The sequence below is a fragment of the Thermobia domestica genome, chromosome 4, assembly GCF_964235325.1.
Source record: "Thermobia domestica chromosome 4, izTheDome1.hap1.1, whole genome shotgun sequence".
In the NCBI taxonomy this organism is placed as follows: Eukaryota; Metazoa; Arthropoda; class Insecta; order Zygentoma; family Lepismatidae; genus Thermobia; species Thermobia domestica.
Genome location: NC_137457.1, coordinates 147482936 through 147555024, shown reverse-complemented (window position 1 = coordinate 147555024; position 72089 = coordinate 147482936). Strand labels below are relative to the sequence as shown.

At 34.4% G+C, this 72089-nt stretch overlaps 2 protein-coding genes across 2 annotated transcripts; one reads left to right on the top strand and one right to left on the bottom strand.

Moving 5' to 3' along the window:
- Positions 1-23357: 23357 nt before the first annotated feature.
- LOC145682906 (uncharacterized) lies at positions 23358-24323 on the bottom strand. Its single transcript, XM_081754266.1, has one exon. The coding sequence runs from the start codon at positions 24321-24323 to the stop codon at positions 23358-23360; it is 966 nt and encodes a 321-aa protein (XP_081610392.1).
- A 410-nt stretch (positions 24324-24733) lies between these two features.
- Positions 24734-63083, top strand: LOC145682904 (uncharacterized). The gene is made up of 2 exons (XM_081754265.1): positions 24734-25472; positions 62971-63083. The coding sequence occupies exons 1-2, from the start codon at positions 24734-24736 to the stop codon at positions 63081-63083; spliced, it is 852 nt and encodes a 283-aa protein (XP_081610391.1).
- Positions 63084-72089: the final 9006 nt, after the last annotated feature.

Below are 72089 nucleotides of genomic sequence, written 5' to 3'. Positions count from 1 at the left end.
TAGGTCTATTTAGACCGCACTATGCATTGCAAAAGGAAATTAATTTGGGGAAGAGAGGACTGTAAACTTTAATTAGTTTAAACAGTTTGAACAAAGATGAATTACTTGGGGAAAAGATGTAGGACTGATCATACATCAACGGTGGGCTAATTTTGAGAGTGACCACCTATTATTTTTTTACCATTTTTGTTAGTGAACGAATTAAGTGTAATTAAATTTTGATATACCTATATGATTTTATTAATTGATTTTTATACCTTTTAGTTTACCCTTAGGAAGTGGACGAACCACTTTTCGAAGGAATTTCCCTTAAGCAAATATTCGCAATAAATAACTCCAATATATGTTATGATTCATATTAATAAGTTAAACACATATATATTAACACATTGGTATGTCATAGATATTCAAATTAAAATAAACAACTAAATAAGATTGATAAGTTTAATTTAAATTGTTTATTTTGTCATTCATTCCCAGAACATTAATCATTGGAACTAAATAACAGAAACAAAAGCAATACGAAAGAAATGAAAATCTAAAAAAAACATTTTAAGACTTACCATATATATATTAATGAAGAAGTATAAAACTAACAAATGATAGAAGCCAGATATTATTAAGTAAGGCTATTCGAGTAGATCTTTAGTTTAATCCATCGAAACGATAATATTGAACTTTAAAATTCAGTGCACTAATTGCTTTCCTAAGTTTTTTTTATTGAGGTAACATGAGTGGACACGTTCCTATTTTTTAAACAATCACTAGAATGAACATTGTATGTAAAGAACATACACAATCACAAATGCCGTTGACGTCATTAGTAACGTTCATAATGAAATGGTACCTAGTTTAAAATATGCTACATATGTGTAGGTTTCAGACCAGAACGACAATTTACACCGATTGAAGATTTTTAGTCAAAAACATGTTGTACTAAAGTTTATAATTTACGTTTAGAGTTTTTTTTGAATAAATACAATTGAGCATTTACCAAGTTATTATTTTTACATTGTACAATAATTTACAAATTTAGTATGCAATTATAGCTCGAGCTTGACACGTGTGTTTCAGGTACAAAACAGAACACTGTATTTGGTATAGATATACTAGACAATATTTAGTGAATAAACACTCAATTTAGGTTTAATGTAAAATAGTAAATAAATTTACGATGGACTCCTTAAACTGTTATACACACGCGATGTAACTCAGAAATGTTACAAGCAATATCTAACAACGTTGACTAAAATATATATATTCCTTTTTTTTCAGTTGGGAGTAATTGATAAGCGTTTTTATACTTGTTGGATCATGCACATTTGGATTTAAACAGGACATATCGTAATCAAAAGCATTAGCACAATTTATTATTTACTCAACTTACAAAGGAAATGACTATTTATGAATAATACTTAAAATACTTAATTATGTAGGTTACAAACTGTATTTTCGTTTGCCAACAAATGGCACAACACGTTTATTTAAATAGCAGTTGAGTGGCATATATAAGAAAACAGTATAAACGATAAAATATTTCAACTAACGGATATAGGTACAAGTTACAATATAATTTATTTTATTCCTCAACACTTTAAAACTCTACTTTGGTATAATATTAAACTTTACAGGTTAGTATACTGACCATTAATTTTTTCTATTACAAAAGGTTTTGAACTCGCACAGCCTGGTGGTGGTTTATATAATAAAACGGGGTGTCAGTATAAAAATATTAATAATTCAGCAAATGGAACTTGTTATCCGTCGAATTATAGTTTGACTAGGAAAACTAGAAAAGACTCCACGTAGGCAGATGACAAGACTTAAAACTTCGCTTGACGTTGAAAGACTTACGACAATGTTTGCAGATACTTCTGGGAAAAGAAAACTCATTTATACCGAATTGGCAACGCGTGCCGCCAGTCAGTATTCCACTGGGACAAACTGTATTTATTAGTTATAGCTTTGTCTTAGTGAGAAAATATGCTTTCATACCTCTTGTTTAAACCGATCGCATATGTAAAGAAAAAGAGCTTACAATTATTTCTTCAACTAACACTGTACTAACCCAAATGACCAATAAACGATTTCTCAAGCCATTTATTCTAAACGCGCCGTTTTTTGGTGCAGTTTTATTTATTATTTGGTTAAGAGCTTCTTTATTTGAATTAATGTAGTAAACAATTTCCACAATAGCAGTATGCAGGGCTGAATATCAATTAAGTGCTGCCTTACATTATGAATAGACAATGTCATACATTATAGGAAAACAACTCCATAAACACATATTCAATACAGGGCATATATTCATCGAGGACTATATACTCATAAAATTTCTTACTTTAATATCATTACCAGCAGCACATATCACGAATATATAATATATATATATATATATATATATATATATATATATATATCCTAAGAAACTTAAGCCGTCCTGATGTTAAAGCTGAACCAGAAATGCATTACATTAATTTTCTGTCTAAACTAGATTTCTCTGAAATAGATTATGCGAAAATAAAACAAAAAAGTGATAATATGTGCTTAAAACTAAAACAGCAGCTAAAAAACATAAGCTCCAAGGAAAACGTAACACTATATAATGGACTCTCATACTTGCAACCTCCAACTAGTTCTCAATGGCTCTTGGTAATCCCAAAAAGGTGCGTAAAAAAATCACAAGTACGATACACTCAACGGGTCATTTTGGTGTGCAAAAATGTCTGAAATTCTGTAAGTCGCTTTTCTACTGGAAAAAGCAGAGACACGCATTCAAGCGATATATTAATAGCTGTGTGTAATGTGCACGAACGAAGTTTTCAACGCGAGCAAATACTCGACAGGAGTGCCATATTGAGGCGAAAGCACCGCATGTAAAATTAAGGATAAACATCGTAGGAAGGTTACCTCCTAGTGGTGGTTATCATTATATTTTATCCATAATTGATATATATTCGCGTTTTGTAATTTTCCTTCCTTTGAAAACTGCTCATACAAAGAAAATCATTATGAGCCTCGAGATAAAATATTTCCACATAGTGCCCTACCCCCAGGAAATTGTATCTGACCGATGGTCACAATTTACCTCTAAAATGTGGCAGGATTATTGCAAAAAAATGGAATTCGCCACATTCAAACCTTAAGCTACGCGCCAAATTCAAATAGTGTAACCAAAAGAAGCCATAAAAAGTTAAACAGTTAATCCAGTTATATTGCAGTCAAAATCAGACCAGATGGTATGGGTATTTAGTGGAAATCCAACGCCTTCTAAACCATTCATATTGCACTAATATAAACGGAGTTCCAACCGAGACGTTTTTAAATTATTCTGCTGTTGATAATTTTAAAAAGTCTTTTCCATGGCCAAGGAACATAGAGCATATAGAAAATAAACGTCCTTATATTAGTGTTTCGGAAAAGGAGAAAGGAATTTTAGAAAAAAATATAGGAATGGTCGGACTTAAGGAGGGCAGCTAGTAATGCTTCGTACCCACTATTTGTACTCAGTCCTTAAAAAAATCTGCTAAATGCATGAATGTAATCTCAGGTCCATTTTTAGTAGCAAAAGTATTGAGAAATCAGGCTTTATTACATACATTAAAAGGTGAAATTCTCGGTACAAAAATTTTTCGTAACTTAAAAATCTTTAATTGCACTGATGAAAAACAAAAAAGTTGTTACAGAATTACCCTAAACAGTGAAAAATTTTGTAAATATTGTGTAAATATTTGGTCTTATAGTTATAATAGTATATTAAAATTTAATTGACATTAAATTTTATTGGAGAGGCGGGAGAATGTGACGTACATGTCACATATTAATGTTTTGTATAGCCCCATAAAGATTTTGGCACATATTTTGCGCAACTGAGATTGTATTGGAGAGATATATTTGTATTGAAGAAGAAAAAAAGAAAGCATAATATAAAATTTTCCCTTGTAACTATTTGAGAAAATTAATAAGTGGACAACACTTTTAAAAATTGACTTTTTTGTAGCTAATAAAATAACATCGTGTGTGCTAGAAGAGAAACAAGTTATAATTGTGTAATAACGAAGTAGGAGTAATAAAATTTGCCTCCGAGAGGAAAAAACAGCGGATGTAGCATGTTTAAGTAAGTTGTATTTAAGCAGATTAAACAACTCGGAAAACAAGGGAAGCTTGCAGTTGCAGTTTAAAGATAAATTTAATTTCCGGGAAATGATATGTATATGGTACCTATAACTTAGGTGAACGAAAGAGGCCAGTGTTAACATATTAACTTCATAGTGATAAATCGGTATTATTATCAAACTCAAGTGTTTTAGAAGAATGAAACGGAATATTTATGCAATTTGCAATCTACGGTGCAAAGTATCAGCAACAGTGTTCTCCTTTCCAGGGCAATGCTCAAACGGCAAATTAAATTTTTGCAACTTCAACAAAATCCTTGTTGTCCTGGGATCAAGCCCTCTGAGCGAATGCATTAGTAGCAGCTGCATTATTTGTGTGGACATAGGTCTTTTGTCCTATGATATATTGTTGGAAGTGGTCGGACGAAAATAGTATAGCCAATAACTTAAGTTGTGAGATAGAGAGAAATAACTCATGTGGCTTTACTCTTTGACTTCCATAACCAATCACTCGCTGATTCTTCTTGTCCATTTTCATTTCACCATGTGGGTTCTGGGCTAAATATTCCGCTAGGTTTTCCATACAGGCATTATGGTATATATGAAAAGGAAGAGCGAAGTCTGGTTGGTAAAGTGCCGGCAGATTATTTATAATTGCTCTGAGCTTATAAAACGAGTTAAGTTATTTTTGATTTAATATATTTTTTTTTTAAATTATAAAGTTTGGTTGCAAGTTTGGCATATTTGGGCACGAATCGGTGTTTCAAGTTTACTAATCCTAAAAATTGTCTAAGTTGTTTCCTACTTTTAGGAATTGGGAAACATTTTATGGGCTCGTTTAATTTAGGGTTTACCTTTATTTTTGTTTCACTCACTATGTGACCCAAAAATTTAATCTCCGTTTTAAAAAATTTACACTTCTTAAAATTTAAAGAGAATTTTGCCTTTTCAAAAATAGCGAACACCCGTTGCAAATGCTCCAAATGTTTGGCTTGTGTTGCACTTTTCACAAGTACGTCATCTAAGTAAAGAACTATAAAGTCACGAGTAGATTCATCAAAAATTTGAGTTATTGTATATTGGAAAATTGCTGGTGAACTCTTAATACCTTGCGGTAGTTCTGTTAAAACATATTGAGATTCCTTATAGATGAAGCAAGCACAATCGTACGGAGCTGGATGAAGACTTATGCCATAGTACGCGCTTGACGCATTGTAGCTCGAAAACGAATGAGCCTTTGCCACACGATTGAGGAAATCGTTTATCGGCTCTACCTGCACTTGCGAAGCGATAATGTTTTTATTAATTCCTCTGAGGTCCAGTACTGGACGTACTTCTCCAGATGGTTTTTTAACCACGTTCACAGGGTTTTTATATGGAAATAATTTTTTATTTGCAATATCTAACTTCAACCATTTTTCAAGCTCTGCTTTAAATTCCTTTTGCATCGCTTCTGGCACAGGATATATGGGATTTACAACAGGCAAATTATCCTTTAACTGTATTCTATACGGAGGTGCTTTGACTCTACGTGGGTATTTCGAGAATAAACCTCGGTGTCGTAACAGTATTTTACGAAGTTCATCTCTAATTTCGTCCGGCAAGCCGTCTCGTGATGCTATGTAATCATTAATATCTAGCTCAGATACATTACAATTAGAATGTAGAGACGAGTCGGTAGTGGTTTTTTTCTCTGTATTTTTTACAATAGATGATACATCTGCTGACGGAGCTTTGAAAAGTGCGTTTAGAGTACACACATCATTCTCTTTTCCTATCTTTTATAAATTGACAATTTCCAATTCTCCATATGGCACCTTCACTAACTTTACCATAGGTCGATTGGTGAAAACTGTGACAATATTGCCGCCGCTATCTGTCATTGTAATCTTCTTTTCACTTCTATCCAAAATTACTTTAAACTGATGCAAAAATGGACATCCAAGTAGTATATCGACGCGCAGATACTGAATAAAAAACATCGTCACTTCGAAAATGTGGTCCTGAATACTTAGATTAAACGTCTGTACGCCCTTAACTGAAAATGTTTCCTTTTCTGCAAAAGCTCCAAACTTTAGATCCGAGTAGGGTCTCAGCTTAGCTGATGGGAATCTATCTTTCAATTTACACCAAACCTCCCAATCCATTAAAGACAGTTCTGAGCCGGAATCAATAATACAGGTTAATTGTACACCACTTCCCTTTATTGAAGGGGAAGTCGAGAATACCTGACATCGTTTTCCTTCTCCTCTTCTTCTTCAACAACAAAATTTACGTTAAATTGTACAAATGAAATTGGGTTAGTCATCTCACCTAAATAACTTCCTTCTAGATTCAAATTTCGGATATATAAGCCACTACTTGTTGTATTTGTGGGATATTCAGGCTTTCCGCAGTTATCCTCCCCCACTAAACAAGGTAACTGCGGAGCTAGTTTGTTGACTTAGGGATTGTTTCGTTTTTATTGCTACGTTTAGTATTCCTAGAATGATCCCTACTCTGATCGTTCTCGGAACCACCTTGATAGTTTTCACCGTTGTTACAATCAGAGTTGTGATTTACGTTTCGATTATTAGGGTTATATCCGTAATGATATCCCCTTCCTCGTCCACGACCATTTTTCCTATTATATAATCCGTTCCGTCTGTTGTACGAACCAAATGTTCCAATATTACCTGACTGTAATCTTTGATTATTAATATCCCAGTAAGACTGATAATCCCGATTATTTCGATTGCCACTGAAATTCTGATATCCATTATTGTCACTATTACTATTTTGAGAATCTGACGGAGATCTATTGTTAGTTTGTGTATAAGTTAGAAATTCAGTTTGGCTACCAGTTTTAACTTGCGTTTGCGGCATCTTATTAGTTTTAGTTTGTTGCACAAAAAAACCTTTTAGGTGGGGGCGAGAATCAATAGAATTAGTTTGTCCAGCTAATGCAGCTATTTTTGCCGTTAACTCTTTAACATTTTTGCATAAATGAGAAACTATATTACGGGACTCTTTTGGCGGCAAGCTTTTTACTACTAAATCCACAATTTCAACTTCATCCGGATTATTAACAATTTCGAAATAATCGTTTATCAATCGCCAGGTAAACTCTATCAACGACGAATCCTTCATTTTGTCGTATCGGCGAGATTGTAATTCCCAATTTTGCGCCCGTTCCAGTTGATCATTACAATACATTTCCCGAAATAACCGTTCAAAATCCGCATAAGACTTAATACTATATTTGTCACTTTTATACCACGCTTGAGCAGAAGGGAAATAGCTACGGTCACTAAGTTTAGGTTTTTTTTATTGATACTAACTTAGAGTCAGGTAGAGTCATTTTGCGATTTTTATGCGAAATAGGATTAGAAGTAACATAGTTACACGTTACTGTCTGAGTATTACCATGGAGAGGCGGTTTAATAGAATGGTTACTGTCATATATTCTGGGAGCAAATACTCCATATTTTAAGCTTGTTTTCGTCATTTGTTTATTTTCAACTGGCGGATAGAAATTAAGGCTGGATTGAGAGACGCGAACTCCGCTGGTCATACCTTCAAATAGGCAAGGTGCAGAAAAGGTAGTATTTACACCTCCAGTTGTAACAATACTAGTATTTACACTAGTAGTAGCTGCCTTTGTGGAATTTACGACAGTTATTGGCTCCCCACTACGGCCTTGAAGCTCTCTTTATCTATAACCGATTTATCTCGGTTTATCCCTTCATAACTTCTCTTACGAGAAATTCCTAATTCGCCAGTATCAAGAAGTGTTGGCTTTAACTCAATAGCTATTAGTTGGTTATTAATTTCACTAATATCCTCTGCAGTTTTTCTCTGTATATCATTTAACTTGTGTTGCATTCGAAGCGTAGTGGCATCAATTAATTGTAAATCCATTTCTCCATTCTCAGACTGTTTACGCAACTTGCTGACATCCCCTGTGTAAGAAACCATATTCGATTCGTAAAGTTCAAGGCGAGAAGAAATGCCCTGAACGGTGTTATTTACCTCCCTCAACCTTTCTTTGGTTTGCATGGTCTCTGCTCCCGTACAGCAGAAACTTTAGCGTCAACTTCATTAACCTGAGTTTCAAAATTTTTAACTTGTTCGTCTACTGCTCCTATTCTTTTCTCTATCGCGCCATTCTTGCGCTTGTCTACTTCTTTAATCTGAATCTTAAGATCATCTACTGATGTAGCTAGAGATATAATCTCAGAATTAGCTCTACCTAGAGGGTCATTTAAATCCTGCTGTACTAAGTCAATTTTCTTATCGACAGCATTAGTGATAGTTCCTACTCTACGACTCATATTATCGAATCTCACAGACATGTTCTCAAACTTATCCTTACAATCGTCTTGTAACCTTTTAAACTGGTTTTCATTGTTTAATTAAACAGCTTGAATCTGACTTTCTAAATTCTCTATCTTACGATCAACATGATCAGTTACTCCACTTATTGTGGCGTTTATTCTAGTAACCATAGTTTTCATTTGATTGTTTAAGTTAGTCAACCGAGTATCCATAGTTTGATTATTTTGCTGCATCATTAGAAGTTGTGTCATTAAATCTGACAATCTGACAATCTCCGTAGATTTCTCTTCCGAGCGGTTGTTTTTATTGGGTTCGCTTCTCTTGATTGCATGCTCTAAAGTATTTCCAGTAGCCGTACTACTTATGTCACTTGTTTCATTTCCCTGATTGCAAATTCCCTTGCTTATCGGTGTCGACTGAAATTTACGACCAACACCAATAAAACAATTCGTAATACTCGTATTCCCATTCATCGTACCATTACCAACGGTAACTGATAAATGCGGTTCCTTCCGACAGTACAAACATCGCCACCCCTGATCATTTTGTAATGCTACATTTTGTTCATCTGTCTCGGGTAAACCCAAGCAATTGAAATGATACCATTCATTACACTGAGGACACTGTACCCACTAAGTGTACACGTCATGTTTAGTACGGTCACATATGTGACATGGCTTATTTTCAAAATTATTACTTCCTTTAAAAGTATTAGTTGAATTAGTGGAATCCATCGATCACAAATTACAATTATGCAACCCACAAAATATTACTATTCTGATATATTTGTCTACTTACTGTTCATATGATAGCGTTACCACTAATCATGCATGCAAGCCACCTATTGTTTGTTTTTGCTCTGTTGTTGATCTGCCCTGCTCTGTCCCTTTATTAGATGTTCGTAGTTTATTGTTGCTCTCTGTCCCTATTAACGCAATCACATTTTCGTACTCTTCCTGAGGAATCTCAATTTTTAGAACCATTTTTGGATTCACAAACTTTGGAACGGGGACATCACGCATCCTGTCACGGTCGCCACTTTTGTTACTTTAATCTTTCTTGCCACCTCTCTTGTTTCCTTGTTAGCCAATAGTAGATAGTAACTACATGTGACAAACTTCACTTGAAGAAGTACTAGGTTTATTTAGACCGCATTATGCATCGCACAGGGATACTAGTTTGGGGAAGAGAGGATTGTAAACTTTAATTAGTTTAAATAGTTTGAACAAAGATGAATTACTTGAGGAAAAGATGTAGGACTCATTAAACGTCAACGGTGGACTAATTTTGAGAGTGACCACCTATTATTTTTTACCATTTTTGTTAGTGAGTGAATTAATTGTAATTAAATTTTGATATACTTACATTTTTTATTTATTTATTTTTAAACCTTTTAGTTTACCCTCAGGAAGTGGACGAACTACTTTTAAAAGGAATTTCCCTTAAGCAAATATCCGCAATAAATAACTTTATTATATGTCATGATTCATATTAATAAGTTAAATACATATATATTAACACATTGGTATGTCATAGATATTCAAATTAAAATAAACATCTAAATAAGATCGATAAGTTTAATTTAAATTGTTTATTTTGTCATTCATTCCCAGAACATTAATCATTGGAACTAAATAATAGAAACAAAAGCAATACGAAAGAAATGAAAATCTAAAAAAAACATTTTAAGACTTACCATATATATATTAATGAAGAAGTATAAAACTAACAAATGATAGAAGCCATATATTATTAGGTAAGGTTATTCGAGTAGATCTTTAGTTTAATCCATCGAAACGATAATATTGAACTTTAAAATTCACTGCACTAATTGCTTTCCTAAGTTCTTTTATTGAGGTAAGGTGAGTGGACACGTTCCTTTTTCTTAAAACCATCACTAGAATGAACATTGTATGTAAAGAACGTACACAATCACAAAAGCGGTGGACGTCACTTGTAACGTTCTTAATGAACTGGTACCTAGTTTAAAATATGCTACATATGTGTAGGTTTCAGACCAAAACGACAATTTACTCCGGTTGTAGATTTTTTAGTCAAAAACATGTTGTATTAAAGTCTATAATTTACGTTTAGAGGGTTTTATTTGAATAAACACAATTGGCATTTACCAAGTCATTATTTCTACATTGTACGATAATTTACAAATTTAGTATGCAATTAAAGCTCGAGCCTGACACGTGTGTTTGAAGCACAAAACAGAACACCGTATTTGGTATAGATATACTAGACAATATTTAGTGAATAAACACTCAATTTAGGTTTAATGTAATATAGTAAATAAATTTTACGATGGACTCCTAAAGCTGTTATACATACGCGATGTAACTCAGAATTGTTGCAAACAATATCTAACATCGTTGACTAAAATATATATATTCCTTTTTTTCAGTTGGGAGTAATTGATAAGCGTTTTTATACTTGTTGGATCATGCACAATGGTATTTCAACACGATATATCGTAATCAAAAGCATTAGCAGAATTTATTATTTACTCAACTTACAAAGGAAATGACTATTTATGAATAATACTTAAAATACTTAATTATGTAGGTTACACACTGTGTATTTTCGTTTGCCAACAAATGGCACAACACGCTTATTTAAATAGCAGTTGAGTAGCATATATAAAAAAACAGTTCAAACGATAAAATATTTCAACTAACGGATATAGGTACAAGTCACAATATTATTTATTTTTTTCCTCAACACTTTAAAACTCTACGTTGGTATAATACTAAATTTTAGAGGTAAGTATACTGACCATTAAAAAAAATTCTTTTATTACAAAAGGTTTTGAACTCGCACAGCCTGGTGGTGGTTTTATATAATAAAACGGGGTGTCACTATAAAAAAATATTAATAATTCAGCAAATGGAACTTGTTATCCGTCGAATTATAGTTTGACTAGGAAAACTAGAAAAGACTCCACGTAGGCAGATGACAAGACTTAAAACTTCGCTTGACGTTGAAAGACTTACGACAATGTTTGCAGATACTTCTGAGAAAAGAAAACTCATTTATACCGAATTGGCAACGCGTGCCGCCAGTCAGTATTCCACTGGGACAAACTGTATTTATTAGTTATAGCTATGTCTTAGTGAGAAAATATACTTTCATACCTCTTGTTTAAACCGATCGCATATGTAAAGAAAAAGAGCTTACAATTACTCCTTCAACTAACACTGTACTAACCCAAATGACCAATAAACGATTTCTCAAGCCATTTTAAGCAAAACGCGCCGTTTTTTGGTGTAGTTTTATTAATTATTTGGTTAGAGCTTTTTTATTTGAATTAATGTAGTAAACAATTTCCACAATAGTAGTATGCAGGGCTGAATATCAAATAAGTGCTGCCTTACATTATGAATAGACAATGTCATACATTATAGGAAACAACTCCATAAACACATATTCAATACAGGAATATACACATCGACGACTAAATACTCATAAAATTTCTTACTTTAATATCATTACCAGCAGCACATATCACGAATGTATATATATATCTATCCTAAGAAACTTAAGCCCTTAACATCGAAATTATATTCATATAATATCAAAATACAAAAGAAAATCTGTTTACAAATATGTATATTTTTTAATGAAAGGAAACGGCATTGATAACTTTACAATTAGAGCATAATGAGCCAAAATGATTATTTTTGCCATTATATAAAAAGAAGTAATACTAATAACATATGCACAGCTCGTATGTAAATTTTTACTATCACTGGATAGCAATATGAAAACAATGTTACAGTAGACGTCTTAAATGGATATACTGTTGTGCGTTCATTACAGTACTTTATGATATATATATATATATATATATATATATATATATATATATATATATATATATATAGTTTAGCATATTCTTATCAAGATATTTTTGACTCCCTTTTCTAAAGTATTTACAGTTAATGATTTTGTTGTTAAAATATTTAAACAGATATGACGCTACTGTTTACGATTGAAGAGCCTTTTCTACCGGATCTCAAAATTAAGTATTCAGTATTTATTCTATCTATAATTTATTTTCAACCAGGACGTAATTGACCAAAAAGAAAGAAAAAATTTAAAAAATGTTATTAAAGGTTTCAATTTTGTGAAGCAGCCACAAAATACCAAAAGACCGCAGCCACTACGGCACGTGAGGCCATGAACCCTCTTAATGACTTTTAGCTGTCCACGCCGTAACGTATTATCGCCTTTATTGTAATAATTATATTAGCTCACACCACCAGAACAGAGGAGGAGAAAAAGAAAAAATGTGAAAATGTTTCAAAATAAATATAAGCATATATCACTGCGATCTGCATAGTACATAATAAAATAAATAGAACAGTGATTTGTAGGAACAGTTTTTTGTTTCAAGAATGTATATATGTACCATCATTCCAGTATGAGTGGAAAAGGAAAACACACCAAATAGGGTGCTTAAGGAAATTCCTACTGATGCCTAGGGCTTATCAGAGCGGAGCGAGAGCATGAAGTCTTACAGCAGAGCTACATAACGCTGGAAAATTAGCTGTTATTTAAGGGTGTTTGGTCACCTCAACAGGTGAACTTAGGCCAGCTTTGTGCTACATAATTAGTGGTTCGGCTTCCAAAGTTACTCACAATCCATTATTAGGCATTTATTATACACCAAAAAAAAAAAAAAGAAGCTTCATTAGCCATATTTAAAATATAATAAACACAAAAGTCACGTTTACTAGACTACCCGTTTACATTTATTGCCTCTGTAAACTTGTCAGATTGCATAAATATTTCGTTTCATTCTTCTAAAGCACTTGAGTTTGATAATAATACCGATTTATCTCTATGAAGTTAATATGTTAATACTGGCCTGTTTCGTTCACCAAAGCTATAGGTACCATATACATATCATTTCCCGGAAATTAAATTTATCTTTAAACTGCAACTGCAAGCTTCCCTATTTTTCCGAGTTGCTTAATCTGCTTAAATACAACTTACTTAAAAATGCTGCATCCGCTGTTTTTTCCTCTCGGTGACAAATTTTATTACTCCTACCTCGTTATTAAACAATTATAACTTGTTTCTCTTCTAGCACACACGATGTTATTTTATTAGCTACAAAAAAGTCAATTTTTAAAAGTGTTGTCCACTTATTAACTTTCTCACATAGTTACAAGGGAACATTTTATATTATGCTTTCTTTTTTTCTTCTTCAATACAAATATATCTCTCCAATACAAATTATCTCTCGCTCCATTCCGCACCCTTTGATGCACACTTGTAATTTTAGATGTTTATAACGTTGGCTCACCAACAAATATAGTTAATATTATAATACAAAATAAATTTAAATTAATTATCATTCGCAATATTTATAATTCTTAAAGCAAAGTTATAAACAAAACCGTAACAATACAATCTCAGTTGCGCAAAATATGCGCAAAAATCTTTATGGGGCTATACAAAACATTAATATGTAACATGTACGTCACACGGGGTTCAATATTTTTGAACATACTGTACTATGCGATTTTTCAAAATATATTTTTCGTTACATGTAATATATTTATTAGTTCATTACATGTAATATATTTATATATTTATTATTATTTATTATTATTTATTATAAATACATGCAATATATTTATTAGTTCTTTATTTAAAACAAAATCAATGTGGAAGCTTGGAAACAACCGAGTAGGGATTATTTTTCTGGGTATAATATCTTAATTCAAACATTATTTTAATGTAAATCTTGTATATTGGAATTTCAAATGAATGAGTAATGAAATTATACACCTTAATGCTATAAGTAAATATAGGCCCGCAATTGGACAGCAAATCTTGAAATTGTCCACCAATCTGATATTTGGCAGAATAATTTAGACCTCCTTCGTCCCTTTGAAATGCCCATATCCTCCCAAAATCCGGATTCATCCAGTTTCTACCATTTTCTATTCGCTTTATATTTCTTTCGGCAAAACGTTTTGTTCTGATAGGGACTATTTTCAACGCTTTCGTATTAAGTCACGATTATTCTCATTCAGTGTTACCAGAGCTACTGATTTTGCAGGACATCTCCGCTTTTTCTACGTTCTACTGATCTACTGCAAAAGAAAATGAAAAGTGACACTCTACAGGTTTTTCTCTACTTCAAGAAGTTAAAGAAATATATTATTATTAATATTGAATTTTTATATATTTCCTTACAGAAAAAAGAAATTTCTCTGCATGCATATAGTTCGTAGAGCATATAGTTCTAGAGGTTTGCTGTATATAATATGAATACAAGAATACAACTATGCGTCATTTTGTTAATGCATGATGGTTGGCGATCTTTATGACTTACTGTAAGATTTACGAGTATATGTTGTTTTGGATTGGGACTTGGGTTGGAAAAGTAGCTTAGATCAGCCCTCCACGATCGTCAGCGAAAAATCGTCTTACGTCATGATCAGCTGCAAGTGTATCATATAGCTATACTATCGCTAGGTGCATGATAAGACATTTTTCGTCTTACTTCACACACGTTTATATCAAACATTATTAATGTAAAGAGGCCAAGAGGTTCATTCTACCTCCAAAAGATTACCTAATCGTCGGATAAAATTTTCTTTATGAAACTTATCTTAAAGTAATTAAAATTCAAATTTATGTTTAGTATGTATTGTTTTATTTTGAAATGAAAGTAATAATGACTTTTGAACTGCTTGATTGTCCACTGTCTCATTAAGAATGGCAAATGTTTTTGTTTCCCCTGGGTTTGCACTCAAATTCCGCCACTTTATGTGTTTACTGCTTTCTCCTTTTTATTTATCTTCGAGTCTTCTGCTTTTCAAACTGATTGGACTGGCAACAGTGTTCTCATTCTCTACTCGGGAAAAGACCTCGTCTGTTTTCCGTTCCTGAAATCGTTAGAATTTTGGGATAGACAGCAGCTAAAACAGGTAAAATTAGCACTATTTAAGAAATAAATTATCCAGGAATATTTTGAGAGTCGAAAATAGTTGAAACCTAATCTAAAACGGTCTGAAAGTGGTGAAATATACACTTCAACTCAAGAACATCATGATGGCATCAGTAAGTTACTGTGGATAGGAATAGCATCAAACTGCTAAGATTTTAATGTTGCAAATCTTTCAGTTTTTTTTTTTTTTAAGATTCAGTGACCTAAACATTTCGAATATTCTCCTTCCCATTCGAATTCAGTTAGGTTACGATAGGCCTGTCCTTGTATAGTTCTGTGCATGCAGTTTATGTGCTTTTATATATTAACAAGGCGGTATATGATTTTGTTATAGTTAGGATGTTTCTAATTATGTATGTGTAAACGCTAACAGGGACCCTCATCAATTTCTGAATTGACTAAGGTTTCCAACACAAATGTGATAAACGATTTTCGTTAGGATTATTTTCCCTTCAGGAAAAATACTCTTACCATTAGTAGTTAACATATGTACTTTTGGGGAATCAGATTATTGGAAAACCATGAATTAATTTATGGTATTGCAATTGGGCTCTAATTATTCCGTTTCTTTATCTCCAGTTTAATAGCGCCGATTTAGAATGGTAAAAACAGTGATTCTGGGTACATATAGTGAATTCTAGTGATAACATGGTTTAACATATATAGTGATGTGTATTGCAATTTGTTTTCTTAGTTTATGTGGTATGTAACGTGCATGTGTGTATGTATCATTTAATATTTTAACCATAGTAATATGTGAGTGAGATTATTTATTTATTTATTTATTTATTTACCGACAGTCTATTGTTGATCATTGATTATTCATCTCCTTTAGCCCCTCGCAGTATGAGCAACGATCCATAATTAAATTTTCAGTTAATAATGTACAGCAACTACGTAATATGTTGCTCATATTTAACGATGATAGTGAAAAATGTGATTAGTGGGGCATAGGTTATTTTCATACTACAAACCTGTCTAGTCCTAGTTGAGAATGATTTGCCGCTGGTGATTTTTACACTAGTACTTGAACTGGCCAACACGGAAATGACACTTCTTTTGCTATAAATGATGAGTAAATACTAGTTCTGGCCCATAAGAATGGATTTCTAGATAACTAAAATCGTAAATTATATTTCCAGGAAAGCACGATCATTTGTATAGCTTAGTCGTCAAATTATTAATAACATTAAACTCTGCGTGTTCACTTAACTCGAAGTTTGTTTATATGGCATTATTTTGGTTGCCAGTCTGCACTTACGAATTTCCTTTCTTTCTGTTGCTAGAGAGGTCACATTGTTGACATTTTCTAACATATAATTGTATGTATTTGAGAATATTGAGTATATTGCATACAAAATAATTCGAAGCCGTGACTGAAATGTACCGTAGTTTGCTGTTAAAGAAATTCGTACCAGTTTATATAAAATCACACGTGTTCGTTAATGTACTAGAAGAATTTGCTGATTTTAACATAGATAGTGAGACTGCTTTGAACAGTCTCGGGTGTATTGATATAGTATAACTAACTAACTAACTAACTCTATGGCCTATGGAACCCGGAGGTTCAATGCCGCGTACACAAAAGCTCTCCACTGACTTCTATCCTTAGCTAACTGCAACCAGTTTCTACTTTGTATTCCAATCAATGAGAGATCCATCTTAATATTGTCCTCACATTTGCGCCTAGGTATTCCTAATGGTCGTTTTCCGATTGGTCTTTCAGTCAAGACTTTGAGAGCGTTTCTACTTTCTTCCATTCTAGCTACATGACCCGCCCACCTAAGCCTCCTAGACTTGACAATCCTAACAATGTTGGATAGACCATATAAATTATGTAGTTCCTCGTTATGAAGTTTTCGCCATTCCCCATTCCCGTTTCTCTTGGGTCCGCATATTCGTCTCAGGATCTTGTTCTCAAATACTTTTAGTCTATGTTCTTCCCTCAGAGTGAGTGACCATGCTTTGCAGCCATACAGAACAACAGGCATAATTATCGTTTTGTATATTTTAAGCTTCAAATTCCTCGACAGAATTCGCGACGACAAGAGATTTTGAACCGAATAGTAACATGAATTCCCTGCTTTTAGTCGGAATTTAATTTCTTCGTGAGCATGATTTTCCTCTGTTAATATTGATCTTAGATATTTGAAACTATCCACTTTATCAAAAGTATTATTTAGTATTTTAACGCATCCATAATTTGCTGTATTCCGGTCCCGACGCACTTCCATGTATTTAGTTTTCTCTGCATTTACTTCTAAACCCATGTCCTTGTAAGCGTTTAATAAGATCTCTGCATTTCTTTCTATTGTTCTCCTATCATCCCCTATTAAACTTACATCTTCAGCATATGCCATAACCTGGTGAATACCGTTCAACTCTAGGCCCTGGTTACTATCTTTGATTTTCCTTATAGAGTATTTCAGAACAAAGTTAAATAATAATGACGACAACGCATCTCCTTGTTTCAGGCCATTTTCGACGTGAAAGCTCGTGGACAAAAAATTTCCTACCCGGACTTTACTTTGGGATTCATTTAAACATACCTTAAAAAATCTAATTAGCTTTCTCGGTATTTCAAGTTATGTAAGAATGTTGTATAATGTTTCGCTCCTAACCGAGTCGTACGCCTTTCTAAAATCAATAAATAGTTGATGTACCGGGGTATTGTATTCCCACTTTTTTTCGAGTATTTGGCGAATGGTAAATATTTGGTCGATAGTTGATCGATTTCGTCTAAATCCGCACTGATAATCTCCAATAATTTCATCTGCGTATGGGGTCAGTCTTGCTAACAGAATATTTGAAAGTATTCTATAGGATGTTGACAGAAGAGAAATGCCTCGATAATTATTACAGTCAGTTTTGTCGCCTTTCTTGTGAATTGGAACAATGATTGATTCTTTTCACTTTTCTGGCAATTCTTCCTTGTTCCAGATAATGAGTTTGTGTATATTGTTCCACAATGTTTCGCCTCCAGCTAAAATTAACTCAGCCGGAATTTCATCTACACCCGGAGATTTGTGTTTATTTAATATCTTTATAGCGGTTTCCGCTTCTGTTCGGTTAGGTTCTGGAATATACGGTTCTGCGGTGTGTATCACCTTTTCTCCACGCATACTAGTTTTTTTTTGCGTGTTAAGCAAATCGTCAAAGAAATCTTTCCATATAATTAAGATGCTATCTGTGTCAGTCATAACTGTACTGTGAGATTTCTTTAATATATAAGCACGAGGTTGATAGCCTTTCTTAAATTCGTTGATTCCCTTATATATATCCCGAATGATATTATTTTTACTATTATCTTCAAGTTCCTTAATTTGAGCTTTCAGAAAATCGCGTTTCTTTGTTCTAAATATTTTGGAAGTTTCTCGCCTGATATCTGCGAAATTTTGTGTAGTCATTTCATTGGGATTTTGTAGCCAGCGTAATTTTGCCTGTTTTCTTTTCTCTGCTAGTTTTATGCATTCCTGGTCGAACCATGGTTTGTTCCTACGTATTTCTGCGTCTCCCAATTTTTCCTTTGCTGAAATTTTAATGCTATCTCTAATTTCAATCCAGGTATCCTCAACACTAGTGCACTCCGAATCTTCTAAAGCCGAGAATCTATTCGAAACTTCAATCTGGTGTTTATCTCTTATCTGGCTCTCTTCTAATTCCTTTAAATTGAATCTCTCCGTTTTCGGACAATGAATATTACCTTTATTCAACGATAACCTCTCTCGTATTATCGCTGCTACCAGGTAGTGGTCAGTGTTACAATCAGCCCCTCTAAACGACTGGACATCAATTATGCTAGATTGCCTTCTTCTATCTACTAAAACGTGATCAATTTGATTGTGAGTTTTTCCGTCTAGTGATGTCCAAGTGTATTTATGAATGTCGCGATGTGGGAGTTTTGTACTATTCACGATTAGGTTTTTGGATGTTGCAAAGTTCACGAGTCTAACACCGTTGTCATTACTTTCGTTATGCAGACTTTCGTTCCCTATAATCGGTTTGAAAATATCCTCTCGTCCTACCTTCGCATTGAAATCGCCTAATATAATCTTCATATGGTATCGCGGGAGTTGGTCAAATCGTCATCGTCAAATCGTCTTTCATATCGTCATCCTTATCTTCAGTTGGGGCACGTACAATTAAAACAATAATATCGGACCACCGTCCATTAAGAGTAATAAAAAAAGTCTATCAGTTACAAATTCAACCAGTTTAATTGCTTGTTATATACGTTTATGTACGAAAAACCCTGTTCGTAACTGGTGATTTTTATTTCCTTCCCCGTAAAAGAACGTAAAATTCTGGAATTCTCAGATCCATTTCCTTCCCACCTAACTTCTTGAACTCCTACTACGTCCATCCTGTATTTCTCTAACTCACTCGTTACGGATTTTAACGCGCCAGCCCTATAAACACTCCTAATATTCCATGTTCCAAATCTCATGTCGATTTTCTTTTGCTGAGGTCGTGCCAAGTTATCAGTCCTTGTCCGAGGCTTTTGTGAATATTGCTGAACAAATGCTTTTTTTTTACTGGATAAGGTTGTTACCCCTACCCAAACCCCCAAACTGGAGGACCACTCCTGGTCGGCTGTCCGCGACTCCTTATTCAGTATATTCGCAGCTAACCTCTATATCTAGAGGCCTTCTCCTCGATCCGCAATCTGAGGACGCGCCATGCTGTGGTGACAGGAACCCACGTTACACGGTTTGATATAGTATAGTATAGGATGTCGAGAAATAAATCGACTTTATAGAGAAGTAAATAAACATAATAAATGAAATGAAATGAAATTTTTTAAGTTTACGTCCCACAGTTATGCCGGTTAGGCTAAAGAGATGGTGATGATGAGAGATGAATGAAATGATGGAATGAAGTATGTGGGAGGAAACGGAAGAACCCCGATAAAACCCACGCACCCGGTATTTTTCCACCACAAAATTCACATGGCGGGAACATTGATTGGACCTGAGACCCCAAGCACCAGAGGTGAACGCTCTACCACTGAGCCACCGCGGCCTCCAATTCTAAATATAAAATACCATTGATCTCAGAAAATCATTTCATCAGTACAGTACAGAAAAGCATTTCATTAGTAATTCCGCGATCCCGGGGAATAACTCTTGAGGATGTATTAGGACGTACGTCGACAGCAGCCAAAACATCAATAACGACATCGTTGTCATCTACAATTGGAGCATGTTAGTGACCCCTATATTGAGGAGGTATGCGCCCTGTTTGTTTCAGACGATTTCCTAACCGGCGAAGTACATTATGGGAAATTGATTGTCGCTGTGGGGACCTTGCGTTGTAAATTCGGGCTGCAGCTCTATAGTTTTGCCAACATTCCCCTATAGTTTTGCCAACAAAAAGTTTACTTTCACACAAATAACCACTGAATTTGCCATAGCTCGACCTATACAAGGGAGCATATACTGAAGAATGCGTGTGTTGTTTAAAACAAGACACCACACTCGCCATTGTGGGTGCTTTTCGGATTGTTGACCGTAACGGGTCTCGCGTCCAAGCGTTCGTGCAAAGCACTGAGGGTTCCTTTTAGCGAACAATAGCTTATATATGGTCAGCCGGGAAAATCCCGATCTTCACACCTAGCATAGGGACCAGAATTATCGTCCAATTAGCTCTTAACTATAACAGTGCGTAGGTGAAGGGTGAAAGTCCTGAAAGTCAGATATAAAGAAACAATCACCAGAAATGCAGCACTTACGTGATCAGGATCCGTGTTTCTTTACTATATATGGCCGTAAAAAAAAGCTAGATTTACCAACAGAAATGTACAAAATACCAAACTGATGAAGAACACTTCGAGGTTCTTCCTCTACACACGAAACTTGGTTAATAAAGTTTAAAATTAACACTGTCTTTTCCAATTTCTTTTAAATTCGAAAAATGACCTTCGGTTCGGTGACAGTGTGAATATAAGAAATGAAAAAAGGGAAACGTGTTGACACCAGAAAGTTTGCTTCGATAATATTCATAATATTATCAATAATCTGAAAGTACAAAAAAGGACTCTTTTAAAATTACTTCCAAGATTTTCATATATGAAATAAAGACTCATTACGAACTCTCATTTATTTCTTTTTATTTTCCATTCATCGTACTTATGCAGGAATCTATATCATTTTTAACAAAAATTAAGTAACTTTCATTTAAGCTATATGTTTATATATATATATATATATATATATATATATATATATATATATATATATATATATATATATATATATATATATATATATATATACTATTACATTACCAGTATTCGATTTCATGTATAAATTGACACATTTATATGCATAGTTAATGCATGTTTATAAATGTATGTGTCTTACTTTCTCAGTAAATAGTAAATGTTCAGAAAATTGTAGGGAGATGGTTTCGCTTAAAACTATTATTATCCATGCCAGTACCCTGTCCTGTATGTATGTGAGTGTGTGTGAATGAATGGTAAATTTAGTCTTAAGCAGTAGCATTTAATATTGATTTACTGTGATTGTGTTCATAATAAGTGGGAAATAGCATATTATATGTATTAGTGTAAGATCTTGGTCATGAAAGATAAACAATTTTAAAGTAGTTTAAATCAGCTCTGGTAGGAAGGCCAAAATAACAGATTGAGCGTGAATAACGACAGTTCTTGCCAGAAATCTCAAAATTTCTATTTGTGGAAAATATTCATTTTGATTACTTTTCTTGGCTGATTCAAATACGTGTTCGATCTCCATTACAAAAATGCAGTTACTGGATACAGATTTTTAACGTTTCAAAATAATAGACGAACAGTTAAATTAAAACTTCTCGTCACCAGGGCTGGATTGGGGCAAATCTCACTTATGTAGTTGCCTGGATTCAGGTTGGGGTCGTATGAGGGAACATGTGCCTCTTTGGAATCACTTCAGAATTGATTCTCAAGTAATATTCTTCGAATATAAATCACCTTTTAACAACTATTCAAGTTTCTTTACAACATGTCCATAATTATCCAGTAGTTATTTATCCCTAGTTTTTCCTTTTCCTCTTTCTCTTGCCTCATTTCTTCTCCCTCCTTCCGTTCTTTCTCACTCTCTCTTTTCGTTTATCTAATAGAACTAAAGAGAGGTTGTGACTGGGAGTTGTCGCTAAAGACACGGTCAATAAATTGTTTTCATGTTTCTCTTCGGAAGTGCGATATGATAAATCCGGGTATGATATGTCCGGAAGTCCCCATAAAGTTATCATAAAACATAAATACAAAGCAAGAATTCATTACATCATTTTAATTTCATATTTGACTAAATTATTAAATTACAAGATTATAATGGGGGCGCGGTGGCTCAGTGGTAGAGCGTTCACCACGGGTGCGTGGAGTCCCTGGTTCGATCCCAGCTCGCACCATGTGGACTTTGTTGTGGACAAACACTGTGTTCCTGGGTTTTCTCGGGTTCTTCCGTTTCTTCCCACTTTCTCCATTCCACCAATTCACTTAATTCTCATTATCATCTTCTCCTTTAGCCTAACGGGCATAATTGTAGGACGTAAAAATTTAAGATTTCATGTTTTCGTTTTTATAAGATTACAATTCAAAAGTATAGCGACCCACCGTTCGCACCCACGATTTTTCCTCTTCAGCATTAATATAAATTTTCCGGAAAATTTTCGAGTCATAAAAATATGCTCCACCTATTCCTATATCATTTGTTTAGCGGTAGTAAGAGGTGGAAAATTTTCATCTATATTTCTCCGGAAAATTTTCCGTCCTGACCAAATATCAATGATCAAATAACCATTCCATAGTAATCATAAAATTGAGTGAATTTATGTATAAAAATGTTAAAAAGTGAAAGATCGTTTAAAGAATTTGAAAATTTTCACGGCTCAGACAATTTTCAGTACTATGTGGGAACAAAACAAACAATTTTTCATGAATCGAAATATTTTGTCTTCTATGGAAAAAATGAACATCTTATGAGTGGTAAAATCTTCATATCCATGAAATTGATAGAGTTATTTTCTTCAACTTGTAATTCTAACCTTATGCCTTTCTCTTGGTCTTCTATACTTTCAACATATTTCTCCAGTTGATTTCTATTCCCTGTCCATATGCCTAAACAATCATCAACATACCTGCAAAAGAACAGTAACTTTCCTCCTGCTTGTTCTGTCACTTTTTTCTCCCACTTGTTCATTACTATTTCCGCTAGAACTGGACTCAGCTTGGATCCAATGCTTAAACCTTCTTTTATCTTCACTAGTCTTTCTCCAATTATGCAATAGCTATTTTCCCACAAAGTCTTAAGCGCTCTTATGACTTTCTCTTTTTTACACTGACCCATAACTTTCCCTTCCATCTCCTCTTCTATTGCCTTTATGATATAATCCCTTCTTATACTGGTGAACATGGCTTTAACATCTACACTAAACATTAACACCTTCTCTTGATTCCACTTAATCTCATCTATCCTCTTCCTCAATTCTTCCGTGTTCTTCACTCTGCATATCTTTTGTCCTTCTCTGATTTCGTCCATTATCTCTCTTAATTTCTCCTCTAGTGGTTCAAAATAGTTACCTCTGCAGTCTAGTACTGGTCTTAGCTTGACGTCCTTCTTATGTATTTTAGGAAAACCTTTCATGACAGGAATCCTTCCTTTTTCGTTGATCATCTTTTTAATCCCCGCCTTTTTCCCTTCTTGTACTATCTTTTTCAACACTTCATCTTTCATGTCCTTGTTACCGACTTCCTCATATGTCTGATCACATAACTCCCCTAGCTTCTCCTGGTACCATCCTTTCTCCATTACTACCAACGCGCCTCCTTTGTCCGCCTGTTCCACTACGATATCTTTTCTTTTCCTTGATCTTTTCAATCCTTCCTTCTCTTCTTTCCTTAAGTTACTCTCCTTCTTGTTCATATTCTGCCTAACAATCGACAATGCTTTTTTCCTTATTCTCTCTCTCTCGTCCTTATCCTTTATGTCTACAATGGCTTGTTCTACTGTGTACACCAATTCCTTCTTGTCCACTTCTTCCTCTTTAACCTTAAATTTATGTCCTAGACTTAAGCACTTCTCCTCTTCTTACGATAAAACTATGTCACCTATCACTACCACTCTGTTCCTATTCTCCTTTTCTTCTCTTCAACCTAACAATCTTCCTTTGTTGGCTAATCTTTTATTAACTTTTTCTTCAAAACTCCTTATGAGGAAGTCGGTAACAAGGACATGAAAGATGAAAGACTTGTTCTACTGTGAAAGTTGAAAAAGTTGAGACATGAAAGTTGAAAAAGATAGTACAAGAAGGGAAAAAGGCGGGGATTAAAAAGATGGTCAACGAAAAAGGAAGGATTCCTGTCATGAAAGGTTTTCCTAAAATACATAAGAAGGACGTCAAGCTAAGACCAGTACTGGACTACAGAGGTAACTATTTTGAACCACTAGAGGAGAAATTAAGAGAGATAATGGACGAAATCAGAGAAGGACAAAAGACATGCAGAGTGAAGAACACGGAAGAATTGAGGAAGAGGATAGATGAGATTAAGTGGAATCAAGAGAAGGTGTTAATGTTTAGTGTAGATGTTAAAGCCATGTTCACCAGTATAAGAAGGGATTATATCATAAAGGCAATAGAAGAGGAGATGGAATGGAAAGTTATAAGTCAGTGGAAAAAAGAGAAAGTCATAAGAGCGCTTAAGACTTTGTGGGAAAATAGCTATTGCATAATTGGAGAAAGACTAGTGAAGATAAAAGAAGGTTTAAGCATTGGATCCAAGCTGAGTCCAGTTCTAGCGGAAATAGTAATGAACAAGTGGGAGAAAAAAGTGACAGAACAAGCAGGAGAAAAGTTACTGTTCTTTTGCAGGTATGTTGATGATTGTTTAGGCATATGGACAGGGAATAGAAATCAACTGGGGAAATATGTTGAAAGTATAGAAGACCAAGAGAAAGGCATAAGGTTAGAATTAGAAGTTGAAGAAAATAACTCTATCAATTTCATGGATATGAAGATAGAGAAGCAAGGTGAGAAAGTGAGTACTAGTTGGTATCAGAAACCGTGTTGGGCAGGTATTTATTGCCACTGGAGAAGTGATGTAGACAAAGCAACTAAGAAGAATTTCATTAGGAACATGGAAAGGAAGATAGAAAACATCAACAGCGAGGAAGAGGGAAAGAAAAAAGATTTGGAAAAATTCTACAAAAAATTGAACAATAATGGATATAGGATAGAGCAGTTTAGGAGAAAGAGAAAAGAAGATAATATGGATAGGAAAGAAGAGGAAGACAAGAAGTGGTATGGCATTCAGAGCATAGGCGAGGAACTGTTAGGAACTGTTAGGAAAGGTGAAAGGGCTCATTATATTTTTCTGTTTGCGCGGAATTGACTTTATCCGTTTGGTCCTTGAAACTGTAACACATTGTAAGTATAGTTTTTAATATATTTCATTCTGCTCTGGTCAGAACTGTGTTTTATTTGTGTTTCAGTATATTTCTAGAAATACAGCGAAATCCACTTCTGGTCATCTCTGTAGTTTGGAGCTTAAGACTCCAAACTGACATTTAGACAATTAGTATTAATAGTTAGGCTACTGAAACAACACTATTAAAGAATTTACAGTTTCAAATCTAAATTGTCAGAGATAGTTTTCCACAAACTTCTAGTAATTTCGGTAACTGCGGTAATTGTAGTGAGCACACTAATAACTTAAGTATCAATTATCTTCAGCAAACACCTTGAATTTTGTTCAAATGACTCAATACTATATTTTATATCAATGTCTAAATCTATCTTCTTGGCATTACTGTCCAGAAATTGAATAAGGTTCACCTTGATGTTACATTGATTTGCATCCATTGAAGTAAAGGTTGCTTGTATTCTTTGGAAATGCAAACTGTGTGCAAACCAAGAAGCAACTCAGAAGAAACTAGACATTATTTTCTTAGTTTTTATATTCAGTATGTTAAAAATAAGCCTAACTCTTATAATTCATTATAAATTTGATTCACAGAATTATGATAGCTCGTTGACATACGATAGTTATGTTATTAACATATAACTTAGTTTAACTAAGTTAATTCGAAATACCTAATGGCTGGAAGATTTGCATGTTTATTCTCCTACCAACTAGTAAAGTTTAATAGAGTGTACTTTTGGTATTTCAGACTCGGTAATTAAGAGACGAAAAATAATTTCAAATGTAACTGACAGAAAACGATAAAATATAATATGTCCATTACAACAATATAATGCGGAACGTTTACACTTTACAAAATATTTCAAATAAAAGATATGATGTAAGAAGTGATCAAAATTGTGAAATACTTGAATTTACCAGTATTTTGGGTATATTTCTGGGACGTAAATTTGGACTTACTCCCAGAAAATTGATGAAATATAACAAAGAAACACAATAGAATTAATCATAAAAAATTCATGAAGAAACAATAATAATGATAACTCTTTGTCATTAAAGTATTATTATATTATATTTTCTTACTAAACACACAGTTTGAAACTATTGTATAAAATATTATATTGTAATTGTATTATTCGATTGCTAATATTGCTTCGAATAACTGTTAGAAAATGACTCCATGTCTAAATGTAAGCACAGTAAGTAGAGTCTTCCATTCTCAAATTAATAATTAACATTTGAAACCTACAGAGTGGAATAGTATAAATAGCACACACTAAACAACATGCCTTAGGATTGAAATTTTAATAATCACTTATGCTACTTCTTCAGCTTCACTAATAAAATAACTACAAAACTAAATGCATAAAAACTCTTGGGTCACTGCGTTCCTCTTAGATAATAGTACAAAAGATGCAACTAAAAATTAGTTAAGATTATTATTATTATTATTATTATTATTTGTTAATTATGCTGTAGGTCTATCCCGTGCTTCGTATATTACTAAACATGATAGGTCTTACAACCTAATTTATGTATTATATATGTATTATATATGGGTTTCATAATATTATATAATGGTACTGAAATGGGTATAGATTATATTTCCGTGTCATTTAGACTGAGCCTGGGGTGATATGAAGGTATTGATAGTGTACGTTTTATATATTACAACTAATATCTACTATTACTATATGAAAAAGTTTTCATTGACAAACCCTAATTATTTGTAATGTTTATCTAGTGCAGAGAAATTGTAAACATTTGAATTCAGCTATTAGAAATCCAAAGAATCACGTTTTCTTTTTAACAAGTGAAATTTTCTTGCAACTGGTATAAATGGCAGCCACAGTTAAACTAAAAAATCATTTCGGAGTTGTTATTTAAAAGGATTTTAAACATCACATCTTACATTAAACTTTTCAAAAATCTACTATTCACTTACTAATTTTAAATAAGAAGTCATAAATACTTACTTACGCAATGCTCTATAAGATGTAAGAAAATACAATGAAATTTGTGCACAATATTTCTGTTTTAGTAACATATTATGCAAAATGATTAATTTTATTGATTATAAAACAAGTAACTTTATAGTAGTATTAACAATTTGTAATTTATGTGTAAGTGCTTAGGTAAAATAAACCAAATAACATTTCTTCACTGATAAAAATTCAAACGCGGTTCGTTTTCTCGCTCAATGCACCTAGAACAGAATTTTTGTGTTTGTGTGGTAATACGAAGATACATTCTTTATACTGTGTATGTATAATAGCGATGAGAAGAATGTTTTGCCTGTGAGACAAACGCAAGCATGTGCACTATAACAGAAATTAAAAAAAATAAAAACTGGTAATTGTAATGAAATCTATAGTAGATTATTCGAGAGGATCGGAAGGCACTATTGGTATATTCATACGTGGAGTAAATACTTTGTTGAAACTTTGCTTTGCAATGTTCGTGTTTCTGAAGGTTACACTCATAGAAACAAATCAACATAATACTTACAATTATTCTGCGTTATACGTTCCACCAAACATAGATTTTTATTCATTGTTTCACATGCATAATTGTACCTACACAGAAATATTTCAATGAATCGTTTTAGAAATATTGTGCACTTTCTTTCTGGTTTCATCCCTAAAACAATGTAGTCGCAGAATATGATGAACTACATGAACATCCGTATGAAACAGCGTAGAGTCAATGAATTTCTGACTTTAAATAGAATGATGTAATTCATCAACATATTTCGTTTCAAGAGTAAAGTATATAGGAAGCATCGTTAACATTAGCTTTCGTGTGAAGATAGGTTATTAATTTCCGCATATAGAACAATGCTACATTCTTTTTCCATGACATTAGAAGGCGGCCAAAGATTGCATACAATCCATAAAAGAAAGAATAGATCAATGCAGTGATTGGAGACATTACTGCTATATCTCTTGGAACAATAAACACTATCGTATATCTAAAGAATATGTTCAAGAAAATGTACTCAGAGTGTTTGCGTTAGCATAAATAAACTAATTAAATAAATCCCTAGAAAGGCATGTGAACGTAATTTGGAAAGAATAATCAGCGCAAAATTATTTCTCATGCATTTTGAACTCTAGGACTAGTTCTTGGTTCTTCTATTTGAAACTAAATGTCAGTCTATAGAATGCTAGATCTGTTCTTGAAAAGTCAAGGCGCAGCCATCAGGACGGGATTATGTTCATATGTTTCAGAAAATAAAACTGTGGCGCTATCTCGCTTTTTGAAACGTCGAGTAGTTTTGAACTCCGGGTACTACGTAATACGCTAATAAATACGTCATAAATCTGTGTAGATACCATTGTGACCCAATTTGACTCTTCGCCATCATAACAACAAGATGCACTCAAAACAGAAAGCTATCATTACGTTGTAGAAATTAGAGTTCAGTTAAGCTTTGCCGCATCCTCTCAAGGCATTGGACTACTCCTGTGACTTTTCGCTGCTCACAAACATAAGGAATACCTGAGACACAAGCTTAACGAATACGGCATGAATATAGGTAATTCAGTCCATTCAAGTAACTTTTTCTTCGTTCAATTAATGCCACAACTTTCACGTAAGTACGTCACCACCCGTGGATACTATATTTGAAAATTCAAGACTAGCCGGAAATGAGAAAGTCTTATTCTATATATTGTTCGAGGATATAGAATAAGATTTAAAAAGAAAATATGATTTGCAAATAAACGATGTATTGAAGATCTCCTACTTAGCACTCGCGTATTGATAACTTAGGGCTGGAAACATAATGTTAGTGCCATACTGATTATATTAAATGAAATATACACACTAGGTCAAGATGCATAAGATACCCGGATAGTGATTATATTTTATCTCTAGTATAAGAACTAATTATAGGAAGTGATAAAATCAAATCATTAATATAATTTTATCATAGATTAAGGACATATTAGTTCCTTTCACTGAACTTAAATCTTCCAGTAAAATACATTTACCTTTCGTTTCAGTCTTAGCTAGATGCTTTAAAGAAACCCTACCGTATTCACATTCATATAGCTCCTTATATTTACAATGAGTTTTAAACAAAAATATAAAATTATTGTCTGCGATTACCAGTTCCTGAACAGGCAAGTGAATGAATCATTTTAATTACGCAATTCAAAACTAGCCCAGTGATATTTTATCCAACATAACAAGAAGATTGTTAGTACAAAATTTGCTGCATGTAGTACAAAATCTGCTGATCAATTAATAGCTTTGTATAATAGCTTGTCTGCTGAGCTTTCGTTTACCTTTTCCACGATTACTATTTATCCAAATTCACAATAATTTAGAGGTTAAAGCAACTCAACAGTAGCATACCATTACATATTTCATTATACATAACTGGATGTTTCACGTCATAAACCAATATTTTTATCAGAAGATGGGAATTATATTAGAAATAAAGCTATGAATCTTAAGTTAGAAGATTATTTTGCTGAACTTAATTTCAAACCTTACTTACTTTCCCTTCAAAATATATCACATTTATGGGACACACACATTTAATTTTATTATGATTGTTACTATTACAGTGTCGATAAATGTTATTAACGCTTTTATATATTTTCTATTGTTTAGCACAGTGAATTATTTTCCTTTAATCTAGTGATCATTAATGTTCTTTAGAAATGTAAAGCGACAAACATACTAACCGTCATATCTCACCGGCCAATAAAACAGAACGTCACGTTTCAAACCAAATATCACTAACTCTTGTCGGTTCAATATGGCGATCAAATGATCATGAAATATAAGGTTAGATACTGATTTACATTATACATAATATGTAGAAGAAAGCACACACAATGAGTGTAATCATCCACGTACTATTCGTTAATATAAAGAAATACTATGTACACATTATCTACTCAAGTTATCTTCTCACTTAAAGAACTCAGCAGTGATTAATATTTAGACAACTAATATTACAAATATTACATATTTCTACTCTATTTATTTTTTCATAACTCATTAATTTTGTCAGATATATCTGTAGCTCACTATAGATTCTGTAGTCCATTTCTTGGATTGTTTGTTCCGAGAATGTACAATTACTTTCTTAGAAACCAAATTGATATATGGAGTCAGCACGTTTCCTTAGAGATTGGTTACTGATATGAAACTAGATTTCTGATATATTTATTGATATTTTCACTCATATAAATGAGAATTGCACTTTTACTGTACATTAATTGCATTTTCGTGTCACTAAACCATTAAATTTCAATATTACTCTAAGCATATTACCAATCAGTCATTATTTACTGGCAAATATTAACATGTAGATTTTTGGTTGATTATGAACTAGTTATAAACTACGTATCAGACCTTTTTATAGTCCTAGATTTCAATAAAGTAATCCTCATTTAACAAGAGGTTCTGCTTAATTCTCTTTTAGTAAGAAGATTAAACAATTGCTGTGGTGGGTCCCACATATACTTGGTGCAAGTTGCATTTTCTTGACTTAAAAATACGTACAAGTAAATGCATTCATTGAGGTATAACTCGAATTAAAACTTTCTTAACATAAACGTTGCTTTTATGTCTGTAGAAGTGTTTACATTTATGTATAATATAAGCATGGTAATATCTAATGAATATATAACTTTGTACAATGACTCTTTTTCTTCTCTTACCACTTGGTCTAGTGGCTAGCTTGCTTGACCTCGGTTCGCGTAGTTCCGGGTTCGAATCCTTGTGGGGTACAATTGAACGACCGAAGTGGTTCGGATTCCACTATAGTCAGTACGTCCATGTCTCCTTAGGCTAGCAGGCGTAAATGTGGATCGTAAAACTAAATCAAACTAAAATCTTTTTCTTCTTTATTTGGTCAATACTTTCACGAGTAAATGATATATACGAGTGTCGCGCTCTTGTCAGACAAGTAGGTTATGCTATTACGTCCACAATACATCCACTCTTAATTTAAGCAATGCATTATTCAATTAGGTGTTAGATATAGAGCGTTTCGATAGATTTCAAAATACCTGCTTTTCTCCATAAGAATGACATACAATGAAGGGCAGGTGATAACATTGTTTAGTCTATTTTTCGTGCTGTTTTGTTTATTTGTTTTAATAATCATAGCAGTTAATGCGGACATGTATTTCTTTCCTTGTGAACTTTTAAAATAATGATTGAATATAACAGTCAAGGTTGAATTGATGAATTTGATTAAATGATTTACCGACGAAATTTAAATAGATATGAACCTTGTATACCTTCAGTGTGAGCGGAAGTTAATGGAAAGGATTTGATTATTGAGTAGTGAGTGTGCGAGTGAATGAATGTAAGAGTGAGTGAATTGCAAAGGTGACGAGATTACACCAGAAAGTGTGAGTTAATTAACATAGATCATGTCATTTTTTCCCATTTTTTTGTACTTTTTTCGTATGACTTCTTACTTTTTTCAGTCATCGGCCTAGGTGTGCTTCTTTTAACGTACCTACTATGTAGTAGCATTTCCTCCTTCCTAGTACTCTTTATTTAACAACAGTAAGTAAACAGGTCTTTGTCTAGGTCTTCAATGACCAGGTCTTCTCTGTTTACGTGAAGAATATTTTATTTATCTTGTCTGCTACACCGTCCGATTTGTTGTCATTTTTCTCACTCTGCATGATCATTTCCACTCTTTGCTCATTTGCTTAGCATGCTCCAATATGTTGACAGTCTTGAAAGGTGGCAAAGAAAATCCCATATAATATATATCTGGGTGTAGGCTTTCTGCATTATTTATTTATCGTGAAACATTAAATCATATTGCAAACTTTCATGCCTACGGACGGGCAATTTCCCTCACGAACTGCTAACACTGCCTGTCAGAGGAAATATCGAACATTTTAGTCCAGTTTCACTCATGCAGGAGAAGAATGTGAAGAAACTGTGCGCGTCTGTTATCTGTGCGTTAATAATTTCCGAGTAAAAGATTTGAAAACTGCAGATGATATATTTCGTGAATTGAATAGTCAACAAGAAGTAAGTACTGCAGCTACCATAGTATGAACTCTGGCTACCCTCCCCCCCAATGTTTGTCTTCTAGATCCGGCAATGAATACCAATATACTCATTACTTATTTCATGAGTAATAACCTTTAAATTAATTGGAAAATATATCAAGCTTTAAATTAATTGGAAATGTAGTAACAATACTATGTTATCCTTAAACTCACTTACGCTATGTTCGTCAGAAGCGTTATTTCTAGTATATTCAATGTGAGAGGGAAATAAATTGAAGAAGGGAGAAATATTTTTTATTTTGTGTATAAGAAGAAAATAAAAAATGGTTCGGGACAAATAATGAAGGGGTATATTTACTGTGATTTTAATTGGAGAAAACTAAACTCTAGATTTGATGATTCTACAAACAACAGACCAGAAAATGAGTACTCCCTTTGCCAAAACTGATTGGGATTGCGAATAAAGACAACTCTTACCCCATAAAGAAAAGAACTGATGTAAGTAAGGAGAAGATGTAAAAGTCTGTTCTGCGTTTCCTGCAAGTAGGGGATAAATGTATGTTCTGGCGCACTTTCACCCCATCCCCTTAATAGCATAGCGCACCCCTGCTTGCAAATATCTTCTAATCTACCCCCTAATAATTTTTAACACTTCCTATCCCCCAAATAACTTGTATCATATCTCAAATAACTTCTATCTTACTCATAATAACTTCTGATGCATTCTATCACTAAATCTAGTTACATAAAATCATTAAATCTGGTTATAACCGGTTTTGACTTCAAAAATCATTAAATCTGGTTATAACCGGTTTTGACTTCAAAAATCATTAAATCTGTTTATAACCGGTTTTGACTTCAAAAAATCACTAAATCTGGTTACAAAAAGTCACTAAATCTAGTTACAAAATTAAAAAATCACTAAATCTAATTACAAAAACAAAAGATCACTAAATCTAACAACATTTAACAAGAATGAACAACTGCTTTTTAACCTCTGATACATACTCTTTTAAATGTCGTTTGAATTATCAAAATCGGATAAAAAATAACGAATTTAGCATTTGCCGCCTGTATTTATACAACCAAACACAACTCACAGCTTTGAACAACAGAGCGGTTTGTGCAATAGAAACAGAGAGAGAATGATTAACAGCGGAGTAACGGCGCAGTATTCTTCGCCCCCATAGACTTAATATTGAATTTAACGGCTGCACATAGCTCGGGCACAGCATTCTTCGCTTACCTTTTCTCTCGTAACGATCAGATTTCAAGCGAATGCATTTTCGCCATTAGCATCCTTGTCGACAGAGTCAGTAATTAGTTCCAAAACGTGTCACATGCATGCGCTAGTGTAGCAAGGATACTTTTCTTTCTTTGCTTCATCTAGCCGGCAAATTCAAAATATAGTAGTAATAAGAGTATCAATATCTTGGTTCCTATTGAATATTTTGACAATCTGATTACACTTTTTGGATAGCCCATATATATATATATATATATATATATATATATATATATATATATATATATATATATATATATTGCGGGTTGCATAATTTCAGGGGCAAAATGTAAAATGCTTAATATTATCCTTATTTATAGATATAACTTGAAAATACAAACGGGCGCCACAATAGAATTAAAGATGTGATTTTTCTGGTGCATAACTGGTTGTCTACATTTAAGGATACGATTTTGAATTTTAATAACTCTGCTAATTTATGTCAGTTTTGTAAAATAAAATTCACTAGCATTATCAATGCAAAATTATAAGATTTTTTTAAAGAATAATATTTTCCCGAAATTTTCAAAATAAACCCGTAAAAAAATTCCGAAACTTCGATTTTGTTATAACCATCTTATATTCATCGATTTTAAAAGTTCAAACGGTAAATGGTTTCTATTTTCTTATATTTTTTTCTAAAGCGTTACTGGTTGTCTATGTCTAAGGATAAAATTATAAAAATCAAACATCTTCACGATTTAAGAATGTATTAAGGAAATGTAAACAGGATATAAATACTAGACTACAGAACAATTATTTTCATGTATTACTGGTTGCCTATGTCTAAGGATAAAATTATAAAAACAACTTTTATGACTTAAAAATATAAATTTTACCTAAAACTAAACTACACATAATTACTCACCAACACCTATCAACTACACCACACATAAATGTTAATTAAATTTTACCTAAAACTAAACTATAGATAAAAGTTAATTAAATATGACCTAAAACTAAACTACACATACATACATTTTAAGTATATCTTATAATGCCCCCAAGCTAATGTACTTACACCACCCTCTAGTATATATCTTTTATCATCATTTGAATCTAATGCTAACTTATTTACAGCTATGGTATATACATCATGCTTACAACGAATTAGATTTATATTTTTATATGTTTTCACATCATTGAATAGGGTTTGCTTATAATCATCAAATTTTTGCTACTACACATTTTGTTATTTCTTTTGCATTTTTCTCCTCTTTATTTTCAACTTTAAAGGCATAGATCTTTGATCTTAACCAAATAAATTCTGTCATTATTTTATCATTGTTTTCATCCTTCATCTTTCCTAATACTTTTTTGTTTACTAATGATATTCCATATTGATTGTCCTTTCCATATTCACTTGTATCAAATAAATCAATCATTTCTTTTGAGTCTTTGCAGAAGTCATCTGTCTCAATTTCATATATAAAACTATCAGTATCCACATAACATAAGCCTATATCAATATCATATTTAGGTTTCATAAAGTTGAAATGGAAGTCATACATTAATAGTTTTGACAAATCTAGCACACTCATACCAACATATATAGGTTTGTTGAAGGTCAATTTTTCTTTTTTCATATGTATCGCACACAAATCTTCAGTATATATTGTTCTATAATCGATGTTCGGTTTCGCTATTAACTTCTCCCCCTCCCTGGATCACATTCTAAGGTAATAGATGGCCTCTTTCTAATGTTTTCCATTGTTTTACCAAATACACTATCGTTCATTAACTTGTAAAAATCTTTCTCGAAATCATTCTTAGCTTTTGTTCTCATATTTGTATTTAGATCAATATATTCCTTTAACCAGTTTGATTGCTTGAACTCCAATATTCTATGAATTTTCTTTAATATCATTCCAAGTGACATATATAGTTTTAAGTTTCTATAGTGAATAACATATCTTTCTTTATTGTAAAGCGTTGTTAAGAATTTTGAATGTTTCGATCCTGGTGGACACATATTTTCTGGAGCTAATGGTAGATCTGAATGTTTATCAGGTAAGTATTCTGGATATTCTAAATCAACTTAAAATATGTAGCCAGTTTCTGAATCATCTGGAATATTCATTATGTTTATGTAAGGTTGAACCCCTTTAAAGTCTTTGTAAGGCATGTACTGACTCATAGCCCATCCATATAAATTATTTGCATCTAGATAAGCTAAATATTTTGAAGGCTAGTCTTTGTTATAATTTTTCATATGCTTATTATTTGCTGTTACATATCTGTTACTACATTGTGAAATTCCACCTCTTATACCTTTTTCTATCATTAATATTTTGTCATAGTCAGTTAACATTTCTAGTATGATCTTAGTCATCTTTAACATTGAATCCCACGATAAAAAAGGAGCAGTGAAATACCAAGCAGGATCTAAACCATATGCTTTTAAACACACATCTCTAAACTTTCAAATACATCAGCTAATATTAATACATCTGTCTTGTTATAAAGTTCTGTATATTCACCTAGATTTTTAATATTGAATAACTTCCGAACATTTTCCGCATGCTCATAATCTTCATCACTGATGTGGGTTTTAGTAAGTTTATTAAAGAATATTTCTTTTGAAGTTAGTTTTGTTTCTTCTAATCTTTCAATTGAGTCAATATAATCATGTGGGTACACACCTTTTTTAATTACTATATCTAACAAATCATTAGGGAAGTACTTTGACGTTTCTCTATATTGTTCTTTTGTAAGGTTATTTGCTAGTTCTGCTAAACTCTTTGACATAAACGTAAATGAATCTAGAAATCGTAAATTAATTCCATTCTTTTTATCAACCTTCACATATTTTGAGTATGTTATATATTTTCCTCATTATCTGCAATTAGTTTTATTTCATTCTTATCATAAGCAAGTTCTTTAACAAACAGGTGAGTATCATAACCACTTAAGTTGTGAATAAATACTGGAATACAATTAGGATTTCGATAGCTTAAGTTACAATAACTGTGAGCTGCACCTCCAAACTTTCCAGTTAAATGATCATGATCTTACTTTTGCTTTATTTTTATTTATATCCTTTAAACATTTTCCTAATTCATGTTTCCATTCTTCTAACTTTTGAATCATGCTACCATTATGTTTAGCGAATTGTATTTTCTTATTACCATATTTATTTGTTTTTCAATTGCTGGCGGTAAATCATTCAAGTTTCCCTCACATATATGACAACTATTGGAATTATTATATATCTCGTTCTCATCTTTAGTTAGGTCATTTATTTCAACGTTTTTGTTACATATTTTCTTTATTTCTATTGCTTCTTGTTTTAACTTCTTCACAAACACCTTTCCAGCATCTAAACCAATATAACTAACAGGACTTTTATACTCACCATTTGAGTATTTGATGTGTTCATAGCGCAAAAAACAGGACTATTGTTGTGAGTGTTGTGTTGAATTTCTTTCCAAGTGTGTGGGTCTCCGCTCTGTGACTAAAATGCCGCCCAAACTAAGCCTGTTTTGGGAAGGCTATGTTTCGGCTCTTTATGCCGCCCACTTTAGTGTTTCATTAGAAAACAGTGCAGGAAGAATGGTTGCGACATCAGTTTAAGTGGAATAAAAATGTTATTATAAAGTACAATGGCAACGAAACTCCACAATTTGGATCACCAACGAAGTTGCCTAGGAAGCGGGAATGCACAGAGGCCATCTCCACCATGCAGAGGAAACTTCGCAAAATGGCAATGGAAGAAACTCCACCAACACAAAGGTGTATGGCTAATCGTCTTGACGTGTCAATGGGGACTGTGAGCCGGACGATACACCATCAACTCAAGCTGGAAAAAGTCATGAAAGGTCGCTGCCATCTTCTCATGGATGCCCACCGAAAGGAACGAAAGTGTAACGCCCTGAAGCTGTACGAACGGCATCTGACAAAACAAATGTGAATGTACGTCATAACGCTCGATGAAGCATGGATTTACCTTTCCAACTGCAGCAAGCCGAGAGCCATCATAGACTGAAAGAAAGACGCCATGAACTTCAGTAGGTGGGTCCTTGTCTGTAAAGAATCCTTCCCGAAAGGGTTCATGATCGTTGCTGGCTACTGTTACCGAGGTAAACTGAAGATTCGTAGTATGGCGAAGAACTGCAAAACAAACTCGAAGTATTTTCAGGAGCAGATCATGCGGCCGATATATGAGCATGAGATTCCTACAATGTACCCAAATGACGCCAATCTGGTGCGCATTCATATAGACGAGGCCTCATCACGTACCTAACGATCGTCCTTCGCCTTCTACAAAGAGATGGATGAGGCAAGTGGTATAAAGGTGATACCTTTCAATGAGGTAAGTGTTAAACATCCAGATGCAAGTCCTATGGACTATTGCGGATTTGGATCGCTGAAGCGCGCTTTGGGGAAACAAGCTGTGCAAAGGGAATGGGACAAGATCCCCCTCCCAGTTCTTCAGAGAAGCCCTTTACAGTGGAAATTACGCTCTCGGGTAATTGTTAGGAACCAAAGGTAACACATCGAGCACTTATGGACCTGGCACCATGAATTCTTCTAAATTTTTAGATAAGTCGAAATTGGGCACATGTAATCTGAACAACCTCTGTAGTTTCGCAAATTGGTGATGTCTGGGTAAGAATGTTTCTCGCGATAATGATTTTTCCTTTTTCGAAAAAGTGTTCAAAATTATTTGAAGGAAACAAGAAATCTCCCGAACAGATTTTATTAAAATAGAATTTGTTGTTGGGACAAAATTATTAGAAAGTTATCACGTAGGACTGTCATGAAAATAACTCATAATATTTTTCATATAAAGAAATTGTCGCATGCGCATAGGTAACAAAAAATGAGAACATGAATGTGCACCTGAAAGTTCGTTAAATTCATCGCTGCAAGTTTTTAATATTCGTATCTTTTACTTCAATATATCACCTAAATCTTTATAGCACAAAAGGATTTTAAATATTTTCTTACAAGTAGAATCGTCTGAAATTGTTTTAACATATTAAAATTAAAATTGTTCATAAACCATTATACGTCACTGTTCATGAAATTAAATGAATATTATAGATGTACGGTTAGACATAATTGGACTGACATATCTAAGGCCAAGAATTTAATCAAATTAAAATTGGATACCTTGCTGGACGAGGAGAAAGAGTTATGGAGAAACACCGTGAAATCGCATTGACAGATCAATATTAATGAAGAAAAAAAGGAAGCAAAACTATGCTTCTAGCCATCCGTGAGTAAGGATATGGCAAGGGCAAACTTATAAGGGTCAATTCACCTGAATTGGTACAGAGATGGTGAAAATGTTTTCTTCAACGATCTCCGGAAATTATAAAAGCTGGAGTGTGATGAATCTTGTGTACAAGAAGTGAAGCTGTAGTATATAGAAGTTTTCCTCGGTGAAGTGCCATTTTTTGCATTTGCAAGGGAGGTACGAAAACTACAGTTGCTCAGGACATATAAATTAGACGAACACTAAACGAAGACGAATATTTAGAGACGGAACTGAGGTACACTGTGAAAATACCTATTATCTATGTAATGTACCAGTACAATCTATGTAATGCTATTTTCCCTGGGAGGGGTCCATTAATTTTTTCACGTACTGTACGATGTTAATTTTTCAAAATATGTCTCCGATCATATATTGTAATCAGTTGATTACAATTATACTCAGAATATGTGGAAGCTCGGGATAATTTAGTAGAAATTATATTTTGGGGAATAATATCTTTATTCGTACGTTATTTCATGATAATATTTTGCTTATGGGTATCTCAAATAGGCAAATATCGAAACTATCATCTTAATGCTATATGAAAACATAGGCAGGCTATTGGCCAGGAATTCTTGGAATTAATTACCAATCTAAATTTTGTCAGAATAATTTAGACTCCCTCGTCCTTCTTGAGATGCCCATATCCTTTCCCAAATCCGGTTTTATCCAGTTTCAACTATTTTTCATTCATTTTATAATATTCACTGTGAAAACCCTTTGTTCTGATTGAACTATTTTCTGCAACTATGGTATTAAGGCCCGATAATAATCATTCTAGAACCTGCGACAAACCAGGACATATAGTGTAATTTCGATTTCACAGAGAATTTCATTATTTGGGGAAAATAACGGCTAAAACAAGGTAAAATTAGGTTCACTTTGAAATTAGGTCGTTGGAAGACAAAGGGACAAAGGGACTATTAATTTCTAAAGATAAAATAGACTGAAAACACTTAAATCAAGAATGCTGCGCAACAGACGCCATGATAGCATAAAAGTGCATCGACTTTAGTGCTGAAGATTCTCATATTTTCTTAAATGTGAGTGATTTGCAACATTTAAAACTCCTTTTTAACCATCCTAAAATTATTCCTGTTAGGGTTAGATAGGCTTGTTATCATATAGCTTTGACTGTGCATGTAATATAAGTGATTTTTCCTTTCTAATTACTAACATGGTGGTACTATTATGTTTATATTAGTTTGAGTAGCTTCTACTATGTCAGAGTAAACAAAAGGAAAGGGTCTCCCATTTACTCCTGAATTGAGTATTTCTTCAGTAAAAATGGGTTGAGCAAAATTCTAAGGGTTTTCTTTTCCCTTCAGGAAGAGGGTCCCCTTCCATTGATAGTTGCATAGTTTCCTCATTTTGACAGTTAAAGAACAATAAGCTAATTGGTAGAATGGTCACTTGTGCCCTGATTCAGTTCCGTCACTCCGTTCCCAATCTACAGAGCCAGTTTAATATGGGTAAATCTTGTTATTGTTTATGTATAATTAAAGTGGGTAGAAGTATTGATTAGCGTGTGTAATAAAATGTATTAATATTTGAGTTGGTTTTCTATTTAAGGGGAATGTAAAATGTATATGTTTGGGTTAGTATTGTGACAGTAGAAGTAGTGTGTGATTGAAAGTATGACATATTTAAGTAGGAACAGTGTATCGTCTACTATATGATTTTTCACATCCGGTTAGTCATAATAAATGTTCAAATTCAAATAAAATTAATAGTAATATCGTATAGTAATTTGGTGTACAAGGGCATATTCGATCGTGCGTATGTTATTTAGATACTAATAACGCCATCTCCGGTATGTTTAAGAACTAGAGTTTTGTTGCTGCATACCTTAATGATTAAGTCAACTCGAAAATGACCCTTTTCCCTCAATTAATTATGCGTAATATTATTGTTGGTCTATAGTAAGTCAAACGAATAGTAAGGCAAATTGCTTCCAAATTGAATTTTCCTGAAAATTACATCGCTCTGTATGAACCAGTAATTAAAATATTATCAAAAATAAACTTTGCATTCATTATTAAGCAGAAGTTAGAATATATGATGCTATTCTTCCGTTCACACATTACGAAGCTAATTTTTTTCCTATTCGTGATGTAGAAAAAGTTAATTGTTGTTATCAAAATAAAATTATCGTTGATGATATTGTTTTCTATTGAATATATATATATATATATATATATACTGAACTCCTTACCTGCAAAGTGGAATATAGTTGGGTTCTGAAGTGACAAGTACTGGGTTCGTGTGATGTTCCGTGTATGGATCAAAATATGCGATAATTTGCTGTAGTGGCGTATAAGTTGTGAGTATGGGATATGGCTGCTTCGAACAGTCTCTAATATATATAAAGTAAATGGTGTCGAAAAGTGAATTTGAGTTATACAGTGTTTTGAAGGTAAAGAACAGATATATATATATATATATATATATATATATATATATATATATATATATATATATATATATATATATATATTAAAATGAATAAGTTTAGTATAATTTTTGCCACAAGTGAAAGTATTGAATGTTTATGAATAATATTAATAAATATTTCAAGTGCTGACCCTTATACTAGAACTTCGCATCAGAACATTTGTGTGTGTGTTTGATTAACGTACTATATTTCGCAGTTAATAGTTTGGTGTTCACTAGTAATAGTCTCTGCATATTGAGAATCTAGTCTCACGGGATGGATAGCATAATGTGTCCTTGTTCGTAGAGGTGGCGGAATGGATAGAACCAAACAATTTCGAAAGTCAATTACAGTAGACTCAGTATTTTCGTACTCAGGTGTCGACCCTCTCTCCCCTTCCAATATTTTTCATTTTCTTCCTTAGTTTTAAATTAGCGAAATTAATCGACATCTCAAGACTTAGCGTTCTTGAGAATGTGGGAGCCACTGGTGAGATCTGGCAAATAAACCACCAGTACAAAATTCTACTTTATTTATATTTTTACATTTTGGCAAATTTCTAGTTAGGATTTTTTCTGTTTTATCGACTTTACTCTAATTTTCCATACTGTCCTCGGATTTCTCAGTTTCTGAGGGGTCGGATAATTTTTTTAAACCCTAAATTAGAGACCGCACTGACACTCCCGACTGGACCGGCCGGAATCTGAGTGAATTGGTACCGGAAACAGTTAATAATCAATCATTCCACAGGGCGTATTCCTTGTGAGATGGTTGCCTAGAAGGCACGGACTCGTACATAGGCACTCAGAGACCCCTTTGTGCCACGCATTTGAGTATACTACTTTTTTGCCAAATATAAGTATATTTGGCTCTGGAATGTTGTATGCGGAAATTCGACCACTTACCTTTGTAGTTTTAGTATTCTAACCTATATTCATTTGGCGCGCAGCGGCCTTTCTCCTTCAGCTACTTTTATATTCTCTTCTTCAAGATTTTTTTAAAAAAAATAACCTCCCATCGAAGTATTTGAACTTTACAAATTGTGATTATTCAGTATATAGCTTTTGGCGCTAATTTACTGACTGTGAAGTCGTGAGACCTGATTCGTGGAGGTATTCATTATCGCGGAGAATGGAGGGACAGTTTTTCCATCTATTTGACCCACCGCTGGAGTGAGTGATGATTCGGTACACTATAATGTTTTATACTCGTTCTTTCACCATTGTCCGTCTGAAGTTCTCTGTCAAACTATCAGCTATTTCTACTTTCTTTCTACTGAGTCCCGTAAACGTTAAGTTTGTAGTAGTTTGGGCCAAAAATAGGATTAACATTGTGTTTACGTGCCTGCCTCAAATATTAAATGTCTATATTGAAATCGAAGATTTGAAGATTTTGAAATATGAATTTTATGGTTGTGCGCGGATAATCAGTCTAATATATGAAATGACGGAAGTTTTCATTTGTTTGAAGTGTTGCAGCCTATTAGTAAATTATTTGTCGGAGTCGTTACGTAAAATATTAAATAGTTATTGAATATATGTATATTGTGAGACATAAATATATGTAAAGCGTAAAAATGATATTGAAGCGAAATGTAGAACTGGTTTCAGAAATTGAGTATGTGTAAAAGGCTCAGTACTTACCCCTAATGATCATTTGGTTGCCGTAATTCGAAACATCCGATGAGTGTAAGAGATAGATTTTACTACTAAATAATTTTCTTTATGTCCTATAGTTTTTTTGAATGTTATATGTAACTTCTAACCTGATTGACATAATATAGACTGCATGTAATATGAGATGAGGGTAGGTCGTACTCGTAAACCGAAGTTACCATCAAATCCACTTTTGATGAAATCTTTGTGCAAACCTTAAATTTAAAGTCCTTACTTCGTAAGCGAGACCTTCAATCAAATCAATGTTTGCTAACCCATGATCTGTGCGTCGATGTAAATGAAATTCTCTTTGAACAGAAAAAAAGAATTAAAAAAATAACATTTCTCACGAGTCCAAATTTGATATAATTAGACTATCAGTTTGTCTATCTTGTTAGTTTTCGAATGATTATAGAGCTGGTCGGGAATCTATTTAGTGACTAAATGACCAAGAAAGTAAAATAGCCTCCATGATTGAGGAGACAGAACTTTGTTTCTATGACCCGAATCTGGAAGGGTGTTTCATGAAGGCTCCAACGAATGAAAATCGTATTTTTTGCAAATAGTAATATAATTATACGTATGCATATTAAAATATGACAGCTAAACAAATGGATACTATAAAAGTGAATCACAGTTAATGTGTTATGGACACTCATCGCTAATAACGAGATCGAACCCTTAAACTTAAAAGAAAAAATATAAATAAATAAATAAATAAAAATATAATTTTTATATATGAGTAAAAAGTTACCTAAACAATTATTATTGTTTCTTTTGTAATGAATGTAATAAAATGTAGTAAATTGTAGTTAGATGGTTTACTTGAGACTATTTTATCCATGTCTGTACACTGTCCCGTGTGTATGTGTGTGTGACTGAGTGACAAATTTAGCTTTAATTTGTAGCATTAATATCTGTTTACTGTAATGGTGTTCCGTAGTTGAATGGATCCAGGTCAGGGTTGAAGAGTGAACATGTGTCTCTCCCGGATCACTTCAAAATTGATCCTAAAGCAATAACAATCTGAATGCAAACTGCCTATCAGTAATAATTCAAGGTTCTTCACCATATTCTCATAGTTATCCAGTAATTCCTTCTCCTCTAACTTTCTATCTTCTTCTTCTTTTCCTCCCTTACCTTCCTTTTTCTCCCCTACCTCCTCCTTTCTGATTCTTACTCTTTCTTTCCCTAGTTTTTTCTAAGAAGAAACCTGAAAAGAGGGGTCGTGGCTAGGAGTTGTCACTATTGACACGGTCATTTACATTGTTTTAATGTTTCTGCAGAAGTTCGACACGGCTTGGTCATCCATAGCAGCAGCATTTGAATTCTAAAATTCATTTATTTAATTTATATTGGGTTAAATTATCAAAATTACAAAAGATTTCAATTAAAATTCAAAAAAGGTTAGCGACACCCCTTTCCCACTCACGACGCTTTTCTATTTCATCTATCTATCTATCTATTTATCTATTTATATCTATCTATCTATCTATCTATCTATCTATATATATATATATATATATATATATATATATATATATATATATATATATATATATATGTTGTTGCTTCTAAATAAATATACAGGGTTTCAACAAAAGCCAACATGAAATCACGAGAAGAAGTGCAAAACATTAAATTTTTAAGGGACTTATGTTCGAATGTCATAAAGTTTGGGTTCATAAGTCTCGTACTGAATACTATTGCATGTAAGGATTCTGCAAGAAATATCCATAACAATGATACTACTGGCGCCGTAGATTTATGTGGGTCGGAAAGTTGAAGTTTAAAATTTTATTAGAATTTTGGGGCGTAATATCTCATAATGGGAAAGTGCTGAAAATTGCTGCTTAGGCCACATAGTAACTGTGAATGTGTATAAACTATTGCAAAATAGTCAGGACGGACATCACATGAAAAAAACGTGAGGGCATGGTAAAAATGCGAAGAAAGCATGTGTGTGACAATGTCCGTAGCTCGTACAAATTTAAATGTTTGGATATCTTTCGGGCTTGATGTAAAAAACTACGAATGGTTCAGCAATTAGGCCCACTTTCGCTTGTGTTCAGTTGTGAGAAACCTTCCGTGCGGTGTTTGTTCCATCTTACTAGCTAACACAACGTCTAACTGGACTGCGGTATTATGGTACTGAATATATCAATAGTGTCATTGAAAACCAATCAAGTTACGGAAGTTAATGTGTTCATGATATTGCGTTTTACAGCATAGATAGATGTATCGCAGCTTTGTGAACATACTAACTTTTATAACTGGGATTGGATTTCAGTGACATTTGGTGATACATTGAGATTCTTAATGTCACGGTCCAGTTAGACAGTTTTGTGTTGTGAGTGCAAGGGGAACTAGCTAAATCTCCCATATAGACGTGGCAATCACCATGATGTTAGGAAGACGGAACTAACACAGCTCGCAAGCTTTTACACAATTGAACAGAAGCAATAGTTGGCCTAATTGCTGAATCATAAGTAGTTTTTAAGATCTAGCACGAAATGTATCTAAACATGTATTTTTTTCGTAGCTACGATCATTGTCACGCATGTCCTTCTTCACAACAGACTCTAATGAAGTCTGACTTAGTTCATTCACATGCATTGGACGGTAAAACTTTAATTATGGATATTTCGTGTAGCTCATAATGGTGGTGCAAGGAATACCGAGCTTGCAATGCCTTTTACGTGTTGCTTATGAAATCGAATGCTGCAGAGATGCTTCCACTCACTGCACGTTTCTCTCCGTCTTATCGTTCGACCGTCTCCCCACCCCAACAATGTTGTTTTTTCTTCTTGCATTAATTCGAAAGTGGTCTGTAAATCTCGCTTAAACAGTTTCCATGGTGCCACCTGAGTAACGCCTTTCGTGAAGCCAAACCGCAACAACTAACCTTTCTTCAATGTTATATGGACTGTTATCACACATTGTTGATTACTACAACTTCACTGCAAATTACTGTTAACAAGCAGAAAACAAATTAACATGGATAGCAATATTGCCAGACGATACAAAGCAATGTTACCACACAATGTCAAGCAATGTTACCAAACAAATGTGGGTGAAACCAAACGAATGTGATGGTTCAAGAGTTATTAAGTGACAAGAGAAGCCAGTTTCTTTTTTATATGTTTCTTTGTCTCCCCTTCCCCTCCCTTAAATTGCATCGAAGTGAAATAATAAAACCCATCATAGGACTTGACCTGACCTGTGTGGCAAATTTCGTCGAGACCATTCTCGTGATTCAAAAATTATTAAGTGTCATTAATTTTTATATGTATCTGAACTTCCTCCACCCCCATCGGGCCAAAATCTCGATGTGAAATTGATGTCAATATAAACTTATAGAAGACATCCTAGGCTCGAACCTAATCTATGTTGAAAATTTGATCGAGATTGTTAGGGTGGCTCAAGAGGTATCATACCACAAACATAGTATTTTTTATTTTCATATAGTATAAAATATTTTCAAAGCACGCGATAGAATGTTTTCTCTCATTCTAATGCAATTATGTGTTATTACTTAATATATACACAGAACACTTCACATTGAAGAAGTCTTTGTGGTAAGGTATTATTCTGATGACATTTCTTCTCAGGTGAAATTAGAGCACGCGAGATTCTGTGTCGCAAGAACAGGACTGCGGAGAGGTTTTGGACAGGCGAGAAAATGTCCTGTGAAGTTTTGGGCGACGATGGCCAGGTGAACTTTAGACCCGGCGAGATTTTGGGCTGTGAGATTTTGGACAGGGAGGTTTTAATCCTCGAGGTTGTCACCGCGAGGTTTTGTATCCAAACCGTTAACTGGGGATACGTTCCTCTATAATAATAGAAGTGAGCAATGTAAGTTTATCCAGTACAAATATTAACCCGGCGTTTAGTAGGAGAACGCTTTGTTTGTAGATCATGACATACTAAAGTAAGAATCTTCTCATATGAGAATGTACAGTACAGTACGTAGAATTTAATAATAGATTTTGCGGAGAATTCAGAAATTAAATAAAAAAATCATTCTGTTTATTTCCGCTCATTGAATATGATCGTCACACTACTTTTCATTCTCGCTAACCTACTAACGCCCTGAAATACCGATGATTTTCTTGGATTGCACATTATCCAAAGCAAACACAGAGCAACGTTCGTACCGATTTCATGAATGTGCGTTAAAACTCTTCAATCTGGTTTCTGAAAACACCGAAATCCTAAAAGTTTTGAGCAGATATTCAAGTCGTATTCACATCCGCACAACTTCATGAAAGTCCGAAGATGTGACGGCTAATTCGAAAATTACTGAATTAGTGATTCTTTTTAATAATAAAGGTTATTACGGCAGTACCCATATTGTTCACTGATTCGGCAACAATTGGCTTTCTCTGACCCTAGTTCAATTCCAGGAGGTTCCTATTACATCTCGATCTAAATTTTAATAAGGGTAACATAGAAGAGTACCATAAGTTTTCTTAAAGCTACATGCAATTAACGTCTTACATTTTGGTAAATAGATTAGCATAAACTGTATTTTATTCATTTTCGTTCCTTCCTGCTGATTTGTCACAAGAATATGTTAACAATTGTTTATAGGTATTATAGATGCCGCTTAATTACAATTACGTATTGTTCTTCGATATGTTTGTGTTGCTTAGAAGAGTTATGCCCGTTTATAGACTTTGCTTTTTATCAGTGTGATTATTATTTTCACGTTTTCTCGTAACATTTGTTTTCAAAGCTCCATATCGTAAGTTACTTAAACAGAACAAAGAAAATTATAACTGTGATATATAAACTATGAAATTAAAACTACCCAAACACCCCCAAAGAATATACGTTTTACATATTAGGTTATTGTGCTGCCATTTACTGCAAGGTACTCTTTATCAGCGACATCAGTAATAATTAGATATCGTGAGAAAGCAGAATGGGGCGCTCAGTGGAACTCACTGTCTTCGAAAGTGGTCAGGTGATCGGGTGACACTTGTGTCAGAAATCTCTACGCGAGATTTCTCCACTCCTAAACATCCCTAGGTCCAATGTATCTGATGTGTTAGTGAAGTGGAAACCCGAAGGGACAGGTACAACACAAAAGCATACATGTCAACCTCGTCTTTTGACTGACAGAGACACCGACAGTTGAAGAGAGTCGTAAAGTGTAATAGGCATACATCATTCCAGACCCCCACACAGGAATTCCAAACTGCATCAGGATCCACTCCAAGTACTATGACAATTAGGCGTGAGGTGAAAAAATTTGGATTTCATGATCGAGTGTCTACCCATAAGCCACACATGACACAGGTAAATGCCAATCGACGCCTCACTTGGTGTAAGGATCTTAAACATTGGATTATTCAACAGTGGAAAAACTCTTTGTTGAATGAGGAATCACAGTACACAACGTGGTGATCCGATGCAAGTGTGTGGGTATGGCGAATGCCCGGTAAACCCGCAGGGGAGCGAAACTCTGGACGCAAGATTTCAAATAATTCTACTATTAAAAATATAAATAATAACACATGGGATGGTGAATGGCGTCTGGTATGCGAGTACGGAAATAGACAAAGTATATGTTTACTATCGTCTGTCCTACGCCAATTTCAAAAAATGTCTAGTAAGTCACTTGTTTATCGTACCCAACTATCAGAACTATTTAATAATTAATCAACAACGAATGATATTCTGAACTTAAGTCATCGTAATCAGAACAGGTATCGTATTACAATATTATACATGTCTCCTCATTTCAGTAATGTTATTGCTTGTGCTCATTTGATACACGTAACATAGCTCAACTACAGACACATGTATATGCTTAAGATGAAAGAAAGAAATACTCAGCATTTGTTACAAACTACCATTACTTCATATAAGCACACTACTAAACAATTCGATTCGCTAAAATCTATTTCACCTTAGGGAGTTGTGATAGCCCATTCTTTTCTCGTCTTATAAATGTCTCCTATACTATATTTCAGCTTTCACTGAATTACAACACCCTCTCGCTATTGCGAGCCAACGTATAACCACTCGTCAAGAGAGACACATCCACACCATACGCACTCACACATATAAGTACCTAACCGTGTTACTAACGACAAAAATAGGCATACACTAAATTATGGTGCCTGCAAATACGACGCAAAAATTATACACATATATCTATAAAGAGGAAGAGGAAAGTTTATCAACTCTTCAATCATCATTGAGATATTCACTTATCTAAGAGGGTACATCCACAAGACACTCATCAACTTCATCTACGAACGCCAACGAATGCTTAGAATATTAATGTCATCACATTTATAATTTCCACGACATTCAACATGTTCTACTAGAAACGACGTCACTTAGGATCCTAATCATATGTCCTTGTCAGGGCAGATAATTACAAACCCTAATTCTCGAAAGTAATTTTTATAAATACTAATTAACGAAGAGAAGGTTAAATTGATTGATTACTTCTTAACCCTACAATCACACTGTGGGGTCACCGGCGACCCCAGTGCATATAAAATGCGTTCTGCGCTAGCGCCGTTGTGAGAGGGAATCACAACACTTCGTCTAGCTTCAGTTCGGAGAATGCTGTTGACACTGCAAGTTGCATTGTTGTGTTGTTGCGGAAAGTTCTGTGTTATTTTGAGTGCTCGGGTCCTATATGACCCCACGGTGTGATTAATGAAACATAGTTTGTTTTGAATTGCCATATAACAAATCATTTTCTAGTGGGCGATTTTTTTTACGAATGGCGGCATCAAGGAAGTTTTCTAACCAGGAAGATATTGTACGCATTTTAGAAGAATCAGATGATGATCTATACGATGCTGATTAAAAAAAAACATTGTTATTCATCTCCCAGGGCCCAAGAAGGAAGCCTAACAAAGAACCGATGCAAGGACATTTGTCTACTGTTTTTTCCAGATGACATTTTGAGCACAATTGTGATTTTTACCAATGAAGAAATAGAAAGACAAAAATGAGTCTTCAAATCAGATCAGAGTTATCTATCCCCCACTGACAAAATTGAATTGTGTGTCTTATTTGGTTTGCTTTATCTAGCTGGTGTTCTAAAAAATTCGTTTGGTCTACCTGCATTTAGGAGCACTACGTCAGAAATAGATTTGAATTTCTCATAAACTGCTTGCGCTTTGACGATAAAGCTACAAGGGACCAAAGGAAATCTGTAGACAAATTCGCTGCCATCCGTGAAGTGTGGGATATCTTTTTGCGTCACTGCTCTGAATATTATACTCCTTCAGAATATGTCACGATAGATGAACAATTATTGGAATTCAGGGGTAGATGCCCTTTGAAAATGTACATTCCCAGCAAGCCCGATAAATATGGGATAAAAGTTATTATGATGTGTGACGCCAAAACATCGTATATGTATGCAGCAAAACCATATGTTGGAAAAGAGAGCAGAGATTCACAGCTTACAATTCCATTCTTACTATTGCTATAATGTAGAACTCGTGTATTTTAGACTAATTGGATAATCGGTAAAGAAACGAATTATGTCAACATATATAAAATGTGATACGTGAAATGTGTAGATGATATAACCTAATAAACCTAACCTAACCTCAACTCATTTAACCTTACTTAACCTAATCGAATACATATAGATATAATCTAACATATATACACATATATACATAACCTACATAAACATATATAATCTAACAAACCACACATTATCTACCCTAAGTTAACCTAACCTAATATTATCTAATCTAACATAATATAACCGTATCTATTCTAATGAAACGACTCTCGATACTGGGGTCGTATATGACCCCACGGTGTGATACATGTCCTAATAAAAGCACGGTGTGGTTGTAGGGTTAAATTGATTAGTACGAAAACTAATACTAGCACTACTCTACGATCACAACTAGAAATTCGGATATGTCATAATCCATAACCTCGTTATTCATTATTTATTAGTATAAGGTTTCTAAAATATATCACCAAAACTTCTAACACAGGTACAGGAATCGGAATTACATACTCAAGAAATGTAAACAAACTTCTTAACTAATTCAAAATATGACTACACCTACCTAATTATGAATTTACTGTTAAAAGTCATTTACTGTTTATATATTTATACCGAAATGTTGTATATTATTCTTACTGTTACTTCTTCTCGCACTACACTCAGAGGTTTGAGTACGCTTCCCAGAGGTTACAAACAGTTGAACCTCATGACTTTATTAGCAGTGATATGGGTACTGAGAAATGTGTGAAAAGAATAACATAATTAGTACAGTAACCAACATACGGAAATCAACACAGTAGTTGGTTTTTTCATCGTATTGTTGGTTATATTGAATGTGACTGTCGTGTGTCATACAGAAATGAATAATGATAACTGTTGTCATATGTAACACCCAGGCATATGAACATACACAGAGCCACATAAAAATGTTTCTAGATAAAGGGGAGTAAGTGTGCTGATTGTTACGTCTCTTCTTTTCTGACTATCGTGCAGCAGCGTCATTTCGTAATTTCTATGGGTCAATGTCCCGCAGCTAATACGTTTTTCACGTTTGTGAATTATCAATAAAAGACGATTCATCAAGGTATATGCATTTCTCAAACCAAGGAGGGGTATTTTCTTCTACTCTTCGCAAATGACGCCCTTCGTGCTATAAGCTATAAGAGTGATAGTCCTTCTATGCCATTTATTTTATATGCCCATTATCCACGAAATATCAGCCGTAGTTTGTTTTGGGTTACGTTTCATTTGCAACCTGTCTCTCAGTTATGTTCACTTAGAACTGATAAGTGGTATAGTAAAAATGGCCAACTATCAATTGAAGATGTGGCGAAGTTAGTGGTTGTGGGCGAGCGGCAGCCAAACAATATCAAACAAGATACCCTGCGAAAAAAAACATTATTCTTGGAGGAGAATTCTTTTTTGGAGATTTCACTAGAACTTCGTCAACACATTTAGTTCCAACATGATGGGACCCCGTCCCATTTCTCACATAACGTCCAGGGATAGATGAATCATGTGTAATCCGAGCAATGTATAGAGCGAGGTGGTATCCTAAGTAGGCCTGATAGTTCATCATACCTAAATGAATTACATATTTTTGCCGTGGACATATGTAAACGTTGGGTTATGAAAGACATCCGCTGTCTGAAGAAGAGCCAGTGGCAAGATATTTTTACTCCTAATCATAATATCAGGGATGCACCACATATGTTGAAACGTATTGGAGTCTCACAGACACTTCTACAATTCTCTAGAAGTTCCCGTATTAGCAACGGATGCCTTTTAATCTGGTTTCTCTAGAGGTGTGTATAAAACTATTTCATACATTTGTTGTGATGTGTTCATTTCATTGCTATTGTAATTTATTGTTTTATTGTTATACAGTCAAGCACAGTTGACACAATACTCTATCTGGCGACTTGATTAACTCAAATTTACATGTTTCGTCAAGGGATACGTTTTGCATACTTTCGACCAACAGTTACGTCGGAGCATGTCTGTTAATCCCGTACCCCGCCTGGAGAATCCCACAAACTGCACAGTGATAACATATGCACTCTCTTAACTTATTTGTGACTTAATCTAAGCATGTGGTTATAAACTACCAGATGCAGTGTTCATCGTGTTCAAAATGAAACGTGTTGTATTATTTTTACCGTTTTAGGGACTGTCTTACGTACAGAGATGTTTCTCACCGCACTCGTCATGCTATACTCTTATTGCATTTCACAGTACCGATACGACTATGAATAAGGTCCTGACCTGTTGTTAGCTTTAAACTCCTAGGCAGCGAGCCCGCTATCTCTTCATTAAAAGACAGCGCCTAATTGTATTGATCCGTTGCAGTCAATGTGAGTGTATCTCTAAACAACGAGTTTATAATTTACTTGCAATTTGTTTTCGCTACCCCAGTGATAATCTCACATTTTCATATATCAAAGAGGGAAGGAGGAAGTGAAGGGAGGGGTATTATTTTCAGTGGAGATTCTGATATTGCTTCAAGATATGTCCATATACTTCTGATCCTTTCAATGACACTCTCTCCGTTGTGACTACCTGGTAACACAATATTGACTATTTCTGATTGCTACCTACAACGTGCTCCACATGTCCAAGAATTTTCCATATTGTTCATCGAAGTTGACTTCGGAGAGGTTTACATGCGATTCCAAGCAGTTCACCCAATTGTCTGCCACATTTTCACTCCCTAAAAAACTTTTTGACATTTCATTAATCATACTCCTTCTTTCGCCTAAGAAGTAAACACTGTGAAATCTGAATTTGTTTAAAACAAACCTTTGGGAATAAATGTCCATCTCTTTTTGAGATATCTACAGTCTTAACACCATTGTTCACTCTTTTTACATAATAAGTATTGTTGCTTTTATGTATCATTAGTTCTCATACCTTGTAAGCAATCTGTTTTTTGCTACATAGGAAGGCAAAAGGGGTATCTGATAACCAAGCATCTTGTAGCAATGGGTCCACTATATATATCTGCGTTTAAGTGAGTTTGTGATGAACACTTTATCTATTTTTCTTATGTTTTTTTTTCCTGCGAAAATAGTTCCATTTTCTAGCAAATCCTCATGGGATCAATTCTTCCAAAACGATTATGTAATATTAACGTATACCTCCTTCAGCACACAGGTCATTATTGTGGGTCATAAACCTGCAGATGAGATGATTTCATGTAATTTGTTTAATCCACCACATGCATTTCCTACTATAGTTATACTGTAGTTAAAAGTAACATGTGAACATCTATGGATATATTTCGTTAAATATTCATAGAGTGATGTACAGTATTATATTGTGATAAATATTTTAAGGGTAAAATTTACCGTGGAATGCACATTCTCGAACTGCATGCAATAAGTCTGACTCAAAACTACAAGAACTAAAAACTACAAGAATAAAAGCTAGTAAATTGTAATATATTAATTCTCTACTAAAATACTTTCCACAAATGCATTTCTCTTTCTATAAGAACTAGACTTCTGACAATTCACATCATTGTAGCGAAGAGCAAGAGGCAATATTTGAGTTTCACAACAATGTATGAGTTTCACAACACTGTAAAAACCACCAGATGAGTGTGTATCAATGCTATTGATCTTGAAAGTAATTTGAAAATGACTTTATGTTTGCCTTAGCTGCAATAAAGCACTTTTATAATTATTCTAATTATGGTACCATTACTGGGAAAGAAGCACTTGTAAAACAATTATTAAATAACAAGGCTAGAGAACTGTCGTAAAAATAGGACCAAAGTGTTGTAATAATTTGGAGTTTGCTGCGTTATCAATAATATTCAATAGTAGTAATAATAAGCGAGTTATTCTTATAAGCACGGTGTGTTTTGGGAAAAGATGAAACGTATTTCTCATGTATGTTCACGCGAAATACGGGCCATCCCTGTAATATGGGTAAGGCAACTCTACCAACATGTTATTTCTGTTCTTCGTTACATCATTGTCCCAAGCTATTCACAGTTTTGATACATATACGCAGAGATAGATTCCAATAAGCTTCAGTGCAAAATGTGTACAATAGCTTCATATAATTCTATTGTAGGTTATCAGTTTGTCCCTCGCCCCACATGCACCCTCCGCATCGATATTGGTGTATCTCCTTCTATGTTCGTACCGTACGCAATATACATTGGTAAATAGTACCTTTCTTTATTCTTCACGCTATTAATTTGGAATTGACCATTCTTGCACATTAACACCTGACAAGTGCAGTACTTTGGTGCAAAGCAGGTCTAACTCGACATACAGAGGTATCAGGACCCTACTTCAGCGCCTTATTTAACGAAAATGAAAAAAAGTTTCTTACATGATAAAGGGATTACTTCTTAAACCTGACCAAATACGTTTTCTTTATCATAAAAAAAGACTTTCTCAACTGTAGGGTTAATTTTCTTAAAAGTAACAAAATGTGCGTTCGATTACTCTTGCACTGGGCTCCTCAATTGAATAACTAGTTCTTATTGTGAAAACAATATTCATGTTTTCTACAAATAACGTACAGTACACTTCTAAGTAAAGTAAAAAGTAATTTCTGGTTTCACTTCTTAAACTTTCATATGGATAATTTTCATGTTTTTACTTTTAAAACAGGCACATAGGTAATACTTATTTCTGTCCATGTATCTATATTTATCTGACCGTTAGTAATGAACTATACTATTAATTATTCACATAAAAGAAGATGAAATGTGCATATAGAGCTGTGGATAAGAATACGAATTTCATTGATATTGCTGTCCAAAATTGAGAATATTGCTAAATTTCAAAACATGGTGGTTAGGATTCGAGAAATAGTAAAGTGGCTAACCCTGTGGGCATGCAGGCAGACACAGATATGCAATTCAAAAATGATATATCTCGTCAACGAGAATTAGCAGAACATAAGATTCCCCACAATATATAGTTGTCAGTCATACTCTAAAATTCAATTATCAGGTTTTATGTTATTTCAAGGTGAACCCAAACTAGAGAAAATGTAAGGCTTGACGTCACTGAGAGGAAATATTTCGTCGGGAAGCTAGAATTGTGACGAAATGCTGCTAGATTCAGGGTCTCTCACGTGCTGCGATATATTTTTACAAGATATGTTTGTTTCACTAGCAAATATACATGTTTTTCTGAACGGATTAATAAAGTTTATACAAACTGCTGAATATGAAACCGTGAGTGGAAGAAAAGAATGTTAAAGAGCAACGTCTTCGTTTTTATCCGTGATAACGTAAGTAAGCCAACTAAATATTGAAGAGCAAATTCTTTTGAATTTTCACTGTCAATAAGAGTTAAGTAAATATATGAATAAGTAAATAAGTACCGGAAATACCTGGTAACCTGGCATGCATTTTCTTGCTTAGACTTTTGCTTAAATGTCAGAAGGACCGTTACCAACCAACTACCGACAACTAAATAAAAGATTTGAATCAAGTATTGTTTTCGATTTTTTTTCCTTAGAACCACCTAAGTTCATAGCAAGAAGTGAACATGGATTTAAATATATTTTGAAGTGTAGCTGTTGATTTTAGTGATCACAGAAACTATGGAATTCACACTCATTTCAGAGAACGTAGGAGAACCTTCTATTGTTCCACTTGATGGGAGAGTGTATGCCTGTTCTACTATCAATCTGCAAATCAGACTGTTTTAGATAATTATCGCAAACAATATCGCATTTTAAAGAAACTTGACAATTGACTTCTTTCTACTTTTCTAAATATGTACTAGCCTATTATGTGAGATGTAATCCAACACGCATGAAGGTAATAGATAGGGAATATTATCAAATGCTTCACTTTCACTCATACACATAGAATATAAAAAAATCCACTGTAATCTATATATCTTTTCTCAATAAGGAGACTATAATATATATTTTGTTTATGTCATATTGGGAATATTCCAAGAACGTCAAATATACCAACAACAAGAATCTAACTTCAACCTGTCCTCCTATTTAAAATTATATTTCATATAATATATTTCTGTTAAATATGTTGTAAATTTCTTTAGGCTCCCTACCTTCGCCTCTTCACAGTTGAAATCATTAAATAATTAAGTAATAACTTTAGCTTGCTAGTTTCTCGGTTTGCTTTAGATTTTTTAAAAAGGTAGCCAAGAAAGATATGTCAATTTTTGTAAAGGTCTTGGTTCAATCAGTCCTCACAATGTGAGTTGAATGCGAATTAAGATAAGACGAAGGTCAGTTGTTAGTGTAGGTATATCCAACAAACTACCTGGTTCTGGAGGTTCAGTTACACCGTGAATGTGCGTAAGGACAGAGCGAATATGTGAACTGTACAGAGCGTCACAAGTGTTTGTGCTGTACGAGTTCAAACTGGGTCAAACGCCGCTGCAGCGGGCAACAAATATTTGGTAAGGATTTGTGACTACACGGAGAGTGTAGTGGTGGCTTAATTAGTTTAAGGAGTATCAGATACACTCTAAGATGGACAACGTAGCAGAACAAAAACACATCTACAATATGAATATCTTTAGGCCGCAACTGAGGCGAACAGTGGCCAGATATGTGAGAATCTGTGACTTGAATTCAGTGTGAGCGGACGAACTATTCGACAGCACCACTATGAACTTGGGAAGCACTACAAGGTGGGTAGGTGAGACCTACATATTTTTACTCCGAGCCGCAAGACAACGCGAGCAAACACCTGTGTCTCGTCTAAGGAAGGAGCCATTGCTGGATATTGTGTTGATCACCCCAGTTCAAATTCCTATTAGAGGTGCAAAATGTACTTGATACCTTATTCGCTTGACGGCCCACTAAGTTCTACCACTATGAAATCGATTGATGTCCAGAACAGTGCCAGAAGGCCATCGATGCTGTTGGAGACTATTTTTGATCTTCCAGGTACGTCTTAGGTGTTATCGATGTTCGAAGTAGTGGGAAAAAAGCGACAGAACTTCCTTTCTAGTTATATACTATTGAAGTCACATTCGATACAATACAGTAAACATTTCCTCTGACTGTTTCCCATAATCTCCAATGCCACGAAATGAAGTCTGACAATCATGATATTGAATTCAACCTTTTATTTGGTTTGGATTACTCTCCTAACTTTAACTGAGTTATTAAAATTGTTCCATGATAGTGTCAGCAACAACTTATCAATATAACATATCAAACATTTTGTTTGATGTTACCATTAATCATTCTGCACTGTTTTGAAATCAGTAAAAAAATAAGTAATACTATGCTCCCTCTGTCATAACCTGACTAACCATCCTACGCTATTATGCAATTTTCATTACATCTTTTGATTGCGTAATAATCTTTGTTTCAGATTAAAATCAGTCAAAAACAAGTTGTAAACTTGGCTTTATAATTTGATATGAAACCTCCCTAAATGAAAATTATTTTATATACATAAGGGTGGATCGAAAATTTTTTTTTTCGAAATAGATAACGGCTCACACGGGAAAAGTTGCCGTCCCATAACAGTAGGTCACTGATTTTTCTTCCCATTTTTCGGACGATGTCTTCCGGGCCGCAATCAGTCTAATGTTTTGGAAAAGTCAATATAGGCAACTCGCACTACACAGTATGTAAAGATTTGTTTTATCCTCAAATACGGTTCGGAAGAGCATGCTTCTCTATGTAATCGTTCTTCAAATTTATGTTATATACTGACATCACCAATATGTGCAGTTCGTTTCTTATTTTAACCATAAAATGGCTTAAAATAACCCAGAGCTCAAACGAGAAGGTAACTGCACGTCGTGCTCGGCCATCCACCAAGAGGTGATAACAATAAGGCATAAAAAGGAAATTACTGCGATTATCAGAAGGCAAAATATATTCGATAATCTAATATGGTCGCGTCATCAATGAAAACAATCGAGGTGCTAACGATAACGCATATATAATCTAATATGGTCATTATCAGAAGGAATTTTTAGCCAAAAATGCTAATATGGCAGTATCATCAAATAAAAGAATCGAGGTGTTAACGATAACGCATAAAACAATATATCTGAGGTGCTAACGATAACGCAAAAAGAAGAAAATTAGTGCTGTTTTCAGAAGGCCAAATATATTCGAAAATCTAATATTGCGAGAACGAGGATCGATTATTTTCTTTGATGATGGCGCCATTAAATATTTTCGAATATATTTGGACTTCTGATAATAGCACTAATTTTCTTTTTATACGATATTGTCGGCACTAATTTAACACTAACTTTGTATACAGGTTTCATCTCCATCGGTTGGGGGGTCTGGCTAAGTTCACTCTAGCCATGCCAATTTCTTTTGTTATTTTGATGTTCGTTTAACATCAACTATGCCAAAGAGTTATATTAGTGCTGACGATACCTCATAGAAAGAAAATCAGAGCAATGCTCACAAGCAAGGGCCGCGATATCGAGACTCGAATTGCGCAATAAGAGTTACATATACTGAAAGAACATCAGGTAGTTAGTAAGTTACCAAATTATTAGCTGCAGCCCGCCAGTAGGGAAAAAGTTATGGGGCTGTAAAGTTCATAGCCTGGCATACGAAAACCATACAAAACTTAGCATTTGGCTTATTCCTCTTTGTATTGGCAAGAGATAATGAACTCTAACGTATTCCCATCACAGAACATGATGTTTGACATAAGAAAATCTGTATGAGAAGAATTGTCAGTGTTGCCATCCATAGAAATTGCAGTGTTGCCCGAATAAGAATACCGCGAAAAGCTTGGTTTGCAGCGAATGAAAGAGTGAACACAACGGTGTTTTTTGACATCATGTTTTCGTAGTTCGTACTTAACTACGTTTTACATAATACGTTATTTACTTTGTAAGAATCAAAGTAGTTGTAATATACTTGTATTAACATTACAGAATAATATTTGAACTGAAGTGCAAAAGCTACCAAGAGAACACTAGTATGAAGGTGCTTCGCAAAGTAGACCTCACGATAAGCCTGTGAAAATGTCATTTGGGTTCGAATCGGTTTGTTCGTTGGACATTTATCGTGAGGCATACCGACAGACAGATAACACAAATGCCGAGAATCGCGAATCGTAATTCTCGGTTCGTGTGTTCAGTGATATATCATCCAACGCCGTTGAATTCATTCTTGTAGTCCGTGCCTTAACGAAGAGTGTAGGGTATTCTAGCAACACTGTAATGTCTATAGATGACACCAATGGCAAGTCTCCCGGAGCGCTGTTTTGACTCCCTTACCACAGAAATGTGTTATCACTGCGCGTCGCTGGCTATCGTCCGATGTGCATATTGTACTAGCTGGTTTTGTTTGGATTACTCGATACTTTCTGCTCTTCATATCAATTGTGTGGCTTAACACTGTCATTTACATAGATATCTCCCTTCCTAAACAAATACCATTTGCTATTGCACACATAAACAGGTTATTCCTTCTGTTTGCCATAGTCTCTCATGTTCACTTTGCAGCCCCATAATTTTTCCCTACTGACGGACTGCAGCTAACAACGTGATCATTTCATGATTGATGCTCTTTCAGAATATATAACCCGTATTGTGCAAAGCAAGTCCCGATCACGTACTATTTGCTTGCAAGCTTTTCGAGGTATTCTTATTCTGGCAACACTGTAATTTCTATGGATGACAACACTGAAAATTCTTCTCATACAGATGTTCTTATGTCAAACATCATGTTCTGTGATGGGAATACGTTAGAGTTCATTATTTCTTGTCAATACAAAGAGGAACAAACCAAATGCTAAGTTTTGTATGGTTTTCGTACGCCAGGCTCTGAACTTTACAGTCCCATAACTTTTTCCCTACTGGCGGACTGCAGCTAATAATTTGGTAACTTACTAACTACCTGATGCTCTTTCAGTATATGTAACTCTTATTGCGCAATTCGAGTCTCGATATCGCGCCCCTTGCTTGTCAGTATCGTAAAAATGAGGATCCATTGTTTTCTATCATGATGCCGCCTTATTACATTTTCACATATATATTTGGCCTTCGTATTTATTTGGCGCGAATTATCCCCGTTAGCTGACGGCGACTCCATTTACATAAGCGAAGGGTCGCGTAGTCCTCTTCTAGTTTGGCTTATCAAATTCATTGTGAAGGTCTACACAACGATGTGCTTCGCAATTTGACTGCATCCTTCTTGCAGTGACGGGGCGCGGAACGTGTGGAAGATCGACCAACTTTCGTCAGCAATATCACCGGATAATCTGAAGAAAATAGTCTTTTCGATACTCCAAACAAATGACTTTCTCACATCCTGAAAATATTTTGCTGGCGATGATTACTGACGTTTCTCAAGTTATTCGGACCCTTGGATGGAGACGAGTAAAAACGGCTCGCGGAATGGCACCCAAGATATCCATTCGAGAGTTTATCGTACCTGACACTAACTTTGAATATGAATATGATGTGATACGATAGTCCTCCGTGAAAATAACTGAACCTTCACTGACTAAAGCAATTACATTCTAAAAAGTAGAAGCAAACATCAAAAGTATAGTAGTCTCAGCTAAATCAATAACGGAATTTCCATGTCATACCCAGGAAATGGAAAGGATGGTACAAGAAGCTACTGTAGCGCCCGAGAAAAATATGGATTTTAAGAAGGAGACGGCTTCATTCGAGAAAGACTGCTGTCCAGGAAAAATATTTCCACTTTTGAGTCGAAACAATACATCGTCCTCTAAACTTTAGACCTTAAAATATGTTTATTGACTACTGGGTAGGTGAGTCAGCGAAGCACAACGTGCAGTTACCTCCTTGCTTAAGCTCTGGTTTATTTTAAACCATTTTATAGTTAAAATAAGAAAAGAACTAGACATGTTGATTATGTTAGTATAGCACATAAAGTGGAAGAATGGTTACATAGAGAAGTATGCTTTTTCGAACCGTATTGGAAGATAAAACAAACTCTTTACATACTGTGTAGTGAGTGTTGCCTATGTTGATTTTTCCAAAACTTATGCTGATTGCGGCACTGGAAGACATCGTCCGAAAATGTGATAAAATTCAGTGAACTACTGTTATGGGTGGGTAACTTTTCCTGTGTGAGCCATTATAGATTTTGAAAACAAAACTTATTTTTTTCGATCGACCCTAATATACGTGATAGATTTTTCATGGTATATTTTCCATAATTTTAGAGGATTCACATTAATTTCCATTACTTTGTTTTAAAATTAACCGAGAACGGTGTGAACATTTTCCTTTAGTTGGTGTTTAGCATATTCTATGAAACAGTTAAATTTTTTTGATACTAACACAATTTAACTCATCAGTTACTGAGGTATTCCCGTCATACTACTCTGGCATTAGATTAACCAAGTGTGTGGAATAAATTAAGCCTAACTCATTTTTAAAATAAAACTAGTATGATAACGTTAGTAAAATATTTTTAAAAAGATTTCTGAAGTACCAGTTGGTTAGAGTTGATAAAGTATAGCTGATTACCACACTCCTTCCAATCCTACATATTTTCCCACTTATTAATGTTGTAAGATTTTTATAGAATAGTGTATATTGTAGTTAGTAAAAGACAAGAAGAATGTAAGACAGGAGTGAAGAGCGCGTGCGGAGAAAGAAAAGAGTTCCTAGTTAGAGTGGTTCTTCATCAGGTAGCTCATATTTTTTGCAATGTTGAGCGAACTTACAAAGTATATCCAAGAGTTAGATATTTTCGGGTGATATAGTGCTGGTGTGGGAGGCCAAGGCATCTCTGAGAGAAATTAAATGCATGTAGAGGAGCACTCGAGAACAAAGTGCTTAGAATTGACAGATATAAGACAGAATATTTACATTGTACTCTAAGAAAATAATGTTATCTAAAATAAAAGAATACGAATTGAATAAAAAGAATTGTAATGAAGAAGATATTCAAGTACTTGTGATGGATTCTGCAGGAAAATGCACGAATAGATAAGATGTAAACATCAGAATTGCCGGGTTTTGGACAAAATGCAGAGACGCGACACTAGTGTTGTGTGATAGTAGTGTACCAATACAATTAAAGGAAAACATTACAATACAGTAGTGACCAAAAAGGAGAGAGGACAAGAAGTTGCGTATTCGAGAGAAGAAGATGCTGTAGTGGATGTGCCGAGTGATTTGGAAAGACAGCATTAAGAATGAAGTGATCTGATGAGCAGTGAAGATAAGACCAGTAATATAAAATGTGCAGGAAAGTAGACTGAGATGATTTGGGCATGTAAGATGAAGATTTCGAATACGTCGCTTACAGAGTAGATTCTAGAGGAGGGAGTGAGAAACTTAGAAGAGGCCTCCAAAGAATAAGTGGAGTGATTTGGTTAAGACGGTTGTGCTGAAGTAAGCTGTCATTGCGGATATGACACAAGATAGAAGCAGGTGGAAGACAGCAATCTGCAAAGCTGACTCCACTAACTGGGGAAAAAGGATTAGAAGAAGAATAAGTAGTATTTATTATAATAAAAATGCATTAAAATATTGTTCCGTCACTGTAAATGATGTCGGCGAACGCTAAAGGCAATCTAAAACAAGTAAGAAAGTCGTTTCCCCACTGACTGGGGATGTAGTCTCCACCATCAGCTTTATGAAAAGCTGGAAACAGGAAATTAAAACTGTAGTAGATATACCCCACTTGGGCTGAAATTTGATCCCCTCCCGTTCTTAGAATTCGGTATCATTTCCTGGAATTCGGTGGCAAGTTTCGACAAGCCTTTAGTTGCTATGGTCATAGCCTTTTACGGCTACCACAGAAGTGCGTGGGAAAATTTTGGTTTATTTGACCCCCCGTCACCCCCTACTCCTCCTGGAAAGCCAAAGAGCATAAGCGATTAAGCCCCTTGGTCCTATTCCCACGAGATGTCTGGAGAATATGAACTGAAAGCATGATATTCAAATGAACGGAGCTTCTCAGGAGATTGTATGAAATTGGCCCTATTCCCACAAAGTGTCTGTAGAAGACGTGATATTCAAATGATCAAAGCTTCTCACGAAATTGACTTAGTTGCTAAGGTAAATATTGTATTTCACAATTTTTTTAAAGACATGAGAAAAGAAACCATATATGAGTCCCATAACGAAACACATACCTATACACTCCTCCCCCAGACCCCTGCGAATGGATTCTAATAACGGTAGCTTCTCATAGCATATCATATTGTAGAATGTGAAATGTGTTATATGAATATTCACATGATGTCTGTTATGACAAGTAATTAAAATCACTTATGTAGAGAAATTAAAGATCAGATTATGCCAAATGAATTTGCTGCTAAGTCGTGACGAGAAATTGCAATATAATATATTCCCATAGCAGAAAAAACTACGTTAACGAAATTTAGAATTGAAATACAGTCCTATATAGATACCTGTGTAAACAAAATGAAACATGACTTTCTCAAGTCTTGATGTGAAAGATATTATCTTATGCATTGAAATCGTAACGAGATATGTTTTCGATTATGGTCGGCATGATCGAACTTGTTGAAACATGTTTCTCTAAGACAAACACGTGTGTGTGTGTGTGTGTGTGTGTGTGTGTGTGTATACAGAGAACATTTGTGATTCAGAGTTAGAAGAGTAAAGTGTGTGTCGATCCTCTTCCACGTAAAAACTTTCACTTCATATTTGTAATAGTGAGTGAGTGTGTGTGTGTCTTTGTACGTGGTTGATCCGTTGGATGCCTAAAGCTGAGAATAAGTGTTATCATCAGACTTATTAAAATAGGTAAGTAAAAAAATATATTATTAAAAATATTACGGTCTATGATTATTCCTGAAAGAATAAAACAATATGTTAGGTTTTCATTTAAGATAAGATGAAATTCTTGAATGTTTTCTGACGTACATTGCAATTAGATAGCAGTTGAGACATATATGTGAATGTCTGTTTTGTTAGTCTCTTTCTTCCTCTGTTTTGTTAGTACATTGAACTACATCTTAAAATGGTTTAGTTTCAAGAGCAACAGATAAGATGCTATTCTCAAATGTTTTGATGATACGTACTACAACGAGATAACAAGACTGCCCTAGTTAAAAACAGATAAGTGAACTTCTATGAGGCTTCTAAGAAAAATGATAAGATGGAATTCTTGAATGTTTTCTGGTTCGCATTGCAATTGACGCAAGAAGTGTCTGTAGACTTGGTATTTTAATTTTGATAATATGATGTATACGTCTGTCTTTCTGTCTGTAAATGAAATCTTTTAAACAATGAAGAGTTTTACGTCCAACAATAAAGCCAACAAGGTCTGTCTGTCTTTCTATGTCGGCTATGCTAATGGAGGCGATGGTAATGAGTTGAGTTGATTTTAGTTCAGCGTCCCTTTCAGCAGCGAGGCTATATGAGACGTGGACCTACTGATTAACGTGGAATCTGAACCACTAAGTTTTACGTCTTACAGTTATGTCGGCTATGCTAATGCAGGCGGTGATGATGAGTTGTTGAGTTGAGTTGATTTTAGTTTAGCGTCCCTTTCAGCAGTGAGGCTATATGAGACGTTGACCTAATGATTAACGTGGAATCAGAATCACATGAGCTCCAGCCGGGACGATGGTAATGAGAAATGAATGAATGAAATGTTGCATTAAATTCACGTACACGGTGTTTGTCCACCGAGTTTTACGTCCTACGGTTACGTCTACTAGGCTAATGAAGGAGAGGTGATAATGAAAAAATGAATGAAATGATGTAATGAAGAAAGTGGAAGGAAACTGGTGAACTCCGAAGGGAAATCCACGCATACGATGTTTGTCCACCACAAAGTTCATAGGGCACGAACTGGGATCGAATCAGGGACCCAAGCACTTGAGGTGAACGCTCTACCACTGAGCCACCGTGCCCTCTGGAACGTAAAAATGAAATAATAAGGACGGTTTTCCGGGGACTGTGAATAGCATCTTTTCGTTAAGTTGTAAAGGAAGCAGGGAATTTGTGGTCGCTAAAATTAATGACAAGTATATAGAAAAAAAAAGACGTGATTTGAACACGGGCCCTCATGCACCAGAGGTAAACACTCTACCACTGAGGCACTGAAGTTAATTTCATAATTTTCTAATGTTAATAAGAGTGAAATCTAACGTTAAATACACATACATAAGTCAACGAACTGAGAGAGTTTTTGTATCTGCAATGTCTACTTGCAAAGAGCAGAAAAATAAGATAACAGAACATGTTTTGTATTTCAATGTTGTTCTCCAGCTGTCGCGTCAACATTATCTTAGGTCATGGTTTCAGACAACACGAAGCGAAGATATGTATGTGTGTGTGTTTTAGGTAATATTAAAACAGTGTTTGAGATCTAAAACTTGACAAAACTAGTGTTGCTTATACATCTCGGATGCCATTACCTATGTACACATGATGTTGATTGATTTTTGAGTTTAACGTTCCGTTCAGCAGCGAGGCTATATGCACCACAAAGTTCACACGGCAAGAGTTAGGATCGAACCAGGGACCCCAATCACAGAAGGTGAACGCTTTACCACTGAGCCACAGTACCCCACGATTTCAACATGGGGCACAAATCTTCAAGTTAAATCAATTGTCTATTCTCAAATAAGAGAACATTTCTCCATTTCTTTAAGTTGATCTAGGAAGTTGAACTTTATACAGTTTTCTCCATATTATAGTCTAAGCTGTATGTGATATTACTTTAAAAGGACGAAAGTAGTTAAAATATTCCCTATTATTATCATCAATTTCTTCTAAAATGCTCAGAATCCCGTCATAGAATTCGTATACTAGCTATGTACACAGGCGTGCATTAAGAAATTTTTTGTTGGGAGAGGTCCAAGCTTTGGGCGACGGGGCTCAAATACTACAAGCCTCTGTGTAGTATTGAACGCGTATTATTTTGCACTCGAAAAGACAATAAGTACTTGTAAAATACTTTCATCTATATTGTCATAGCGTCCCTTTCAGCAGCGAGGCTATATGAGACGTGGACACTAAATCACCAAGGCCCCCCTATCGCATCACAAGTGAACGCTTTACCATTGATTCACCGAGTCCCCTTAGATCAAAGTACAGTACTCATGTAATAATATTATCTAACATAAAGTTCACTTGTCGAGGGGCTCCCTGGGGGTAATAATCATACACGTAAAATATTTTAAAATAAACAATATTAGTACCGATTCCATAGTTTTCGAAGGTGCTGTATTCAATAAAGACACTTTGAAAATAGTAATATGACATCTAAGGGGTAAAAAAGTGGTGAGCTCACGGGGTCTCCCTGGAAGGGTAATATTCATACATGTAAAATATTTTAAAATAAACAATATTAGTACCGATTCCATAGTTTTCGAAGGTGTTGTATTCAATAAAGACACTTTGAAAATAGTAACATGACATCTAAGGGGTAAAAAAGTGGTGAGCTCACGGGGTGATATTCATACACGTAAAATAATTTAAAATAAACAGTATTAGTTTCGATTCCATAGTTTTCGAAGGTGTTGTATTCAATAAAGACACTTTGAAATCAGTAACGTGACATCTAAGGGGTAAAAAGTGGTGAGCTCACGGGGTAATATTCATACACGTAAAATAAACAACATTAGTATCGATTCTATAGTTTTCGAAGGTGTTGTATTCAATAAAGACACTTTGAAATCAGTAACATAACATCGGTTTTCCGGGGGAAAGTCAATAGCATCTTTTTGTTAAGTTGTAAAGAAGATAGCATTGAATTTGTGGTCGCTAAAATTAATGACAGTATAAAAGAAAGACGTGTAGAGAGGAGGAGGAGGAGGAAATACGGATTTCGCGTTCACTAAAATTAACGATAAAATTCTAAAACAGAATAAGTATAAAAGGTCGTGTAATCTACATATCTTCATTAGTCAATACATTTGAAAGAGATTGTGAGCATACATTTGTTTCACTCCTCATCCTATGGAATAGGAAGAAAAGTTAAAAATATTTAAAAGGTATGATGAGAGATTATTTCATTGACATCATAAAGTTCTGTCTTATATAGTATATATTTATATATCTAATATATATTGATTTATAAGTAACAAAATTCATTTCTTTTTTATTTTAGGTTGCCTACAAATAAAGATAAGTGTAATCCTTTTCCCTATTCCCGTTGATATTATTATTATTATTCCTTTTTAATTACTTATATATCACATTTTACTTACTCGTATATTCTTTTAAACGCTTATATATCCTTTCAAAATATTTATATACATATATATATCCCATTTAAATAAGATTTATATATCCTATTATATATCATATTCATATACCGTTTACACATATTGCATTACGTATATATACATCTGAGGAAGAAAAATGGCAAAAGAGAGTACGCAAGATTTACTGAAGGAGATTACGGTCTTCATTAATGACATTGAAGAAGAAGAAGAAGAAGAGGTAGTGGGCGTAAATAACGAAACGCAAGTTCTTTTAAGTGAAATAAATGCCATAATCGGGATAGAAGAAGAAGAAGAAGAAATGCAAGAAGAAGAAGAAGAAGAAGAAGAAGAGGAAGACGCAAAAGAAGAAATGGAAATAGATCATCATGAAAAAATGCAAGAAGAAGAAGACGGAGAAGAACAAATGAAAATAGAAGAAAGAATAGAAGAAGCAGCAACAGCAACAGCATCAGCAACAGAAGAAGAAGAAGAAGAAGAAGAAAGAGAAACTATTGAAATTCAAATTCCAGTAGAAAAAGAAGAATATGATGAAGAAGAACTATTACAATTATTGAACAGTGCTAGCAATAGAACGATAACAGAAGAAGCATCAGGCCGTATTAAAGAAATTATAAAGTGGTTACAAGAAGGAACAGAAGAAGACGTCGAAGAAGAAAGGAGAAATGAAGAAGAAGAGCTGCTAAATCTCACGTTTTCCCAAATAATAGGAGAGGATTACAATAAGGAAGAGATGAAGATAGAAGAAGAAGATGATAAGTTTTACACGAATGAACTAGAAAATTGGATTAACAATTTGTTTCCCGATCCCAGAAAAGAAGAAGAAGAAGTAATATATCCCTCAATTATGGAAATATTAGCAGAGGCTAGTGCAGAACACGAAGAAATGGAAGTCGATTTAGACGACATAGAAAAAAGAATGGACGAATTGCTAGCCGTATTTCAAGCACAACGAAATTCAAATATACAAGTAGGATTCGGAAATAACAACCGTAATGATGGACACAATAGATTTCATATAATAGAAGAACGAAGAAGACAATACAGAAGATACAATATGGAGGGTAGAATGCTACGATTCCGTCTAGCCCCCGTGCGTGCAGATGAAAACCCTTTTACGGCAATTGAAGCAAGTCTACGGGCACTAATAGATTATTTGCTACGTAATGTGGACCAGCATGATTACGTAGGAATAACAATTACAAATGAGAGAGAAGGACACCGCCCTTTTTGGTTGTCATTCAGAGAAGCAAGAAATCTCTCAGCAGAAGTTCTATGGATAAGTTATGAGAAAGTACTGCAAAGTAATGCGGCTTTTCTTATAAATGAAGATTGCATCGTGAATTTTCATCATGTGCGCATGCCGAGAGGCCAAGGTCGTTTGAAACAACATATTATGAATACCGACGATTATGTAAAGGCAAAACGTGGTATTATCACAATTAAGAACACAGGTACAAGATGTTTAGCGCATGCAATCGTCGTTGCCATAGGACTGAAAAAATACAAGGGAAGAAATCAAACTGAATATAATAGATATGTAAAAAATCAAAATAAATATTTAATTCAGCAAGAAGTAGAAGATCTGTGTGAAGCTGCCGATGTAGATCTCAGTCATGGTGGTGGAATTCCTGAAATTCGTAAATTTCAGGAATATTTAAAGGATTATAAAATCACAGTGTATAGGGGCTTTTCAGGAAGTGATGTTATGTTTGAAGCTCCACCAAGTGATAACGAGAGAACTGCTTTAAATTTACTGTTCATAAATAATCACTACAACGTCATTGAAAGCTTGACATCATGTTTTAGCTGTAAGTTTTATTGCGAAAGCTGCCATAAGAAATATGAAAAAAAGCATGCACATTTGAAACATTGTACAGCTGTATGTTTTCGTTGTCATCAGAAGCCACCATGTGATTTTAAAGAAACCCATATTACATGCAATGATTGTAATCGAGAATTTTATGGCCAGTCATGCTATGACTATCACAAGTCAGCGCCGTATCAAAATGGAAAGCCTTATTTTCCATTGTGAAATGTTGTGCCCAGTGTTTGAAAATTTATGTAGTAAAAGAGAAAGGTTCTCACGTGTGTGGAGAAACTTATTGCAACATTTGCTATGATATAGTACCACCCAATCATGAATGTTACATGAAAGTGAATGAAAGAAGAAAATCGAAAAAAGTCAATGAAAAAATCATCATGGAGAAGAAAGCTATGATTCTGTTTTATGATATTGAATGCACACAAGATACGAAAATAGAAGACGAGGACGCAAACATATATGAACACATACCTAATGTCTTGGTTAGTCAACATGTATGCTACCAATGTTATGAAGATAACAACATCAAGAATGATTGTGTCATTTGTGGAAAGCGAGAAAATATTTTTGACGGAGAAAATGTAATAGAAGATTTTCTAAAACATCTTCAACAACGTCAACCAAACATTAAATCAGTAATCTGTGTTGCCCATAATTCAAAGGGATATGACGCACATTTCATCATTAAGACCATGGTTGAGAAGATGAATTGGACTCCAGAAGTAATCATGAATGGAGCAAAAATTCTCTCTCTTAAAATAGAAAACGTAACCTTCATCGATTCACTAAGCTTTCTTCCTATGCCCTTAAGTAAATTAAGTGGTGCATTTGGGCTTCAATCGTGCAAAGGATATTTCCCACACTTCTTTAATCGACGTGAGAACCAAACCTATGAAGGGCCGCTTCCAGACATTAAATATTATGGAGCAGATACTATGAAAGTAGACGAAAGACGCAAGTTTCTCGAATGGTATACCGAACATCAAAACGACACCTTTAAAATGAAAGAAGAACTCATCAAGTATTGTGTACAGGATGTCGAAGTATTACGTCAAGCCTGTATTTCCTTTATGAATACATTTGAATCTGAAACTAATGTCAATCCCCTACTTGAATGTATTACAATTGCCAGTGCATGTAATTTGGTATATCGTAGAAATTTCTTAAAGGAAAATACAATTGGTATCATACCAAAGAACGGATATCGATGGAGAGATGTACAATCAATTGAAGCAGTACAATGGATAGCTTGGGAAGAAAAAACCAGAAACATCCAAATTACCAATGCTGCACGTAGTAAGGAAAAACGAATAGCATCAATGAAAGTAGATGGTGTATGGACAGAACCCAATACAGGAAAAATTCACGTGTGGGAGTATGAGGGATGCTGGACGCATGGTTGTATCAAGTGTTACCCTAACGACAGAGATAAACACATCTATAACAATGCTACAGATACCATGGAATTTCGATATGAAGCAACAAAGAAGAAAATCCAAAAATTAAAAGATTTTGGCTGTGAAGTGCATGAAATATGGGGTTGTGAATTTAAAAAACAATTGGCAGGAAATGAAGAGATGAAGAAGTATGTTAGTAATCATCCGTATACAAAGAAATCACCTTTAAATCCTCGTGACGCTTTTTATGGAGGACGTGTGAATGCCATACGTCTGTATCATAAAGCACAAGAATCTGAAGGAGAAACCATAAAATACAAAGATGTTATTTCATTGTACCCATTTATCTCTAAGACTAAGAAGTTTCCAATTCGTCATCCTACTATCTACCTGCCTGGAGATTCAAATATTCCCACCATTGAAGAAGTAGAAGGATTAGTTAAGCTCAGTATTTTGCCTCCAAAACAACTGTTTCATCCTGTCCTCCCTTATAAAACAAATGATAGATTGATGTTTCCACTCTGCCGTACATGTTGTGATGAATTAATCCAAGCACCTTGTAATCACAACGATGAAGACCGAGTGCTACATGGAACATGGGTAGCAGATGAAGTAAGAAAGGCATTAGAAAAAGGATATAAAATAATAGATATTCATGAAATATGGGCATATGACGTTGTTCAATATGATGAAAAAACAAAAAGTGGCGGCTTATTTGCAGAATACATAAACACCTTCCTGAAAGCAAAAACAGAAGCTAGTGGAT

Bases quoted from the DNA above. Each gene is read 5' to 3' on its own strand.
- LOC145682906 (XM_081754266.1), bottom strand. From the start codon at position 24,323: ATGAACAAGAAGGAGAGTAACTTAAGGAAAGAAGAGAAGGAAGGATTG.
- LOC145682904 (XM_081754265.1), top strand. From the start codon at position 24,734: ATGGTCAACGAAAAAGGAAGGATTCCTGTCATGAAAGGTTTTCCTAAA. The intron at 25,473-62,970 runs GTATTTATTGCC...ATACAATTAAAG, and splicing joins TCAGAAACCGTGTTGGGCAG to GAAAACATTACAATACAGTA.